The 72,089-nt window shown below is 41.6% G+C and overlaps 2 protein-coding genes across 2 annotated transcripts; both read right to left on the reverse strand.

Annotated features, from left to right (window-relative positions):
* Nucleotides 1-1,949: 1,949 nt before the first annotated feature.
* LOC142217861 (dimethylaniline monooxygenase [N-oxide-forming] 2-like) lies at nucleotides 1,950-21,044 on the reverse strand. The gene is made up of 9 exons (XM_075286182.1): nucleotides 21,001-21,044; nucleotides 16,927-17,064; nucleotides 15,813-16,001; nucleotides 14,180-14,342; nucleotides 12,938-13,080; nucleotides 10,257-10,456; nucleotides 8,599-8,960; nucleotides 7,659-7,731; nucleotides 1,950-2,340 (listed from the first exon to the last, which is right to left on the reverse strand). The coding sequence occupies exons 2-9, from the start codon at nucleotides 17,056-17,058 to the stop codon at nucleotides 1,950-1,952; spliced, it is 1,653 nt and encodes a 550-aa protein (XP_075142283.1). The 5' UTR covers nucleotides 17,059-17,064; nucleotides 21,001-21,044.
* A 2,381-nt stretch (nucleotides 21,045-23,425) lies between these two features.
* On the reverse strand, nucleotides 23,426-36,811 carry LOC142218399 (dimethylaniline monooxygenase [N-oxide-forming] 2-like). Its single transcript, XM_075287120.1, has 9 exons — nucleotides 36,791-36,811; nucleotides 33,319-33,455; nucleotides 32,505-32,693; nucleotides 31,772-31,934; nucleotides 30,454-30,596; nucleotides 27,508-27,707; nucleotides 25,762-26,108; nucleotides 25,293-25,365; nucleotides 23,426-23,981 (listed from the first exon to the last, which is right to left on the reverse strand). Exons 2-9 carry the CDS (start codon nucleotides 33,448-33,450, stop codon nucleotides 23,546-23,548), a joined length of 1,683 nt encoding a protein of 560 aa, XP_075143221.1. The 5' UTR covers nucleotides 33,451-33,455; nucleotides 36,791-36,811; the 3' UTR covers nucleotides 23,426-23,545.
* Nucleotides 36,812-72,089: the final 35,278 nt, after the last annotated feature.

The raw sequence follows: 72,089 nt of genomic DNA on the forward strand, positions 1-72,089 counted from the left end.
CTGCTCCGGAGCGTTATAGAGCGCCTCCTGGAGTATCGTTAAGGTGAGGGTGAAAGTGGTAAAGTATATGTATATGAGATTGTGTGGGGTTAGGGGCGAGGCTGAAGAGGGCAATATGAATTTTGTGGCTTGCTATGGTCTAAAGTGTGTGAGATTGCAGAGATGGTGGTGTGAGTTTGGGTTTTGTGGGGGTCCTGGCACAAACGTATGTGCGCTATTGTGACGAAAAGTAGCCTATTGTTTAATCGGGTGTATTAACTATGTTTGTGGAAACTTTCAGCCAAATCGGTGGAGCGGTTTTTCCGTGATTGAGGAACAAACATCTGAACATGCAAACATCCAAACACACAAACCCACAAACTCACAAACTTTCACATTTATAATATTAATAGGATTACTCTTGAAGACACTTGTGGAATCGGCTCAAAAAATGTAGCACTAATCTGCAACAAAATAGCAGCTTTTCTGCAACATGTGACCTCAGCCTATGAATATAATTGAGGGCGGGTTCACACCTCACCCGGTCTCCGCTTTGTTGGTTTTCATCTTCTGCCCGAGAAACTGGACAGGAGATGGAAACCCGGCAGTCAGTGTCCGCCTGTGAGCGTCTTCTGGTCTCTGTGGCGAAACCAGTTTTGTTTGTTTTTTTAACCGGACACAAAGTCCTGCATGTTCACTTTGTGTCCAGTTAAAAAAAAAAAATTGTTCCCCGTGGAGAGGCAGAAGACACTCATGAGCGGTCACTTTGCAAACCCATTGAAGTGAATAGATTTGAAAACTGACGGCCGGTTTCTGTCTCCTGTCCAGTTTCTCGGGCAAAAAACGTAAACCTGTAAAGCGGAGATCAGGCACAAGTGTGAACCCGCCTTTAAGTGATGGAGGACATAGGGAATGTTCACATTTTGGAATTTGGTGCTGATTTTGTGTTGAATTTCTCCTCCTGGGCGTGAGCTTCTTCTCTGCTCTGTTAACAGCAGTTACCATAGGCAGCAGTTGTCTGGAACTGAAGACATGGAGGCCTATAGTAGAGTTTTCTAGACTCCATCTATTGTTAATGCAATGGTGGGTGTTATCTTCTATTGTAATCCTGTGATGTAAATGGGGTTAATGCTGCAAAGAAAACCCTTAGAGAACTGGTAAGACTTAGTGGCCAGTGTGAAAATTGCAGTATTTAATATATATATATATATATATACATATACTGTGTGTGTGTGTATATATATATATATATATATATATATATATATTTATTATTTTTTTTTATTTTAAATATAGACAATGACACAATGGCAAAGCTTAAAAATCATCAAACATTCTTAATTTAATATCAAAAATTGGTTTGTTTTTTTCTGGGGACACATTCACTTTAGAAAGTATTTCATATAATACAAGTAGTAACCGGTACCCGCCCACATAAATGAAAGATGTTAGTACTGTAGCTAGAACCAAGTTGGTACTTATAAAAAGCTTTCATTGCAGTTTACTGTTGTTCTTGGAGATGTCTGACCTCTGGTTATGATGAAATATTTACCAAATTTTACTAATGCCAAGTGCTAATATAATCTTGGCCAAAAAGAGGTATCGCAACCACCTAGGATAATCTGATTGGAGTTTGTTTATTGACATATTTTCCATTTTATTAGCAAGTATATAATTAATTTTCATGTGATAATTTGTATTAGGGTAAATAATAGCAGACTAGAGATGCTGGGTTTACATCTGCATTCAATCAGTGTTTGGGGATTCTGTCCCTCATTCCACTCAAAATATGCAGAGAAAAAAGTCCTGTATTTTTTGGGTGGAAACCCAGCTGACCCTATTATAATCTATGGGGTCAGGTATACGCTTTTTAACCATGTTGGGTTACGGTTTTTCTGGTCCATATAGGAACGGAAAACCCAATGCAGGTGTGAACCTAGCGTAATAATGAATGTAAAACATCAACTTGTCTAATGACACAGAATCCAGGACGGGGCTCTCAGTGGTTTATATCTTACACAATAAAATCCTATAAAAATTGCTGTTGTCAGGCCACACAGGACAAAAATATTTCTAATAGTTGGTCTAGAGTCTGTAGATTTCTGAACAACACGAGTCCTGGCTGGGTTTATGGTTCGGCTCCATTGGGTCAGGATTGCATTTCTTGCTCCGCTCCATTTGCCAGGACCTTTTAGACGATACTGGTAGGGTGTGCAGGGACCAAAGAAAACCTTCAGAGCTAATTTAGGATCTGTGATTAATAGACGCATAATATTGGGGCGAATACCAATCTCCACCGCTACTTCATCCATGTACTCAATAAAGTACGTTTGTAAAGTTTGGCTTCTGCCTTTTCCAAAACTGAGGAGACATAAATCAGAATGGGTTATTTAAAGGGGTAGAATACATTTACTGTAATTACACATGAGTTACTGTATAACACACAAGGCTAAGTCATATGGTAACCAGGAACACCTAGACTGCAGAGCAAAATCTTTAAAAGATCAATAAACTTAGAAAATGAACAAAATATAAAAACATCCATTTTCATTACTTCATCTTCTCCTTTCCTTGGGTCCATGAGAAATGTATAAAGGGATCTTCCATCTGTGTCCCAGGGGGTTCAGCAATGTGTCCCCTTCCCCCAGACACCCTGGTGCAGATTGCATCCTCTGCCATTTATAACTAAACACTTGCAACCAGTCGCATAACTAGGAATGGCGGGGCAAACTTTTGGCATGAGGCCCCCTCCCCGACCAACCCCCACCGAAGACACTGACCTAAAGACAAACCTCTCCGTCCTCGCATTCCTGCATGCACTATTATGCCTCATTGTGGCCCCTGCACACAGTATTATCCCCATAGTAGCCCCTGCACACAGTATTATCCCCATAGTCGCCCCTGCATACAGTATTATCCCCATAGTGGCCCTTGCACACAGTATTATGCCTCATTGTGGACCACCCATGAACAATTATTATACTCTGTGGTCTGAAGAGACCCCAGAGTATAATATCAGAGACTCAGGGGAAGATACAAACATAAAAAATACTATTACTTACTAGAGATGAGCGAGTACTGTTCGGATCAGCCGATCCAAACAGCACGCTCCATAGAAATGAATGGATGCACCTGGTACTTCCGCTTTGACGTCGGCCGGCCGCTTAACTCCCCGTGTGCCAGCTACGTCCATTAATTTCTATGCGAGCGTACTGTTCAGATCGGCTGATCCGAACAGTACTCGCTCATCTCTATTACTTACCTCTCCCTGGCTGCAGTGCAGTCCCTGCTGATGTTGGCCATCTTCAATGATGTACAGGACATCACTAGAGCCAGGGTTTGCGTTACGACATATAAGGACACCACCCCCGGCCCATGTGACGTCAGAGAGGCCTGAGCCAGGAGAGGAAAGTAACATTTTTTCATGTTCTCTCACCTCCAATCATTATACTTTGGGGTCTGACCTATCCCCCCCCCCCCCCCAAGTATAATAATTGCGTTTGTGGGGGCCGTGGCCTTACTTACCGATCCCGGCTCCAGCGCAAAGCGGCCTCCAGAGAAAGAGCAGCGTCGGCGGCTGTGAGCAGGAGCCAGGACTGGTAAGTAAGTAGTGCCCCTTACCTGCTGGAGTTACTCCAGCCGGTTACGGTCTATTAAAAAAAACAAAACGCAGCAGTGCCGGCTGTCGCTGGGCTCCCTAATGTCCCGGTCCCTGTGGCAGCCTCTACCGCTGCTACCCCAATAGTTAAGCCCTTGCTTGCAACCCCCTCTCTATCCTGCGAAACAACAGCAGTATATTTTATGTGCTAGAGGGACTTTTGATCCCCCTCAATGCTTACTGCAAACATATTTCATACATGGAGCTAAAATTGACTCTTTTGTAAAATAGTTAACTACATAATCTACAGCTAAATCTTTCGCAATGCCAAATAATTCTTCGCTCCATTTCCTGTTTGCCTTGTATTCTAATTTGAGATCACTGTATCTAATTTCCCGTTTCCTCACTACAGACCACCTCCTCCAATAAAAACATACTGGGAATACATTGCATAACTTAAGTGATTTCTGTGAAGAGCCAGGAAAAGGGGCAGCAGGAAATGCAGGGCATCTTTCCTGCCCAGGGGTGCACAACTACCCCAATTTGATTCATGGCTTGACACTCATACAGTGATATTGTTAAACATACTGATAATCTACAGAACATTAGAACAGCTGCCCTTTCACAGCACAGCACATACACATTGCAAACTGATTGCTGGCTATCAGGCCACCAGCAATTGGACATTTATCTCCTTACTGTCCACAGGACATATCTAAAGTTTGTGTAAGGTGAGCGTATATATGATATATAAAGATGTAGGAAGTATTAACTCAACAGTCAAGTTGACAATTGTTGAGTCAAACCAAAGCTTTCTACATTTCTATATAGTGTGAGAAGGTGGCAGGCAGGGTGCTGGAGTCCAGATACAGTCCTATGAAAAAGTTTGGGCACCCCTATTAATCTTAATCATTTTTAGTTGTAAATATTTTGGTATTTGCAACAGCCATTTCAGTTTGATATATCTAATAACTGATGGACACAGTAATATTTCAGGATTGAAATGAGGTTTATTGTACTAACAGAAAATGTGCAATATGCATTAAACCAAAATTTGACCGGTGCAAAAGTATGGGCACCTCAACAGAAAAGTGACATTAATATTTAGTAGATCCTCCTTTTGCAAAGATAACAGCCTCTAGTCGCTTCCTGTAGCTTTTAATTAGTTCCTGGATCCTGGATAAAGGTATTTTGGACAAACAATTCAAGTTCAGTTAAGTTAGATGGTCGCCGAGCATGGACAGCCCGCTTCAAATCATCCCACAGATGTTCAATGATATTCAGGTCTGGGGACTGGGATGGCCATTCCAGAACATTGTAATTGTTCCTCTGCATGAATGCCTGAGGATTTGGAGCGGTGTTTTGGATCATTGTCTTGCTGAAATATCCATCCCCGGCGTAACTTCAACTTCGTCACTGATTCATGAACATTATTCTCAAGAATCTGCTGATACTGAGTGGAATCCATGCGACCCTCAACTTTAACAAGATTCCCGATGCCGGCATTGACCACACAGCCCCAAAGCATGATGGAACCTCCACCAAATTTTACAGTGGGTAGCATGTGTTTTTCTTGGAATGCTGTTTCTTTTTGGACGCCATGCATAACGCCTTTTTTTATAACCAAACAACTCAATCTTTGTTTCCAAAATGAAGTTGGCTTCTCCAAATGTGCTTTTGCATACCTCAGGCAACTCTATTTGTGGCGTACGTGCAGAAACGGCTTCTTTCTCATCACTCTCCCTGACAGCTTCTCCTTGTGCAAAGTGCGCTGTATAGTTGACCGATGCACAGTGACACCATCTGCAGCAAGATGATGCTGCAGCTCTTTGGAGGTGGTCTGTGGATTGTCCTTGACTGTTCTCACCATTCTTCTTCTCTGCCTTTCTGATATTTTTCTTGGCCTGCCACTTCTGGGCTTAACAAGAACTGTCCCTGTGGTCTTCCATTTCCTTACTATGTTCCTCACAGTGGAAACTGACAGGTTAAATCTCTGAGACAACGTTTTGTATCCTTCCCCTGAACAACTATGTTGAACAATCTTTGTTTTCAGATCATTTGAGAGCGGGCTGTCCATGTTCGGCGACCATCAAACTTAACTGAACTTGAATTGTTTTGTAGAAAGAAATGGTCCAAAATACCTTCATCCAGGATCCAGGAACTGATTAAAAGCTACAGGAAGCGACTAGAGGCTGTTATCTTTGCAAAAGGAGGATGTACTAAATATTAATGTCACTTTTCTGTTGAGGTCCCCATATTTTTGCACCGGTCAAATTTTGGTTTAATGCATATTGCGCATTTTCTGTTAGTACAATAAACCTCATTTCAATCCTGAAATATTACTGTGTCCATCAGTTATTAGATATATCAAACTGAAATGGCTGTTGCAAACACCAAAATATTTAGAACTAAAAATGATTAAGATTAATAGGGGTGCCCAAACTTTTTCATAGGACTGTATATCAGCCCCAGGTTTCTAACATATGTGTGGTCCAAGGCAGATCTGTAGTAGGCCTCAGCCTAGGTGTAGATCCTTGGCTCATTACCGACCCATAAAAGGCTGCAGAGCCTGCAGTTCATGGCAGTTCCATGAGGCGAAAGGAGGTGTATGGTTCTGTCCTGTAACCCTGAGTCCGGTGAGACAATATTGATCCTGCTTTGTTTGTGTGGCCGGTAGTAAGCTGCATGTATAGTTAAGGTATCCGTTCTGTTTAGCTAGTGGCTCGGACGAGCAGGAATTTATTTTGTTTTTGTCTGACGTTAAGTCTTTAATTTTGTTTGGTTTATTTTATGCCTGAAGTCAAGGTTTATTTATTTTCCTGTTATTTTTCTAAAACAGTTTGCTGCATTGTGTGTGTCGCTGTCTTGACTGTTTGGGTCTGCACCACTGCTTCTACCGAGCTAACTTCCCCACAATACATATATGCCTTTTATGTATAACCTGTATATGTGCTGTATAGTAAGGTAATAGGAATCTCTATATACAATGTGTGTCAACCACCTAGTGGACTTATTATGATGGATCTCTACATTAACACTTTATATATAGGAGAAGAGATTACTTTCTTTTATACTAACTATTGAAGTGAAGTCTCTAAAAACTTGTTTTTTGGAGTCTTGACTATAGGAGGAGTATATATTTTGTTATATTTATTATATATATATATATATATATATATATATATATATATATATATATATATATATATAGTCTTAGTGTAGGGACCCATCTGAATGAAGTTGCCTTGACGTAACAAATGGGCTCGCACAATTCACCAATCGGTGCACTAAGAACCTCACCTTTATATCTGTATTTAATTATATATAAAGTGTAGTTCAAGAAATGTATCATTTAAAGTTCTAAACAAGATGTATAAACTCTCATCAGAATTGGGTTTAGTCTTCTAGGATTCTCTAATAACTCTTCTGGGTTCATCAGTCCTCATCTAATCTACCTGGTATTTTGCCTCCATTAATTTACCTCTTAGCTTGACTTTAAGGGTAATTTCAGCAAGAAGCAGTTATCAACCATCCACTGGGTAGACAGAAATTGTTGGTTTAGTTGGGATCTAAATAGAGTTGCCTCTAGACTGGTAAATCACCAGCCCAACTGTTTTTTTTTACTGCCTGGAGATTTGTGATAGTAAGTTATTTAAAGGGATTTTTTGGGAATATGGATTTTATAGCCAATCCATAAGATAGGCCATAAATTCATGATCACTGAAAGGCTGTCTGGTCATATCGATGGGAGATGAACTGCATTGATGGAACCAACCCCGTACAGCTGATAGTGGCTGCCCCAACAATCAGGTATTTATTATGTATCCTAAGAAAAGGTCATAAAAGCCGTATTCCTGGACAACTCCATTAATGTCTTGCTGCTATATTAAATGTAGGTAATATTTAGAATTTTAGAAAACATGGCTTCAGCAAACTGACTTGCTTTGCATGAAGGGGAGTCCACATCAACTTTGGATGGATTTCAAAAGCCATTGAAAGAGTTGATTTAATGTTCTGTGCCAGAGTTTAGTTTAAGTATCAGTAAAATTTTGCTACTGTATATAACAGTGTAGAAACTCACCACTTTCTCCTATGTTCTGTAGTTTTCTTAAAGTGGGCTTCCATTTTTGCCACAGATGGTAATTGTGAAGTCCCTGTAACAAAATAAGATTTTATAGACTGTAAACGATTATTGTAATTTTTCTTCACCTTTTTAAACCACTTAGCATAAAAGTATTGAACGTATAATTAGAGTATTATGACGATACAATGTGAGCAGATTCACCCCTATAATCTATAACTGTTTTATTTTAAGAAAATAAGTATTGTATAAGTGAATTCATGAATAAGAAAAAGTATGAAAAAAAAACATTAAGGCTGGGTCTGGAAAGAACAACATAAACATTTTTGACCATCAAAAATCTAATTTTACAACAGATTTTGGTTTTGACCAACCTTAGTTGATAGTTGGCTATATGGAACAAACTGTTGGGGACTGTATAAAAGTCAGTCCATAGTCATGTGATGGACAGTTCATGGTCATGTGATGGACAGTTCATGGTCATGTGATGGACAGTCCATGGTCATGTGATGGACAGTCCATGGTCATGTGATGGACAGTCCATGGTCATGTGATGGACAGTTCATGGTCATGTGATGGACAGTTCATGGTCATGTGATGGACAGTTCATGGTCATGTGATGGACAGTTCATGGTCATGTGATGGACAATTCGTTACATGACAGAACTATGATTACTGTGATGACTGTAAAGAGCTGTGTGTACATCACATGATCACCTACTGTCCATCACATGACCATGGATCATCTTTCACATCACCATGGATTGACTTTTATATAATAGAAGTAAACAAAGAATGACAGTAAACAGAGATCTAGAAACCACAAGGAATTGATACAGAAAGTATATTGGAAGTCGGTATAACTTTTTACTATACAGGCAATAACATTTATTTGCTGATAATGGACAACCCCTTTAAACAACAACAAAAAAACCCAAACCTTTAAATATTCTGGTTGCCCAGCGGACTTGAAGTTCAGATGATGAAAGGAGAGATCCAAGAGGTTGGACAAGCCCTATAAATGCCAAAGTGGGTTTCTCATGGTAAGGCGGGAAAACATTCTTATACAGAGTAATGTTATTGTCGTTATCATTCACTCTGATGATGGAGTCATCAAGAAATGGAAATGAGATGCTATATCCCGTTGCAAATATAACTTCCTCCAAACCATCCACAATAGATCCATCTTCAAAAATAACAGATGACTCGGTAAACTTTCTGATGTGTGGCTTTATTCTTATTGCTCCACATAAGATTTGGCTTGGGAAGTGGTCATTAACCATTGGTTCTTTTAAAAAAGACCTGTCAAGTCAAAGGAGATGGGAAAAATTTCTGAATTATTTATGTAATGAATGTGAATTCAAGTTTCTGTTAGATATGCATGCGATGTCAATTGAAGAAGATTCACATGTAATTTTACCAGTTGTTGTATTTTTAAGTTATTCAGTCCCTTCTGGTCCTCAGTTATGTTATGTGACCAGCAATAACATAATAAATGAGCAGAGAACCCAACTTCAAGCCCATACATAAGATCGTGTGTCAAATGAAAAGTAGTATTTCTGGTCACATGACACAGCTGAGGACCAGAAAAGAATGGATAGATCACAAACACAGACATCAGTAAATGGATTCGTTTTGGAACCATTTAAATCATGTACCTTTATAAAAAAAAAATTTTTGTAGGAGAGCCTGTATAGAAATATTTTCACAATTCCAATGTCCCCTTTTTAATATAAATATATTTAATTCATTTAGCTAAAATTACCAAAGGTCCGAAGCAATAAAACCATATGGCTCAAATGACAGTGGAGTATGGCTTGGAACGAGGCTTGTCTTAGTGTGAAATGAGGTTTGGCTTAAGATGGGACAAGGTGCATCAAAATTGTGTGTTGTGTAGATGAGTACATGTCACTTTAACTGATGAAGGTCATTGTGTGCTTGCTGCTTTGGAGGTTTGAGGAAGCCAAACTGTGTGATTACTTTTGATAGAAGGAACTGCGTTGCGCCCAAGGATTGCCCTGCTAGAGATGGTTGTGTGCATCTCTCGTGCCATGCAACCCAGTGACATCAGGCTATCCAGGGTGGAAAGGTGCACACTATACAAGTGACCATTCCCATGCATGGAGGTGGTAGGGGTTTTGAGCACTTGCTTGAGGGAGCAGTAGCTTGAGCTATAGAGTTATGGATTTCATAGGTAAGTGAAATGGGACCAGCGAACTGACAGATTCCTACACAACACACTAGTCTGACGTCCTTTGCTATGGTCTGAAGATCTGACCACCGGTTCTACTTCTACTGTTCAGTTGCATGTGTCATCCTGTCTGCTGTGAACATCTAAAACGCAGTAAACAGAGTGGGTGTCCATAATGTGTATACCTTCCTCTGCCGAGAGAAGCTCTGGTAGGCAGCCTACAAGGGGCCCATGTCACCGGACAGCTGCTCTATGAGGGCCAGCCAGACAGGCACAACATTAACCCTTGAGGACTACAGTGTTGGCCATAGCCAAGTAAGACTATTGCCACCATGCCCAGGGGCTGGTATGACCATACAAGGACACTAAAAAAGTCCAGAAAAGTCACACATTTATCTAGAACTTACATATCTTCAGGCTGTAAGCCATAATTTGCATGATCGAACCAGCTGTTCATTTGCTTCGCATGAAGTTTATGTAACAGTCCAGCAGGTAAAGAACTACTGATCCAGAAAGCAAAGCGTGACGTGAGGGCCATATCTATGGGCAGACCATCAAAAGAAATGCGGCTTAATACCCAGGTCCCCTGTCTGGTACTTACATATACCTGAAACAAAATCCAAGGTTTAGATCTATTCAAGAACATAAATATAATCCAACATCTATTATAATGTACAGTCAGCAGAGGTTTAGCCTTCCTGTGTGTTCTGAAACAGCCCCAATGATCTAGCAAAACAGTCTGTTGGGTGCAAAATTCTAGTGTTGCAGAAACAGTGTAGCTCACTATGTCACACTGTTTGTGTAACTCCTATCTACCTTTATGGGACTTCTGGAAACAGCGTAAAACAGCCATGCAAAGTTATTTCCATAACTCCACCTCAGGTGCCAGAGACATGGGTATTCTTATTTCAGCCACAAAATTCTGCTAGGAGAATACCCTGTTAATCCTTGTTGGCCCCTCTGTGTTTCCAAAAAATAATAGTACCATTCTTTGTGTAATACACAACAATAGTGCCCATTAGTGCCCCCACATACTTGCACAGCGCCCTCTTTGTATGACACATAGTATAGGTCCTCACAGAGTGATGATGCCTCCTTAGTGCTCCCTCACAGTAATGATCCTCACTTAGCTCCGCTTCACAGTAAAATACCCCCTTAGCCAGCCCACACAATATAATGACCCATTTGTCTCCTAAGTACACTCACAATCATAATGGATTCTACCCCATACAAAGTATAATGCCACATAGTACGCCCACATCGTATAATATCCCCTTATTGCCACCTACATGGTATGATGGCACACAGTTTGATGCCATCTTAATGCCTCACACATACCGTAGTATGCTAGCCCAATACATCCCAGTGCCCCAAAACAAGTATAATGCCTCGTTAGTGCCCCTGCAATGTTATACAACCTTTGTTCCACACAGTATAACACCCCTTAGTGCCACCACACATATAATGCCCCCTTGGTGACCCCCTCAATATTTGATCCTACCTCACTGCCTACTCACACAGTATGCTGTTCCCTTAGTCCTTTCCACGGAGTAAATTGTGCCTTTAGTGCCGCCATATAGTATAAAGCACATATATGCCTCCTTAGTCATTCAATACCACATTGTGCCTACTGAAATCCTCCCAAACAGTATTATGCACCCTGCGTGCTCCCAAATAGACACGTAACCACAGAGTATGATGCTCCATCAGTGTCTCCCACACAGTCTAATGCTCCGAGTGCTTGCACACTTACCACATAATATGATGACCCACTTGCACAGCTTAGTGCTCCCAAATAATATGATGTCACTCAGTATAATGCCATTTTAGATCGGCCAACACTGTGTATTGTCCTCACACGGTATAACGCCCCTTTAATACAGTACTTTTCACACAGTACAATGTACTGTTAGAGCCCAAACACAATACATTGCCCTTACAGTATAATGCCCTCTTAGTTTCGCTATACAGTATAAAGTCCCCTTAAGGTCACATACAAAGCATGATCTTCACTCACTGTTCACTGCTCCTACACAGTATAAAGTCCTCTTTATTGTTCCCCACATGGAAGACTCATAGTTTTGTGACCCCTCACACCATATAACGAACCCTTTCCTGGCCCCAACACAGTTTAAAGCCCACTTTGTTGGCCGTCCCATGGTATAAAGCCTCCTTTACTACCCCCCCCCCTCCATGGTATAATGCCCTATTTTCTGGCCCCCACCTGGTATAAGTCTCCATTCGTGGCAGCCACATGGTATAACTCACCCTTTCCTTGCATACTACACAGTATAACATCCCCTTTCTTGGCCAACACACCATATAACGCACTCTATCCTGACCACCCATTCCATATAATGACCTCACACAGTATAATGCCCCATTTACAGCCCCCTACAGGCGTTATTGCAGTATGGGCTCCCTTTATAGGCCCCGAAACAGTAAGTGCCCCCCATACATTAACTAGGCCACTACCCACTGGATTAATTCAGCAACTAACGGCTGCTTTTTACCTACCAATCACACTCCTTCCCATGGCCTTCTCCACTCACCCTTCAAACCTCCAGGGGGTCCTGTGAGATGCATATCATATTGTAACAAGGCCCCCTGGAGGCTAAAGGCTGAAGAAGATGTGGAGGGGGCTGCCATGGGCAAGAGCAGGGATTGGTAATTTAATAGCAGGTTTTACTAGGCTGTAGGGGCCAAGAAAGGGCGCAGTATACCATGTGGGGGCCAGTAAGGGGTGCATTATACCATGTAGAGCCATTAAAAGGCTTTGCTTTGACTTTTCGTCATGGGGAACTATTAATTTTCCACTGTCTGAACAGGCCCTTATTCCCTGAGAAAACTGATATAAATGATGATAAATCTTATGGAACCAGGAAAGTGGCGTGACTTTTTTAGGGCATGTACACCAGTAGCAATAGGACGGGCCCCTAGAACCAATTTTACTGGTGGGCCCTAGACATCCAGGCCTGAAAAGGAGAACAGAGATAATGTTTTGTTCATGTCTTGTTAGCTGCCGGTCTTCCTAATTGTTTCCTGAGTCTACAAAATATGATCCAGTTATGGAAAATATAGACTTTACCTGCTTAGCTACGCCACTTATTTCCACAGCAATGTCTCCAGCTGAATTGCCAACTCCTACAATCAATACGGTCTTCCCGCGATATTTTTCATATTTCTTGTAAAAACGGCTATGGATGTAATGTCCTTTAAAATCATGAATACCTGAAAATATTCCGGAGAAGTCAATTAAATACAAATCCAAAAACATTACAAGTCTCTATTCCTTCTCTACCTATCCCTTTATGTATATCGTACATGGTATAGATGTTAATGCATTGATATAATGTCTTCCTTCTTTCCTATGTCCATCTGCTTTATACTTCCTTGTTATATATTGCAACTATTTGGTGGTGGGCTGGGCTACACATAGGATACACTGCTGTACCCAATGGGATACTTAATATCGAAGACAGGACAACGGTAAAAAATATAGGATTGTCTGTATACAGTAGTCATTAGTAGTCATATTGGCACCTGCAGGTACCAATAATGGTTAGCTTCTATTTTTGTATCCAAGCTACATCTGGGAGTGCAACACAGCAACTTGTACATTAAACAGTACCCAAACTCACTATTGTACATATAATACCTGTAACGTCTCTGCCTGTTCAGGTCACTGCGCCACCCTCTGCTCGCATGCTGCGGTGAAGGAGGCGTGTGCAGTTTCATTCCTTGCTTAGAGTTTTTGGTTGCACTATGTGAACATGGCTCTAGTTCTGTAATTGAATTTCCACCACACCCGTCTTCTGCCCTTGTTTGCCTCTGTTCATGAGGTGGTTAATTCTAGTCTTGCCCTGTGATTGACAGCCTGTCTACCTATCAACTCCAGGGCGGGTTCTTCCTCCCTATTTATTCTTGGTTCACATTCACATTGGTGCTTGCTATTGCCTTGTGCATGCTGGCCTTTCTCTTGCTGTTTATTCTTGTATTCTGATTCTTGACATCTGGCTTTCCCTATTGACTACTCTCTTGGATATCGATTTGACACTGCATTGCTCGACTGTTACTGACCCTTGGCTAACTGACCTCCCTTTGTTGTTGTTTGTCTTGGCTGCGTTTTCACGTATATAGGTAGGGCCCGTCGCCCAGTTGTCGCCTATTACCTCGGATAGGACCAGGCAAGCAGGAAGGGATAGTGGGGCCTCTTGTGCCCCTTTCCCAGGGTTTCCAGCAGCTACTGGGGAATTGCTGTCCTAGCAATTTCCTAACAATACCACCCTTATTACATGTACTAACTTGTTCTAGACTCCTAGTAATTTACCCTGGAAAGACTCTAAAGGTAAGTATGGCTCTACATGATGGCCATTGCAGACCAAAACAGCATCAAAACACTCCATCTTCTTTACACCATTCTTCTCTATTGTAACCTCCCATTGACCTGTCTTGGAGAAACTTGGGCTCTTTGTCACCAAGCACACTTCAGTCTAAAAGAAAATAGAAATAAACAGCATTACAAATAAGACTTCCTTCTAGACTAAATACTGTATGCAAAAAGCCCAATTTTGATGATTGGAATTAATATGTAAAAATATAAAAAGATAAATTTCAACATGTGTGTAAGTATGGCCTAAAGAAGCAGCGCAGTTTACAATTGATACTATTGTCATAATGTTAACTTGTCCATAGTCTTGTGTGTTATCGGTGTAATACATTGTGAAGAAAAGCTTAGCTACACCTCTGGAGAGCATCTACATTGTCCTAGTGTATGCAAAACGGGTCCCTGTTCAGATAGTAAGAAGGCAGATCAAATAGCTGTAGGACATGTGGGGAATCGCTCAGGTAGATGCTCAGTAGCAGTGCAGGAAACAGGGACACAGAGACTGGGTTGCACACAAGTTCAGGCTTTATTCACTTGCAGTGTATTAACTGCTTTTGCAAAGGCACAAATAACCAAAACAAAAGTCTTCTCAGCTGAGAACTAACTAAACATAAGCAAACTGTTCCCTGACTATCCAGGAACCTGGCTACTGGACTCCCGCCTTGGCAACAACAATGGGTGGCACAGTACCTGCTGTGTAGGTTCAGTCTGGACAGGTCAGCTCTGTCAGTTTGGTGCTATACTTGCCAGTCCTCACACACAGACTATATCAGGCCTTATTTACCCAGCTGACCTCCCTGATGTGGGTCTTACCATACACCCAACAGTAGTGTGAACGCCCCCTTAGTGAAACCATTGCCTAAGGTTTCTTGCAGATGACCATGGTCGAGATCAGTGTGCTATCTGTGTTTTCTTGGATAGCACCATGACCCATTAATTTCTATGGGCTCGTACACATCACAAAGAATTACACGGTCACGTGTGCGGGCCGAGAGTTCAGGTCACATCAGATAGGATAGGTCCTATTCCTGTCCTACTTTGCGGCCCTGCTTCCATGACTTTCATGACTCCATGAAAGGGCCGCGAAAGCATGGCCGATGCACAGGCGGCACATGGTGACATCCACCTGTCCCCCTTGCGCCACCCATGCCTTTAATTCAGAGCCACGGTCGTCTGCAACTGGCCTTACTCTAAACATTAAGTAAAAAAATGTAGAAAAAAAAAAAGCGCAGCAGAATCGGATGGCAAATACTTAAGGATTACTTCCACTCACTGGAAGGCCCCGTTCCCACGGAGTAGCGCGGCGCTCAATCTGGCACGTAAACACGTGTCAGAGTGAGCGCTTCAAAACAGAATCCCATTGATTTCAATGGGTTCCGTCTTACGCGCGCTACACATTGAAATCAATGGGAGGCTTTTTAACCCATTGATTTCAATGTCTTACGCGCGTTAAACAGAACCCATTGAAGTCAAAGGGATTCTGTTTTGAAGCGCTCACTCTGACACGTGTTTACGTGTCAGACTGAGCGCCGCGTTACTCCGTGGGAACCGTGCCGAAGACTTACGAAGGCCTCACCTTGAACTGGATATACTTTAGGAGACTGAAATGTTCGGCATAAAGTCTTAAGTACTCCAGGACCTTGGAATGGTGCAGATACGTTGGGAAATCTTCCGGCATTGGGAAGTCTGTATAACACATCATCTCTTTGGAAACGTTGGTTACCACACAGTTATATAGACTTGCTCTTCTGTCCTCCACCATTTCCTGTAAGTCATTAGGCCAGATTATATAGAGTCTCTGTTATTCATCATGGTAAGGGATAATTTTACATATAGTCACGGAGATAAAGGTAAAGACTGAGCCATAGTTTCAGTGCCATTGGTTTTGTAAATTTTTACATTTATGGTTAAAAATAATAATCAATTTTGATCAATAGAAATCAGTCAAAAATTGTAGGGCCACACGGTGGCTCAGTGGTTAGCAATGCAGCCTTGCAGCACTGGAATTCTGTTGTTCAAATCCCACCAAGGGCAAAAAAACCATCTGCAAGGAGTTTGTATGTTCTCCCCGTGTTTGCGTGGATCTCCATCCCATATTCCAAAAAAGACATACTGATATGGAAAAATTTACATTGTGAGCTCTATGTGGGGCTCACAATCTACATTAAAAAAAGAAATCAGTCAAAAATTTCAAATCAGAATATTTTACATATTATCCATATCCATGAAGATACTGTGTGTACCTTTGTACTGACTTTTCCATGTGACATTACCAATCTATGAGGCCTTATTCCATGCCAACACATGATAATGTTGTACCCCTTATAGCTGAGCACAGTGCCTGCTCATCTTGCCCACCAGGGTATAAATTTCACATCATATATAAAACCAGGATAAAGATACAATGTATCAGTCCTTTAATTTCTACAAATATCTGCTGTGTTCATTGATCTGTCCTATAGACTACTTTGATCTTTCTGACTATGGAAGTTTAAACCCCAGCCGGGTGAAGAGATTTCGCCAGATCAGATACTCAAGGTTTACCTGCTGAAATTGGCAACGTTTTGTTTAACCTTTACTCTGGCTAATCCTATTGAAATCTTGATAATAATTGAACTTTCACATTTTATTCCAAAGTTTAATCATGTTGTACAAAAATGTCACGTTTCTCAGCATGCAGTTCTACTTACTGTGTATCTCCATAGTCCACCAATGTCATCACTTTTCTCGAAGCATGTGGGGCTCAGACCTTCTTCCAGGCAGCCTTTAATGGCAGCGAGTCCACTGCAGCCTGCACCAATAATAGCCACCGTCTTAGCCATGATGTGCTAAAAACAAAGAAAATGGGTAAATCCTTTGTGGGTATATGTGCTTGGGTCAATGTAGGGCCCTGTTTCAGCTCCTAACAGAGAATTGGGTGACTGCCATTTGTTAGATCCTCTGATCTCCAGCACCAGGTGTGGTGGTCTGACAAATTCCTGGGTGGTGCAGTCTGGGGTTGGGCCAAGTAAAATTCCTGGGTAGTTGCCATGTGGAGAAGAAAGAGAAGTCCAGCAGCCGCGGATAAAAATTTAAAACTTTTATTCGGTCCATTTAAAACAGTACAATGTCATAAAGATGGAATATGAGTATTTCCAAAAGATAGTGATATAGAGTTGGCGTCATGGCTGACGCATTTTGGAACGCTAAGTTCCTTAGTCATAGCCACTACAAGCATACATGAGTGGTTCACACTTAAAGAGAGACTTTCTTATTTGAGACATTTGTTTCTTCGTATATGGTCTGTGTTCTCCCTTTCCCTTATCCTTTATCTATTAGTTGCCATGTGGGCCAAGTGAAATTCCTAGGCAGGACTAAGTGTGTATGTACTAGATAAATGCCTAGGAGGGATAGTGGGTAAAAAATATGCAAATCTATTCTCCAGGATGTAATTAGGAGAACAGTGCACTCTGTATGCCGCCCTCTAGAGGGCGTACTGCCTATGTAGGCACACATTCTCCCTGTTGTGTACGATTATCCCCTGACCCTGATCTATAGTCTCTCACTCTGCCAAATCAGTATCCCTGCGCTATGCTGAGGAGGCCCAATAGGCCGAAACAGCACTGTCCATAGCTGGGAATCTGTTCCTTTTGGAATAGAAATACTAATTTGGCAATTAAATCCCCATCATGTCAGTAGGCTTTTTAACTGAGTCATGCATGATGTTAAGGATGCTGCCCTCTAGAGGACGGCATACAGAGTGCACTGTTCTCCTAATTACATCCTGGAGAATAGATCTGCATATTTTTTACCCAGAATCCCTAGCGGAGCAGGAGTGACTTGTAAGTCTCCGTACTGCCTATGTAGGCACACACTCTCCCTGATATGTACGATTATCCCCTTACCTAGGAGGGATAGTGTCGCAGGTGTGCATGGTAAATTCATGATAAGGATGGTGCCCTGGGCGAGTAGTTCATTATGAAAAGATTCCAACAGGCAGACTGAGATTGACAATGCCCTGGTAGGGTGATAGTTTGGAGCGTGACCAGCTTAAAAAAAAGTATCAGACAGCTTAGAAAGAGAAGCCAAAGACCCCATTCAAGTTTCAAGAACTGAAACGCTTGTGAATAAGAGGGCAGGTTCATCTGTAGTAAGCAATGCATTCCCTACATCCCCCTGTCATCTTGTGAACTGGTTCCAACTTACAACCACCGTATAAATCCTGTCACTGTATGCGAGTGAAGAGTTCCAACTATGTCAGGTCAGTGAGGAGCAAAATCTTTGTCTGAACCCTTACCGCCATTGGGCGGCTATGGGTGACTTGCAAGGGTTGGAGAAAACAGGCTGCACACAGCGAAGAGTTGCCTGTGGAAGAGTGTGGTGTCAGGCATAGTGGAACAGTCATATTGCCACCATTGGCAAATGCCTATGTGACAACTTGGCACGATCCATAGAAGTCATTGAAGTGCATGGGAAGCAAGAAGAAGGGTTAAAAGTGATGCCAGCTCCAGAGGTACTGGATGCCAAAACAGAGCAGGGAGTGAGGTCATGGATCCAGGCAGTGAAGTGAAGCCAGCCCCCCAGGAGGTTGAGGGTTCCAACATTGTGGCTGCCCAGTTGGCTGCAGTTGGAGCCATGAAATATGGACCTGTGCATGGAGGCATCAACCATCAAAGCTGCCGATGCAGTGTCTGTATTTTTCCACCCACTTGGTACGCCCACAAGGATACAGCTGTCACATCAGTCACACAGACACTGTCCTGGTGCTGCCGAGTGCATACTAGTGCCTATATTACACAATCGCAAATATTAACATTTGGCCATATGCCACATTCTATACTTATATTTTGTATTTAGTCTACTTTTTATCAGCAAACATAAGGAAGAATTTATTAAGACCAGTCTTAGTCTATTGCCCCACATGGTGTCAGTTCTGTACACACACTTGGGTAATGTGCATGAGCCCTTAGAGAACACATTTTTAACAGAGTGTAGACATGGGAAAGCTGTCATGCCAAATATGCATGTTATTGCAGCTGAGCAAGAGAGACAAACATAATTGGTGTTGCTAATACTTAGTGGGGAAAAAAGATGAAGGAAAACATCATATAAAATCCTTGTTTGCTATCAATGTCTATTACCAACTTATACAATGTTTTAGCTAATGCTACATGGCAACTCCCTTCTCATGACCAAAGATCGCCTGGTCGCTCTGCAACTCCTTCACGAATGTTCACTAATCGATCAATGCAATAGAAGCATACATAGGAACTGGTAGCATACATAGCAATTGGTAGCATACATAGCAACTGGTAGCATATATAGCAATTGGTAGCATACATAGCAACTGCTTTGGGGCCCTTTTCTACTGAGACAAAAGATGTAATTGCAGATAATGACAAACAGAGATGAGGAAAACTGAATCTATTTTACTGGGACATCAATATAATTACTTATTTACCTTAGGCTGAGTCTACACTGAGTTTTTTGGACCGGATTTTGACGTGGAAGCCACCTCAGAATCTGGCTCTAAAAAACGCCTCCCATTGACTTCAATGGGAGCTGTTCACTTCTCTTTTCTCGCTAGTGTTTTTTTGCTGCCCTATCTTGCCGCAGGTTCCACGGCTCAATCTGCCGCGGCGCAAGACTCCCTCTCAACTAGGCAGATTCATTTAGTCCTAATTCAGAGCAGAAGGCCGCGACTGGATGCCAGTGCACTGCACCGGCATCCACTCGCGGCTAGCCAGTTTTTGGCCCCGATTCTGAGGCGGCCTCCGCGTCAAAATCCAGTCCAAAAAACTCCATGTGAACTCAGCCTTAGGGCAGCATGGTGGCTCAGTGGTTAGCAGTGCTGGAGTCCTAGGTTTGAATCTGGCCAAGGACAACATTTGCAAGCAGAGGCATATATTGAATCTCCTGAGCCCCAACACAAAATCTATAAAAGGGCCCCCACCAATACTGGTACCTCCTTCAGTTGTAAGGGGTGATTGCTATCGCTATGCCTTTGTCTTACAGGAGAGTTCCCACAAACATAACCAAATTGGAAGATAATGAAAAATTTTAAGTCAATTTTTTGAGCCATAGGCAGTGGTAGAGCCTAAGGGCCCCTTCACACTACGGATACGCTGCCTGATTCTGAACGTTGAAACACGGTCAGAATCAGCCCGTATAAAGCAGATCCCATTCATTTCAATGGGGAGCCGGGATACGAGCGCTCCCCATTGAAATGAATGGGCTGCTTTTTACTCTATGAGCGCTCCCATTGAAGTGAATGGGAAGCGCTCGCGTGTACGGCTTGGGTGGAGCCGAGCGCCGGGTCCCTTCACACGGCGAGCCGTACACGTGAGCGCTTCCCTTTCACTTCAATGGGAGCGCTCGTAGAGTAAAAAGCAGCCCATTCATTTCAATGGGGAGCGCTCGTATGCCGGCTCCCCATTGAAATGAATGGGATCTGCATTATGCGCGCTGATTCTGACCGTGTTTCAACATTCAGAATCAGGCAGCCTATCCGTAGTGTGAAGGGGCCCTAAAGAAGGAAAAGTATATAGGAACGACTGGTATACCTCCTCTCCTTTATATCCACACTAGGTTATTAGGTAGCAATGTTTGGCTCAAAAAACTGCTACCTAATAACCATAGCACACAGTTATACTAATACAGCATAACACGTAATGCAAATAAGTCACAAAATATTATTAGAGCTTAAAGGCAATCGCTTACAAAACAAAGCCTATGGCAAAGAATACAAAAGCAAATACAGAAGAGTTCTCAGGAGACTGCCTTACCTTAGTTGCTGCCTTGTTTCAGCAGTTCTGTCCACTGTGACCGCCTTCTTCCTCACTAAGAACACATAATCTCATTCTCATTTGATAGCTCTCTTGCTCCATCTGTTGTACATGCTATGAAACTATTCTCCTATAATACGTCTGTAGATTTTCTTCACACATTGTCCAGGGTTTCGGCCTCCTTGACGGACATTTGATGCATTTCTCATTGTATATGTTGCAAATGTTTTTCTGATATTTTTAGAATAACTTTGATGAGGAAAAACCATAGGATAAGCATGGTGTGTGAAAGAAACAACACCCCACAACACAGAGTAGCTGTGCAGTAAAATACCTTGTTATAAATCACTAACTGCAGTCATATCAAATATACTTGTGCATCGCAATAAATTAGAATATCATCAAAAAGTTCTGGACCGTTGCTCAGTGGTCAAAGGTGTTTTCAGATGAAAGTACATTTTGCATTTCATGTGGAAGGTCCCAGAGTCTGGAGGAAGAGTGGAGAGGCCGCTGTACACAATCCAAGCTGCACGAGGTCTAGTGTGAAGTTTCCACCATCAGTGATGGTGTGGGAAGCCATGTCATCTGCTGGTGTAGGTCCACTGTGTGTTATCAAGACCAAAGTCAGCGCAGTTGTCTACCATGACATTCTAGAGCACTTCATGCTCCCCTCTGCCTGCAACTTTTTGGGATATGGAAATTTAATTTTCCAACAGGACTTTGCACCTGTCCACACTGCCAAAAGTCCCAAGACCTGGTTTAATAGCCACAGTATCCCTGTGCTTGATTGGCCAGGAAACTCGCCCGACCTTAACCCCATGGAGAATCTATGGTGTATTGTCAAGAGGAAGATGAGAGATCTTAGACCCAACAATGCAGATGAGCTGAAGGCTGCTATCATACAACCTGGACCTCCATGACACCTCTGCAGTGCCACAGGCTGATCTCTCCATGCCACATTCATGCCGTCATTCATACAAAAGGAGCCCGACCAAGTATTGAGGGCATTTACTGGACAGACTATTTATTTGGCCAATATTTCTGTGTTAAATAATTTTTTACAGTTGGACTTATATAATATTCTAATTTTCTGATATAATGACTTTTGGGTTTTCCTTGGCTGTAAGTTATAATCATCGACATTAACAGAATAAAAAAACAAAAAAACTTGAGAGTCTTCAGTAGTTGATACTTTTTTAATGGCTAACTAATAATGATGACATATTACAAGCTTTTGGGATAGAGTATGTCAGATCCTTTCCTCAGGTATAGTTAAAAACTATTTCTGAAGGATGCTTATTTATGTAAAAAGAGAAACATAGGAATAGAATGTTAGGTGGTAGGGTGGATGGTCATTGGTACATACAAGTAAACAATTCATCATTTCACAAGGTCCTTATCAGTTCAAAGAGTGGTCTTTATGGCTGCTTTTGATCAGTGATGATTCCTGTAAAAGGCGATAAAACCGTGTGACAGATTCATCCCCTCCTAGAATGTGTTAAACAGGGTCATCAACTTGTACTCATAAATCCTTCTCTCTTTCTTTGATTTGAAGTTTCCCCTTAAAACCCAAATTTTCATGTCATTGGTGATATTATGATCCTGACTGCAAAAATAATTTGGCATGGGAAGGTTCAGTCTTTGTTCTCTAATCGTATGGCGTGGTGCGTTCATTCTCATTCTGAGCTTCTGACCGGTCTCTCCTACATACAGGCCTCCAGTGGGGCATTTGGTGCATATTATTAAATACACTACATTAGGTGTGCTGTAGGTGAAGGTACCTGGGATCTTGTAGTCCTTGTTAGAATTGGGGGTCTTTATCTTGTCGGTGGTCAGTATGTGAGGGCATGTTTTGCACCTTTTCTGTCTGCATGGAAACATTCCTGTTGTGGTAGGAGGTGATAGTGAGCTGTTGATAACTATATTTCTGAAATATGGTTATCAACAGCTCACTGTCACCTCCTACCACAACAGGAACTTTGCTATCCTATGCTATCCTACTGTATTCTATCTTATCCCGTCTCAACCCATCCTATCCTATCCTATGCTATCCTATCCTATTCTATGTTATCCCATCCCATCCTATTCTATCCTATCCCTTCCTATCCTATCCTATCCTATCTCACCTTATTCTATCTTTTCCCATCTCATCCTATCTTATCCTATCCTATATCATTAATAAAGAGACTAAAGAAAATTCTGTCTAACTCAGATCCTTGTGGTACCCCATCACTGACCTAATCCCAGGTTCTGAATATATTTTATGTATATTATGTATCATTGCTAATATAATACCATAGAAGGAAACAAGTCTAACAAAGTAACTTCTTTATTTAGGAAAAAAGAAACATTTGGGACCCCCTTAATAGACATGTATTAAAGCATGGAGCATCTATAGAAATGTGTAAATTAAGTAGCAAAAAATGGAAATATATTATTATACATGAGTTGTTTCAGTTGTGTGTATTATATTTGAATAATATGAAGTTTTCCAATGGGTTCTGTTCATTAACTTAATTCTCCTGTTGCTCATATAGATATACTTTTACATAGGATTTATTCTAGTCACTGAAAATATCCTGATCCAGGAGACCCCATGAATGGGCCATGCAAAATGGACACTCTGTTCAGCACTTAAACCAGCCCTAGAAAACCATATTGCTGTTAACAGGGAACCAATGACCAACACTGTCTTAATGTTCAGCCAGGATTCAGTTTGTTTATGTAGAACCCGGGTTCTAGTTGGCTTTATTGTTCTGTCCCACTGGGTAAGAATGGCATTTCTAGCTCCAGACCATTTTCCAGGACCTTTGAGCCGTAGCTGGTAAGGTGTACATGGTCCAAAAAACACTTGCCAAGCCAATCTTGGGTCGGTGAGGAAAATATATATCATGTTTGGTTGGATTCCAATCTCACTTGAAATATCATTTATGTAATCGATGTAATGTGTTTGCAGAACTTGAGTCCTGCCCTCACCAAACCTACATGAGAAGCAATAAAAACATGTTAGTAACAATGTTCAGTATAGCACGTCTGCAAGTCACATACATGTGCCACCTGCATTTTCCACGGAAATACATAGCCATCTATTTCAGTGTACTGTATTTATTCAGAGGTGTTTTTATTTTTCATGGAAAGACTATGGGTCATGAAAAAGAACGGAGGACATCTGTGTATCTCTGTTTTTTATGAACCTAGAAACATTGAAAAATACAGGTACATATTTTTAAAAAATTGATCTGTTTTTCACGTATGTGAAAAACAAATCTACCACGGACAGCGCACCATCTGCAACTTAGCAGTGTGGAGTGAAGTCCTTGAAAAGTACAGACCTTTCACATCCAAAAAATGAGGAAATGACCAACAATGAGTTTAATACAGCGTATTACATTATTATTAGAGATGAGCGAGTAGTATTCGATCGAGTAGATATTCGATCGAATACTACGGTATTCGAAATACTCATACTCGATCTTGTACCACTCGCTATTTGAATGTAAAAGTTCGATGCAGAACCAGCATTGAGTGGCCGAATGCTATACAGTCGGCCAGTCAATGCTGGTTCTTCTCCTACCTTTAGAAGTCTTCTCCGTGCAGCTTCCCCGTGGCTCTGAATTCACTCTGCCAGGCATTGGGCCTGGGCAGAGCCGACTGCTCATGCCCGCGCTACAAGAAAATAGCCGCTTTGACTGTAAGCGGCCATTTTCTTGTAATGCGGGCATGCGCAGTTGGCTCTGCCCAGGCCCGATGTCTGGCAGAGTGAATTCAGAGCCGGAAGATGCCGCGGGGACGCTGCACGGAGAAGACTTCTCTGAGGATCCAGCTCAACCCTCACTCGTGGACTTGGTAAGTGTAATTTGATCGAATGTTGCTTACCTCTGAAACGAGCATTTTCCCCCCATAGACTATAATAGGATTCGATAATCGATTTGAGTAGTCAAATATTGAGGGGCTACTCGAAACGAATATTGAATATCGAACATTTTACTGCTCGCTCATCTCTAATTATTATTATTATTATTATTATTATTATTATTATTATTATATTACATTCAGTTCGATAACTAAACAGATACACTTTGCTTTTGCTGTATCTGTCATGGACTTTGAACGCCATGGCAAAGCGTATGCTTGGCTGCTGTTCTATCCGAATTTCTTCTCGAAGAAGAGTTGAGGATAAGACGAAAAAGGGAACTTAGTACTCTTGTTCAGGTAATCCATGAGCAACTAAGCAGTGTAAAAACTCATAACCATAAATAGTAACATTGTTATTCTGTAACTCTCACTCGTACCATTTATTCTTTCTGTCCTTGCTTTTCATGCAGTAGTTTTCCATCTTTTTGACTGATGGTAGTTGAGCAGAACCTAGCGTAAAAAAAAATACAGGAGAAAGCCCATTCATTACAGATCAAAGGATAACATTATACATTTTAGACTACTTTCTATATATCTAACATTTGTAGCTACATGTATTACATAAACAGTATACCCAAGTACATCACAGCATCTGCCTACATAGTGACAATAACACAATGTACTACCACATCCTAAAAACTGACATAATCATGTGCAAATAGAAGCATGCTAAATGTATCATTGCGCTATTCTTTAAAAATTTATATTTTGAAAGGGACTATTTGAGTACAGAAAAATGGTACTCTGTCTATCTGTAGCGATAGTTATCATATTTGCACTACAAATTGACACTCTTCAAAAGATCGCCAACAAGAAACTTGAACCTAAACAACTGGAAGGCCTTACCTTTAAAAACTCTGGTTGCCCAACGAGCCTGTATTTCAACAGTTGGCATGATGGGTCCAAGGGGTTGAACTAGTCCAAGGAAGGCAAGTGTCGGTTTTTCCAGGTAAATTGGAAAGACATACTTATATAAGGATACATCATTGTCATTAAGTTTCAATATATCATCATCCAGAAAAGGATATGTTGAACTATAGCCAGTAGCGAAAATAACTTCATCCACATCGGCCTCGGTTCCATCTTCGAAGGTGACAGATGTTTCAGAGAATGATTTAATACTGGGCTTCACCTTGATTGATCCTTGTAATATTTGGCTTGGGAGGTAATCGTTTACAATTGGATGTTTTAGCCTGTCAAAAATATAGAATATATTTAAAAGCAAAAACAAAGGGTTAGTAATCTGGGCTACGCAGTATATAGATTGAAAATACATTTTATGCAAAAAAATAGACACATGGCCTAGGCCCAGCAAAAAAAAACAGAACAATTCACTGAGATACTGCTGTTCTGCACTATTTTAATAGTTCCCATTCAACCTCTATGAAAGTTACAGAAAGAGTGTAGCTCAGTCAAATACATGTTTTACAGAACTCCAGGGAAGTAAGGAGGAGGACAGCTTCACATGAGCAAAATGTTTTGTGTTAACTTCTTTGGTTTGGTTTTGCAGGCTCCCAGGATAATTTGGACCACTTCAGATTCATTGGAATAACCCACTATCACAAGGAATACCGGGAAGAGCCAGGTACTGGTCAGTTCCCAACTAGTTGAGGTGATAAGGCTGTAGGACATCCTACCCTAGTAATGCTAGGCTGCTTGTTGTATCTGGCTGGTTATGAAAAAGGGGTTTTGCCAGATATATTTTTTTCTTCAATTATTCATTTTTTAAAAAAAATGATGTGCTCCCCTCCTCCATTTTTCATAACTATCGAGATACAACCAGGAGATCCAACCTATGTTTTTTGGCTCTCAACAACCTGATAATACTAGCTTGTAGCATACAGCAGAGCACTGGATGTACATTAGGTTCAGCTTTATCCACTTTCAGGTAGTGCCCATCATGCATCCAGTGATCAATGCATATTAATGAGATACAGCCAGATTCAGAGACACAGACAGAAAGAAGTGGCAGGTCATGCTTTTTCATCCAGTTCTTGCAAAGGTCCAGTGCTTTACAGTGCCACAACTGGTGAGAGGTATACCCGAATGGATTCCATAAACTAAGATCCATTATGGCATCAGTTTCACTGCATCTTTTTCCTTTTCTATATCACTTATGAAGGGTATTTATGCTACCACCTGGTACATGTAAATGCATCCAAAAAATTCAGTGTCCTCCATTGAGTGCCAGGTTACTGAGGTATCCTCCTCTAGAGAGACTGCTTGCAGACAATGCACCATACAGTGACACATAGAGTGCTTAAATCCATAGAGTCGTCCCCACCCCGCAATCATGAGATTGAAAGTCTGCAAGTGTACCAAGTGAATAGTCCAATGGTATGCAAACATGTCCATCACTATGTCATCACAATCTTTCCCATACCAGTAAATAAAGCAGTGGTCACACTTGCACACCACCGCTCCATTTACGTGGAGCATTTAGGGACCACTGTTCTTGTGGTCACTGGAGTTTCAGTGGCCGGACCATGAGAAATAAGACACTTTTTTCCTACCTTCTGCATATGGGAAAAGTGTTAATAGTGGGAAAGCACCTTTATGGAAGTAAAAATAATCTTTAGGTTTTTTTTTTACCTGAATTTAGGTTCCAAGCCTAAGTTTGGGTGGTGAAACCAGCTGCTCATAATCTTTTCGCTTATCTTTGCGGCAAGTATTCTTGGCAGCAAATTCTTGATCCCCATAGCAAAACGTCTAGACATTGTCATGTCTATGGGAAATCCTCCTCTGGATATTCTACTAACCACCCATGATCCATGTCTGGTGCTTAGATAGACCTAAATATTTAGGTACAGAAAATGTGTTAGAAAAAAAAGTAGTAGACATCAAAGTAGAATTAATCCCGTTCTGATGGTTAAAGTTAGAGAATTCTTAGATATATTAGTGGCTTAGGCAGTGGTTAGTCATGTACAGATATAATTGGTAATTCCCAGTAAGGTCTTGTCCACACAAGCAATTTGGTGCAGAGTTTGGTGAGTTATTTTCAGCCAAAACTAGGAATGGGTTCTAAAGAAAGAAAAAAAAACTACTGTAATACATTGTACACAGCATGTCCATGATGGATTCCATTATTCATGGCCATTATGTTACTGGTATTCTGCTAGATAAGTGGAGAAAGAGGCATTTTTCTCTCACAAGATATATTGCAAAGTTTCTTATATTGACTTTTACTATTGATTTATGTAAAGTGTGTTGAACAGTTAGTGACCATTTTAATGAGAACGACGTACTACTTAATGTCCCCTGTGAATTGAACACTTGCCAGGATGGTACCCCAAAGATACTGTATCAGTGAAGTTTCTAAATATACTTCTGTTATTGAGCTTTGGAGACTCATTTTATGTAAATTAATATGTTATTCGTATGCAAATGAGGGGTATAGTGCTTTGAGGGTGTGTTTTACCTTGGCTGGGCTTTGGTCTCAACTCTAGATTCTTGGACAAAGGATATCAATACAATGAAAATGAGGCCAAAGCTGAATAAATAGGCATATTTCCAAACTGTACAATATTCTCTACAAGGTTATGGGATTAGGTTTATGACCAATTTACTGCTGACAGACTCCCTTTGATTACCCTTTTCCAGCAGTCATAGCCTGAAATTCTGGGGCAAAACAGTGGCTCAGTGGTTAGCACTGCAGTCTTGCAATGCTGGAGTCCTGGGTTTGACTCCTGCCAAAGACAACATCTGCAAGGAGTTTGTATGTTCTCCCCGTGTTAGCATGGATTTCCTCCACAATCCAAATACATACTGATAGGGAAAATGTACATTGTGAGCCCTATACAGTCCTATGAAAAAGTTTGGGCACCCCTATTAATCTTAATCATTTTTTGTTCTAAATATTTTGGTGTTTGCAACAGCCATTTCAGTTTGATATATCTAATAACTGATGGACACAGTAATATTTCAGGATTGAAATGAGGTTTATTGTACTAACAGAAAATGTGCAATATGCATGAAACCAAAATTTTACCAGTGCAAAAGTATGGGCACCCTTATCATTTTATTGATTTGAATTCCCCTAACTACTTTTTACTGACTTACTGAAGCACAAAATTGGTTTTGTAACCTCAGTGAGCTTTGAACTTCATAGCCAGATGTATCCAATCATAAGAAAAGGTATTTAAGGTGGCCAATTGCAAGTTGATCTCCTATTTGAATCTCCTCTGAAGAGTGGCATCATGAGCTACTCAAAACAGCTCTCAAATGATCTGAAAACAAAGATTGTTCAACATAGTTGTTCAGGGGAAGGATACAAAAAGTTGTCTCAGAGATTTAACCTGTCAGTTTCCACTGTGAGGAACATAGTAAGGAAATGGAAGACCACAGGGACAGTTCTTGTTAAGCCCAGAAGTGGCAGGCCAAGAAAAATATCAGAAAGGCAGAGAAGAAGAATGGTGAGAACAGTCAAGGACAATCCACAGACCACCTCCAAAGAGCGCAAGCATCATCTTGCTGCAGATGGTGTCACTGTGCATCGGTCAACTATACAGCGCACTTTGCACAAATAGAAGCTGTATGGGAGAGTGATGAGAAAGAAGCCGTTTCTGCACGTACACCACAAATAGAGTTGCCTGAGGTATGAAAAAGCACATTTGGACAAGGCAGCTTCATTTTGGAAACAAAAATTGAGTTGTTTGGTTATAAAAAAAGGCGTTATGCATGGCGTCCAAAAAGAAACAGCATTCCAAGAAAAACACATGCTACCCACTGTAAAATTTGGTGGAGGTTCCATCATGCTTTGGGGCTGTGTGGCCAATGCCGGCATCTGGAATCTTGTTAAAGTTGAGAGTCGCATGGATTCCACTCAGTATCAGCAGATTCTTGAGAATAATGTTCAAGAATCAGTGACGAAGTTGAAGTTACGCCGGGGATGGATATTTCAGCAAGACAATGATCCAAAACACCGCTCCAAATCCTCAGGCATTCATGCAGAGGAACAATTACAATGTTCTGGAATGGCCATCCCAGTCCCCAGACCTGAATATCATTGAACATCTGTGGGATGATTTGAAGCGGGCTGTCCATGCTCGGCGACCATCTAACTTAACTGAACTTGAATTGTTTGTCCAAAATACCTTTATCCAGGATCCAGGAACTGATTAAAAGCTACAGGAAGCGACTAGAGGCTATTATCTTTGCAAAAGGAGGATCTACTAAATATTAATGTCACTTTTCTGTTGAGGTGCCCATACTTTTGCACCGGTCAAATTTTGGTTTAATGCATATTGCACATTTTCTGTTAGTACAATAAACCTCATTTCAATCCTGAAATATTACTGTGTCCATCAGTTATTAGATATATCAAACTGAAATGGCTGTTATAAACACCAAAATATTTAGAACTAAAAATGATTAAGATTAATAGGGGTGCCCAAACTTTTTCATAGGACTGTATGTGGCTCACAATCTACATTGATAAAAAAAAAAAAAAAGCATTGAATTCTTACAGATTGTGTTATCAGAATTCCTATCATGTGTTGCTGATGAGTATACAACAAGGAATGGAATGAAATATTACACCTGTTTTGCAATATAGCTGAGTTCCACTGAAATATCTCCAGCTGAATTTCCTGTTCCAACAACCACAATTCTTTTCCCTCGATACGCCTCACATGTTTTGTAGAAACGACTGTGAATGTAATGGCCTTGGAAATTTTCTAAACCTAGGAGGAAAGATAAAAGGAAACATTTTATATTCTCATAAAATATTTCATGTTTTAAGACTCCACAGTTACATTCAGCTGCCTTTTTAGATTACAGGTCATAAATTACTTTGTGTTCTTCATCTAGGAATGGCGGGGCCCCGTGGCTAGCTTTTGACATGAGCCCCCCCCCCCCCCGACCGATGCTGAAGACCTTGACCACCCCCCCCCCCTGCATTCCTGCGTGCTCTATTATTACCCACAGTGACCCATGCACACAGTATTATGCCCCATAGTGGCCCCTGCACACAGTATTATGCCCCATAGTGGCCCCTGCACACAGTATTATCCCCCATAGTGGCCCTTGCACACAGTATTATGCCCCATAGTGGCCCCTGCACACAGTATTATCCCCCATAGTGGCCCTTGCACACAGTATTATCCCCCATAGTGGCCCCTCCACACAGTATTATGCCCCATAGTGGCCCCTGCACACAGCATGATGCCCCATAGTAGCCCCAGTACACAGTATTATGCCCCATAGTGGCCCCTGCACACAGTATTATGCCTTATAGTGGCCCCTCCACACAGTGTTATGCCCCATAGTGGCCCCTGCACACAGCATGATGCCCCATAGTAGCCCCAGTACACAGTAGTATGCCCCATAGTGGCCCCTGCACATAGTATTATGCCCCTCATGTGGAAGACCCAAGGAGGGATACAAACATAAAAAACACTGTCACTTACCTATCCCTGGCTCCGCTGCAGTCTTCATCGTTGTCAACCATCTTCAATGACGTCTGGACGTCACATGACCTGGAATGCAGGCCCTGGTCATGTGACATCAGGGACGTCACACAACTAGGCCTGAAGCCTGCCTGGAGCCCGGAAAGGTAAGTAACACTGTTTTTTATGTTCTCTTACCTCTCCAGGTCCTCTGATCAATATACTGATAATAGTCTTTATGGGGCCCAGGATCAGTAAGTAAATAGCGCCTGTTACTGGTTGGAGTAAGTCCAGCCAGTAACGGCCTATTAAGAAAAAAAAATGCCGCGGTAACAGATGTTGCCGGGCCCCTAATGTCCCGTCCCTGTGGCAGCTGCTACCACTGCTACCCCGGTAGTTGCGCCACTGGTCCTTATATAAACTTTTAAGCTTATTATTACTATTGGAGATGTCCAATTAGTAGCACTCACCTGGAAAGCTTTGTAATGGCAAGTATGGGTCATAATAATGTCCATTGCAAACAATAACAGCATCATAAACATCCATCTCCCGCTTTCCTTTATTGTCTATTTCAATATTCCACTTTCCAGTCGTTGCAAAGTCTTGATTTTGCCTTACATTGCAAATTTTAGTCTAGATAGAATCAAAAGATAGGATTAACGTACATATCTATGGAAATCTATTAAAATACAATTCAACCCGAACCAGATCAAGATAGTACTCGCATAAAAATATTTAGTGGTGGCAATGGCTACCACTCCACAGTAAGTCCCATATAATGCTAGTTAACTTGTAGGGTGGTCTATAATCAACACTTATTGCTTCCACGAGACAGGTGATACATGCCTGATCATGAGGATTGTCCCATTGCTGGGACCCTTATGGGTCATAAGAATGAAGGTCCTATGTACCCCATTAGAAAGACGTGGTGGCAGAGGAAAGTGATCAAATGGCAGAGTAAGACTACTCAAGGTTTGTTTGAAGTTTGTATCCATGAATGCACACAAGTCTATACATAGGATCTGTAGATCTGGTTGGACATTTTTAGTTAAGACTAAGTCGCTTCACTTTTTAAAAATTTGTTATACACTGGAACAAAATTGTTGCAAATATTAATACACCCTTCAACTTCAAACACTCAGATGAGACAAAATAGTCTATATTGCATGTTCTTAGCACTGAAAAGTTAATGTTGTGAGTTACCTGAAAGTGAATGTATTTATAGAGGTTGAAGTGTTCTGCATATAGGTGGAGGTAATCTAAGATCTTGGAATGATGCGGGAATACAGGGAAGTCTTCAGGCATTGGAAAATCACTATAGCACATCATCTCTTTGGAAGTATTTGTGAACAGTGATTTATAAATGCTAGCGCGGTCTTCCTCCACAGTTTCCTATAGAGACATTCAAAGACTAGTAAAAAACAGATAATTTTTGGAACTTGGTAGCATTTTAAAGATGAGATTCTAATCTTTAAAATGAATCTAAAATTATTTTCATAGCCCAAATGAGTCCTGAGATACAGGACTCTAAATTGTCCCCCCTCCTCTTGTCTTGGGAAGCATCTTGTGAACTGTAATATAAAGGGGAGGGCGAGGAGGGGCCCTGCAGACAGCACAGAGACATTGAATCATTCTCATCTCTGTGCCTAACCTGTATGTGACCCCAGGAGGGGGGTAGCAAGGACTTCAGTCCCTGTTACCCCCTCTCCTGTCAATCAGAGCGCATACTGATTGTCACATACAGGCATGTGCCTTACTAGTGTTGCATTCTTATGGTGTATTTCATACTCCAACCTCCATACACATGACCCTGCTGCTTCAGTTCTAGGAGTGAAATCTAACCTCTAGATGAGATAACATATGAAGTCTTGACCTTAACCCTTACCCCCCAAAAAGTCACAGGATATCACTTGAATTACAAATTCATTTTTGAACGTTTAAATTACTAGAATTTTAAAGATAAACTTTTGATGTCCTTTTGTAAAGTTTGAAGCAAATGTAATCTAATCATCCTTACTGTGAACTTCCAAAGTCCTCCAATTCCATCACTTTGCTCAAAGCAAGTGGGTTCCAGACCCTCTTCCAGGCAACATTTGATGGCTGTGAGGCCGCTGCATCCTGCACCAATAATAGCCACTCTTTTTGACATGGTTGCTGCAGAATAAAGTTTACAGTTATTCCATTCTAAATTATTCCATACTATTTCCATTAAGTATATAAACTCGTTTACACGTGCTGGTTGTGGGAGTGTCAGTGTTCTCCAGGCTGGTCCTTGCAAGCATCTGCCCACTGCACCTCCTATCAGTTTTCATCCACTCTTAGTACAGCCACCTATTCCTGAGGACTGGTCATCAATAAGGTTAAAACTGGTAGGAATGAGGTCACCATCCTGCCTGGGTCCACTCTGGAAGCCCTCTTTGTATAAATGGTGCAACTTGGTAGAATTCTTTGGCTGAGTCTGAAGAGGTCAAAAAACCTCCTGTTTTGGAAGATTGGAGTTATATGTACCAATATAGAAGTCTGGCAATGGACCATGAAGAAGAAGGGCAACATGTGGTCAAGAAAGTGATGGTTCTTAATGTCCTGGTAATTTCAGGTATAAACATGCTGAAAGAGATGGATAGTTCCAGGAATTCAGCACCAGATACTGGATGGGGGTCCCCAACCACAAACAGAGCCTACAGAGTACATTGAAATTGTCTTACATGCAAGCGGTACTATTTAACCAGCCTGTGAAGGAGCAAGTTCTGCTGTATGCCCCTGTAGAGATACAGACAGACATGAAGTGGGCACTGGGCATTAGTGTTCAGTTCCAGGGCTCTACCTTGATGTTAGAACCTATAATGCAAGGACATACACTCACCGGCCACTTTATTAGGTACACCATGCTAGTAACGGGTTGGACCCCCTTTTGCCTTCAGAACTGCCTCAATTCTTCATGGCATAGATTCAACAAGGTGCTGGAAGCATTCCTCAGAGATTTTGGTCCATATTGACATGATGGCATCACACAGTTGCCGCAGATTTGTCGGCTGCACATCCATGATGCAAATCTCCCGTTCCACCACATCCCAAAGATGCTCTATTGGATTGAGATCTGGTGACTGTGGAGGCCATTGGAGTACAGTGAACTCATTGTCATGTTCAAGAAACCAGTCTGAGATGATTCCAGCTTTATGACATGGCGCATTATCCTGCTGAAACTAGCCATCAGATGTTGGGTACATTGTGGTCATAAAGGGATGGACATGGTCAGCAACAATACTCAGGTAGGCTTTGGCGTTGCAACGATGCTCAATTGGTACCAAGGGGCCCAAAGAGTGCCAAGAAAATATTCCCCACACCATGACACCACCACCACCAGCCTGAACCGTTGATACAAAGCAGGATGGATCCATGCTTTCATGTTGTTGACGCCAAATTCTGACCCTACCATCCGAATGTCGCAGCAGAAATTGAGACTCATCAGACCAGGCAACGTTTTTCCAATCTTCAATTGTCCAATTTCGATGAGCTTGTGCAAATTGTAGCCTCAGTTTCCTGTTCTTAGCTGAAAGGAGTGGCACCCGGTGTGGCCTTCTGCTGCTGTAGACCATCTGCGTCAAAGTTCGACGTACTGTGCGTTCAGAGATGCTCTTCTGGCTACCTTGGTTGTAACGGGTGGCTATTTGAGTCACTGTTGCCTTTCTATCAGCTCGAACCAGTCTGGCCATTCTCCTCTGACCTCTGGTATCAACAACGCATTTCCGCCCACAGAACTGCCGCTCACTGGATGTTTTTTCTTTTTCGGACCATTCTCTGTAAACCCTAGAGATGGTTGTGCGTGAAAATCCCAGTAGATCAGCAGTTTCTGAAATACTCAGACCAGCCCTTCTGGCACCAACAACCATGCCACGTTCAAAGGCACTCAAATCACCTTTCTTCCCCATACTGATGCTCGGTTTGAACTGCAGGAGATTGTCTTGACCATGTCTACATGCCTAAATGCACTGAGTTGCCACCATGTGATTGGCTGATTAGAAATTAAGTGTTAACGAGCAGTTGGACAGGTGTACCTAAGAAAGTGGCCGGTGAGTGTATATTGTAGGTACTCTGTGTGCAGTGGATGAAGACCCTGTGTGTGGGAGAGGATCATGAACCTCAATGAACTTAGCATGGCCTTGGCCCTTCACCAGTTGCTGTCTGAAGTATAACAGGAGCAGAATATCAGTAGTGTGTGGAGTTGAGCTCCATGAGGATGGAGAAAGCCATACCAATGGGGGACCAATTACTGGATGAGGTTACCATGGATCAGGACCAGCTGACTACATGGGAGTAAGAGCATTTGGCTTGAATCTTGGAGGACTCAAGCAACTTCTGGAAATATGATGTGGATTTTGGAAATAGACAATAAAATACAAAATCCCAATTGGAGATACTCAACCAAACAGACAACAAAAATTGGCAAATTCCCATGTCTTCCGTTTCAGGAATTGACAATACTATTGATACAGATGCAGGGCAGTCAGGTGATCCAGCCTAGCGAGAGCCTCTTGGAGTCCTGCATTGTGCTGGGTAAAAGAACACTAGATCCTTGCAGTTCTGGATTAAAAGTGCTGGAACATTTGCAACTCACAAATTAGAGATGAGTAAACTGATTTGTTACACAGCAGAGGCAGTAGTGAGGATAGTGGTTAAATTTTACAGAACCGCAATCCATGGCCAAGGAGAATAGGATGGGTGGGGACTGCTGCTGGCACTTGCCTAATGGGCATTAGGGATGTAAAAATGACTGATGAGGAGGAGGTTTGTTATAGGCTGTGCAGACGTAGCAATCACCACTGGGTCCTGGGGTCTCACGGGCCCAAAAGCTACTGTTGCTGGCCTATTAGATAACTGTAGGTACAGTTACAAAATATTCATAATTTTTGTCAATAGAGTAGTGTCCCAACTCAGTTCTCAAGATCTCCTAACAGTACACGTTTTCCACATTACCAAGGAAGTAGCACATGGTTATTGATGTTAACAAATACATTTAGTTAACTTTTTTAACCCATATTAAGTTTCTGTCACATATCTGGGCTGGAAACCACTTTAATCTGTTTGAAAGTGTCCTTTATTATAATATACTTCTCCTATACACATAGATTACCTAATGGCTGTACATTACTTAGCTGTTTACTACTTCAGATAAGCAGATTTTGGGAAAAACACTATTTTGTTTCTTTGTGTCCATTCATTTCAATAGGATTTTTCTAATGTTGGTTAGTTTCTATCCTTAAAGTTGATATCTTAGAGATAAACATGTTAAAACATTTCCAAGTGCACAAAGATATAGAAGTGTATGATAAGCAGAAATAAGTGTCTCAAATATGGTAGAGTTAAGATGAATTTGCACTATTTCTGCATGTACAGTATATTGTCATTGTTCTAAAGAATCTGCATTGTCAGACAAGCAATATACAGTAAAATGACATTATAATATATATATATATTTTTCATTACAATACCTTAAACTTAGAAGAGTTGACCCAGCAAGAAAGTTTTACTTCAAGTGCAGAAACAGGAATGATAAAAAGTAATAAGTAACCTGTGTTTATAGATGGCGGTTTTATTGCTGCCATACAAGTATATTGCATAATCCAAATGAAAGTTGGTACAATATCTAGGTTCAAGTTCAATCACTTGTCTTAGATGAGCGTTTCCATAGGTACAACTGATATGTTGTGATTTAGAAACCCACAACGGCATTGGAAATTGCAGCATGTCCACATCGTGTATTTCCCTGCAGTGTGTGGATGGGATTTGTTCTTTGTCTTATTGTGTAACTTTCACCTTCTGATATGTGTTTTATGTTCTATTGTGTAACTTTCACCTTCTGATATGTGTTCTATGTTCTATTGTGTAATTTTCACCTTCTGATATGTGTTCTATGTCCTATTGTGTAACTTTCACCTTCTGATATGTGTTCTATGTCCTATTGTGTAACTTTCACCTTCTGATATGTGTTCTATGTACTATTGTGTAACTTTCACCTTCTGATATGTGTTCTATGTCCTATTGTGTAACTTTCACCTTCTGATATGTGTTCTATGTCCTATTGTGTAACTTTCACCTTCAGATATGTGTTCTATGTCCTATTGTGTAACTTTCACCTTCTGATATGTGTTCTATGTACTATTGTGTAACTTTCACCTTCTGATATGTGTTCTATGTCCTATTGTGTAACTTTCACCTTCTGATATGTGTTCTATGTTCTATTATGAATAAAATATTATTATATCAGACTTTCATATCATTGCAATCTTGTTTTCTTTACATCTTACACAGAGGGCCCTGACAGGAGAAGCATGTTCGGCCTAGTCTAATGGTAACCAGATCCCTGTCAGGACTCCCTGTATCACCATCCCCAGTATCCATAGCTGAGAGAGCCACAATAGGAGGAGTAGTTGGAGAAGTCTGCCACACAGCCTCTAACATCCCTGGACAACCTCCTACAACCAAGGCTGTGGGATTGGACACTGTGTTATTACTACCCCCATTTGGAAGCTGCCATTTACTTCTGTCCCAGTTGCTGAATAAACTGTTACCTGCTTCAGCTGCATCTTCAACCAGTATCACACCGGCTCAGAGAGGAGAGGTCCCCTCTCCAACTGGAAACGCCCCATCCAGGTAGTGCTTCAGGATTCCCCCCCAGACTGATAGCAGGAGTTTACTAGTCAGCACAGCCACCAGGATCAGTTTCTCAAGTACATGGACACTGTTTTGCCAACCTCGATGCCATGGCTGCCCATGTCTCCTCCATTATTATTTATGCCACACTCCTTTGGCACCTGATTACACCTCCATTCCTTCCATTACCTACTCGCTGTGAGAGAGACCTCAAGACCTCAATGTCTGGGTATACATTGTATTTAGCCATGCTTTGGATCCCAGATCCTTGGTTATTCTTAGAACTATCACCTTTGTCCATTTATTTAGATTTATATTCAGCAGTTTACTAATCAACTACATTATTGTTATTTATAAGACACCTCAGCAGCTATTTATTTGCATTATCCCAGCATATACTTCTAGCTATTTATTTTTTTTAGCTATTTTGGGGGTTTTTTGACACATGTGATGGTTATATTTCAAAAAGAAATGGTTTTGTAGAAAAATTTGCCCATTTTGTGACTTGTAACTGCTACAGGTTTGTTGATACTTGAGAGACAAATTTGTGGTTGTAAACAGAGTAAGGGGCATTCACACAGAGTAACGCCGGGCGTGTATCACAGCCGTACACGCCGGCGTTACGGCAGACTGCCGAACGCTTCCCATTCACTTCAATGGGAGCGCTCGTAAACGCTGCTGTTACGAGCGTTCCCATTGAAGTGAATGGGAAGTGTTCGGCAGTCTGCCGTAACGTCGGCGTGTACGGCTGTGATACACGGCCGGCGTTACTCCGTGTGAATGCCCCCTAATACAGCTGATTTCATGTGGTGCTAGAACATTGTTCAGAAATAGGAGTTGCTACTGCGCCCGGGACCTTCAGGGGTCTCATAGGTTCCTCTGACTATAAAATATACCACTATTATTAATGACAAAAGGTAGGTATGGTCCCCAATAGAGATTCTGCATTGGGGCGCTGGAGCTTTAAGTTATGCCTCTATCACAATAGTTTCATCTCCAATAGCTGATAGGTCACTAATAGAGATGAGCAAACAGCATTCGATCGAGTACATGTTTGATCGGATATCGGGCTGTTCGAGATGTTCGATTCGAGTCGAACACCAGGTAGCAAACTCACTAAAAATTTGTTTCCCCTCCCACCTTCCCTGGTGCTTTTTTTGCACCAATAACTGCGCAGGGGAGGTGGGACAGGAACTAGGACAACGGAGGCATCGAAAAAAATTGGAAAAAGTAATTGACTGGCTAATTCAGGTGACCTCCAATTTATACGAATAGTGGATTTAATATCCAGTTCATATGAGACTGTGAACTATGTGATTGTGAGACAGGGATAGATGTACAGGCAGGGTTAGCTAGGGATTACCATTATTTAGGTGGGAATGTTACTCACCCAGCTCTTTGGGGCTCTATCTGGTCGGGATCCCTGTCAGCTTGCGATATGCGCGAGCTGACTTTTTCCCATAGGAATGCATTGATCAGCATTCATTGGCCGAATGCAATACAGATTATGGCATTCAGCCAATCAACGCTGGTTCTGCCGGAGGCTCGTCTGTGAGGAGGTGGAGTCTAAGATCGGACCAGAATGGAGACTGCTGTGGAACGATCATAGACTCTGCCTCCTCCAGCAGAACCAGCATTGATTGGCCGAATGCTGTACTCTGTATGGCATTCGGCCAATCAACACTGGTCAATGCATTCCTATGCCGAGATGTAGCAGTGCTGGCTGTGCGCTCAGCACTGCTACACCGGAGATGTAGCAGAGCTGAGTGTGTGCTGAACCCTGCTGCACACTCAGCTCTGCTGAGATGCAGCAGAGCTGAGTGTGCAGCAGGGTTTAGCACACACTCAGCTATGCTACATCTCTGATGCAGAATAGCTGAGTGTGCAGCAGGGTTCAGCGCATCTCTGATGCAGCAAAGCTGAGTGTGCAGCAGGGTCCAGCGCACACTCAGCTCTGCTACATCTCTGTTGCAGCAGAGCTGAGTGTGCAGCAGGGTTCAGCACACGCTCAGCTTTGCTTCATCTCTGGTGTAGCAGTGCTGAGCGCACGGCCAGCACTGCTACATCTCGGCATAGGAATGCATTGACCAGTGTTGATTGGCCGAATGCCATACAGAGTACAGCATTCGGCCAATCAACGCTGGTTCTGCCGGAGGAGGTGGAGTCTAAGATCGGTCCACAGCAGTCTCCATTCTGGTCCAATCTTAGACTCTGCCTCCTCACAGACGAGCCTCAGGCAGAATGGCATTTGGCCAATCAACGCTGGTCAATGCATTCCTATGGGAAAAGTCATGTCCTGCATATCGCAAGCTGACAGGGATCCTGACGTAATACAGTGACTTGGGCATTTTAGATGCCCCCAGACATGCTTCCCCTGCTGTCCCAGTTGCATTCCAGGGTGTTGGCATCATTTCCTGGGGTGTCATAATGGACTTGGTGACCCTCCTGAGTCGAATAGTGATTTCCCCCTGAACAAGTATTTATTCCCCATAGACTATAATGGGGTTCGATGTTCGATTGAACAGTCGAGTATTTAGTAGCTACTTGAATCAAACTTCGAACTTCGAACATTTCACTGTTTGCTCATCTCTAGTCATTAATACCTTAGTGTTAAAAAACCCTTTAATGCGTTAAGTAAGGTAGTAAATGGGTATGGCACCTTCAAAGGGAGAAGTTACGCAACAATCTAGCATGTCAACTTCTAATATATAGAGAGGTTTTGATATTCAACTCAGGTCTGAATATTATAATGAAACATTTTGGAAAGAAAATGAGTCCCAAAAGTCCAGTACTGGACGCTAAGATGGCAAAAACCTGCGTTGCGGTCATGAACTTGCCTTTAGTGCTGACATACGCTGGTATAAATGAGATCCATACACTACAGAACACCAACATGCTGAATGTGATGTGAAGAGCTTCATTAAATCTATCCGGCAACTTTTTTGCAAAGTAAGCCACAAGAAAACATAGAAGTGCAAAGAAGCTGTTATACCCTAGAGCTAAATAAAATATCACATGAGAGCCCACGTTACAATATAATATAAGGATCCCGGGTTTAGACACTGAATCTCTCGCAGGATATGGAGGATAAAAATGTAACCAGCATATACAGATACCTAATTCACCTATAAAGCAAAACACAATAAACACATGGGACATTTTTCTTAGACGTAGTCTGAATCTGCTCCTTGGTTTAGTTACATTAAAGGCAATTAGAACTGTGATGGTTTTAGCTAAGATGGAAGAAACTGCAACAGTGAATATTAAATTAAAAATAATATTCTGTAACAAACAAGTCAACCTGGTAGGATTACCTATGAATAACAAGGAGCACAGAAAGGATAACATAAGGGAGATAAGGATGGTGTAACTGAGATCTCTGTTATTGCCTTTCACTATAGGGGTCTCTCTATATGTAATAAATATAACTAGAATGATAACTGAGCAAACATATAATATGACAATAAGTAATATTAACAATATTCCAAGTACATCCTGAAAGGATAGAAAATCAAGTGGTCTTTTCAGGCAGGCAGAATTTCTTGAATTTGGCCATTCATCTTCTGGACACTGTTCACATTTATCCATGTCTAGAGAAGAAAGGCATATATGAGAATGAGAAAAAACCACAACAGTAATTAGAAATAGCTTCGTAAAAAGGTCTGCCTATGAAACATGCCCTATCCATGCGAAAGGGGATAACTTGCAGTTCATTAGGGGTCTGACTGCTAAGACCTCCACTGGTCAGCAAATCGGGGAATTTTTGGTAGAGCATGGCTAAAGTTCAGCATTAGGGTATTTAAGGAGTGGTATGCATGTTGTCTGACCATTGCTCCATTCAAAATGGATACCCCTGCTCTCCTGATCATCAAGGGGCTGACCAGTTAGACCCCCACTAATCTGCAAGTTATCCTTTATCCTATAGTTAATTAAGAAAATTTTGGACATTCGAGTCAAACCTGGCTTGGAACAACTTGGTTTGCCCATCTATTGTTACATGGCACCTGCTGAGAAAGCCATTTCACCTAATCAGAGAAGTCTTCCTCTTTTTGATGATCTTGATGAGAATAGTCCATATTGTGTGCAAGGAGATGAGGAAGACTTGACTGTGGGTGGAGGAGGCAGTAGTGGCAGTGAGTGTGGCAGTTTTGATGAAATTATGAGGGTGTGCAGGAATCCCATGGCCATGATGAGCCAGAAAAAAATGGGAAGAGGATGACATTGCTGATGATGGCAAGGTGGCATCACAGGAAGAACGTGGTGGCAATAGTATTAGTAACAATTCCAGCCAATGCTCGGCCCCAACAACCAAAAAGCCTGCCCAGGAAAGACCTAGAGGAAGCTCACAGGGTAGGGGTGGTGTCACTGGTGGCACATACATTTCTACTGCTTCTGTTGTTGGAGGCAGCACCTACACATGGTCATCTTGGGAATTTATTCTACATTCCCAAACAATAAATTCATGGCAATGTACAAGATCTGCAAGTAGAAACTTTGTTGTGACTGTGCAGGAAGAAATGTAGCAACAACATCTCTACTTACTCACATGATAAGGCATCACCAGCTTATTTGGCAAAATAGACTTGGCAGTGGAACTGGCAAGGAAAGTAAGAAAGACTATCCTACTCCTTCTTCCCGAGATCTTCCTTATAAGCAGGTCATATCTACACCTAGCACATGGTCGATGTTATCATCATCACCAACTGTTTCTCCTCCTCCTCTCCCACATTACACACTTGGACAAAATTGTTGGTCCCCCTCGTTTAATGAAAGAAAAACCCACAATGGTCTCAGAAATAACCTGAATCTGACAAAAGTAATAATAAATAAAAATTCTATGAAAATGAAGAAATGGAAGTCAGACATTGCTTTTGAACATACCAGGAAAAAGAGAAAAAATTTTGGAGCTCACCGTAAATAATCCGAAGTCCTACCGGGGTGCACGACCAGCTTAGGGACCCAAAAAGCATAGAAGTGAGCAAAAAGAAGGAAAATCGGCATCACTCCGTGGACAATAAAAAATTATTCTTTAATCCATATAGAAGACAAAATTCAAAGAAGAAACAAAAGGAATGAAAAACAAGAAAGAAAAAACATTAAAAAACGCCAACGCGTTTCGGAACATGCGGTTCCTTAATCATGGCATCCTCTTAAATGAATTTGTAGGGTCACTATTCAATTGTACATAAGTGTTTTTATCCTCCAAAATTTTAAGGCAACTATTTCTATAGTCATCTCTGTTTAGTACCACCACCTTACCACCCTTATCCGCTTTTTTTATTATGATTTCTTTATTGTTTTGTAGTTCTTTTAGGGCCACACGTTCTTTGTAAGACAAATTAGATTTTTTACTCTTAAATTTGGTGGAAGTTCTTTCCAGTTCCGCAAGTTCTTGTTCTACTTTATGTTGAAATGCAGAAAAGCAATTACCTCTGGAACTAATAGGGTAGAAGGAGGGATTAGAAGTGGTAACAGCAATGGACTCTATGTTCCTTTCCGGTGTCATATTGAGGTATTCCAATTCTGTGAGTGTACTAATGGTTAATTGTTCCTTGAAATTGAGATGAAGAGATGATTCATTATTAGCTCTTTTTGATGTTGATCCAATATCTGAATTCAAATGAGAAGTTTGTAAATCCCCATTATCTTCTTTAAAAAAATGTTTTTTGACAGTCAAAGTGCGCATAAACTTATTCACATCCAATAATGTTTGGAATAAATTAAACCTTGATGTGGGAACAAAATTCATACCCTTATCCAATAAATGAATTTGATATTCAGTCAGTGAAAAAGATGATAGATTAACCACACTAGATTTACTCAAAGGAGATGTTACTGTTTCCTTCTCGTCATGTAATGCGGTTTCACTGATCTTTTTGTCGTTCTTTCGATGCCGTCTTCCTGCTCTTCTCCCCCGTTTTTTGAAGGAGAAAATTTTCTTTTATTAGACAGGTACGTAGCAGAATTGTTGGATATATTATGACCTTCAGATGAAGAATCAGTTCGATAAGTAGAGAAAGAGGAATCCATGTCTCTAGAGGAATTAAAGGAGACCCCTCTGGTAAATCTTCGTCGTGCACCCCCCCATTGCGATTTCTTAAGATGGATCTAGGGTGGTTACTGTAGACTTCTGATGTTTTCTTATATATATTGCCAGAAACGTAATCTTCTGAATCTCTATTAAATTTTCTTTTTTTGGTCTCCATAATTTTCTGTTCCATGGATTCAACTTTATTTTGGATACTTTTGTCCCATTCTAACAGTGAGTCAGGTAATTTAATAGTTTCCAATTTCTTTTCAATTTCAGGGATCTCCTCTTGTATTTTAATTAATTTGACCTGTTCATGTTGGACAATTAAGTCCATTAATGTTAGCGAACAGTCCGATAAAATCCTATGCCAGGATTCAATGAAAGCATCACTATAGGTAAAAGTAGGTAACTTCCTCAAGCGCAAACCTCTAGGGATCATTTGTTTGTCAATATATTGTTGTAACGTAGTATGATCCCAAAATAGCTTCAATTCATGAATCATTAGTTTATCTTTTTGTGATAAAAGTTCCTTGGTGGAAATATATTCTTCTTTAGTAGTTTTATCATGATGACCAAACACAGAGGCAACTTTGCTCGATCTAGTACTCTTAAGCATATTACCAGTCTTAGAAAAAATATAAGAAAAAATATATACCAAGAAATATATATATATGCGAAAAAATAATAATAAATAGGGTATACGGGAGCTACACAAAGGGTCCAATGCAAAAATACCAGGAAAAAGAGAAAAAAATTTGGAGCTCACCGTAAATAATCCGAAGTCCTACCGGGGTGCACGACCAGCTTAGGGACCCAAAAAGCATAGAAGTGAGCAAAAAGAAGGAAAATCGGCATCACTCCGTGGACAATAAAAAAATATTCTTTAATCCATATAGAAGACAAAATTCAAAGAAGAAACAAAAGGAATGAAAAACAAGAAAGAAAAAACATTAAAAAAACGCCAACGTGTTTCGGAACACGCGGTTCCTTAATCATGGCATCCATTAATCATACATTAATCATACATTGTTACGATGGGTTTGAATTCATTGTATATTTTAACTTAGGCCTAAGTGCTTCTCTGGCCAAAAAAACGTTGAAGTGAATACTTGTTTTATCTATTTTCTAATTAGTTACGCACTTGAGAAAGGGCAGGTGTGCCCGAAACGCGGCGATTTTTTAGCGTTGTGCATCATTGTCTTTTTGAATAAAATCCTGTTGTGACCTGAGAGCGCCGTCTTTCCATTTTCATTGAAAACTCTATCTTCCCTGGCCTTGGCCGGTGTCCATCAGACGTGCTGCCTCCTCCACCTGACGGTAAACCCCAAACGTAGTTGTGAGCGATTGTCACAACCTCATCAGGTGAGAGGCCATTTGGTCCTTTTAAATCTTCTGGTTATTTCCACCAAAATTTATCAGACATTCTACACTATATAGTGTGCTCGGTGTCTCTTTTGTTTTTTATCCCAATAAAAATTGGGTTATTATCAGGATAGGCTGTATACCCATTTTATCACAGAGTTTAGGGAGAGCACTGCAACTGCCAGTCCCATGCATACCCACGTGTCCTCTATTCACTTCCATTCCACCTCCTCTGCCAGGGCCACAGCTCCAAAATGTTGTCTTTGGCTGAATGCAAACCTACCTGTACCTATGATTTAAAGGAACATTACAGTCAAAGTTATCATTCTGTTACACATTTTGCAGATGGGAATACTACATAACAAAATGATTTTTTGTTGGTGTTCATTTAATACCCGGTTATACATTTAATTAGTTTAATTAGCAAATGATATATTCCATATATAGTCCATTTACATACTGTATATATAACTCACCAACTCCACTAGACATTTCCCCATCAGAGCAAGGGATACACATATAGCAGCAGTATATTCTGTCGTTTACCAGCTTCCTATATCCCGGGAGACAGCTGTTGACACATGTAGAAAGACGTTCCTAGAATTAATGAGATATCAAAACTTTACATGCATTTCCTTTAACTGTCCCAATTCTGTTGAACATTCTCCTGAGCAAACTGAGTATGGACATCCACCTGGCAAATGAGGATCAATGTTGATAAATGGAAAGTTTTGCATCGGCATACAACATATGTAAGAGGAGTAAAACTGGAATTACTTGTAAAGGATGTGTATGTACGATCATAGACTAATGTCAATGTACTGTCATGTGTTAAAATAGGCTTGGACCTGTAGAAAAGGGATGTAATATTACTACTTAAGGCCTACTTATTTATTCCTCCCTTCCACTACCATTCACCGCTGGCTATTTGGGCTGTGCTGAATGTTAGCTCTCCTGTGTTCTGTGTGTTTCTTGCCTGACTTCTTGGTTCTGTCCCCGGCTCTGCTCTTGTCTCCTGACTATGTAGTCTACTCTTTCCTGCTATGACTTTGGCTTGTCTTTAAACTTCTACTCCTTGATTCCGATTAGGTACCGCTCTGCTCTCCTGTTACCGACCCAGCTTGTTTGACCACCCTTCTGGATTACCCTCTGTACTACGCTGACCTCTTGTTAACGACTAGGATTGGACGACTACTCTACTGTGTACTGCTATCACCTTCTGGTTACCACCATCTGCTGTTTCTACATCTTCAGACCTTCATCCTTTCTCTAGAAGTTTTCCTGTAAGTGATTTCAGTTTCTGGGTCTGCTGAGGCTAGTGGTGTGCTGTGCGTCCTGAGCACTGTGACTTGTAACTGCCTTGTCCAACAGTAGCTTCCAAATCCATCCCCACCATCAGGGGCTCTGGTGAACATCTCTGCTGGGTCGGCTTTGGTATGGCTCGGAGTGCGCTGGATGCTTAGCGCAGTTTTTGCCACTTGTTCAGTGTGTCTAGTGCTGGGACTTACTACATAGCCCGGTGCTACATTTGATTCCTAACAAACATGACTTTATAATTTATTATAAATATTCTGATACTTTTATGTAAATACAAGAAAAATTATACATTACTAGCTTTTACCCGCGACTTCGTCTGCAGTGATTTGAGAATTGGGCGGACACAGACGTGTGAAACTGTAAAAGTGCTTTAAAAAGTTTGGTGGGCTACAGACAATGTGATGTGTTGTATTGTGTATGTCATGATACAGACAATGTGATGTGTTGTATTGTGTATGTCGTGATACAGACAATGTGATGTGTTGTATTGTGTATGTCGTGACACAGACAATGTGATGTGTTGTATTGTGTATGTGTGAGTCTATAGCTGGGGCTAGGAGTCCTGCTTTTGTGAGTCTCCTGCTAGGATAGTGGAAAGCTATATGTAAATGTGAGTGAGTAGAGTGAGGGCTACTCCTGAGGTGACAGTAAGGAGTGTGCAGGCAGGTTGAGGCAGGAAATGCCAGGCAGTGTGTGTGAGTCTATAGCTGGGGCTAGGAGTACTGCTTTTGTGAGTCTCCTGCTCGGAAGCCATGTTGTTTAGTGGCATCAAAAGTAGCCTGTGACTCAATCCTAAGGGAAAACTATGTTTGTGGAAAATTGCACGCAAATCCGTCCAGGCGTTTTAGCGTGATTGAGGAACAAACATCCAAACTCACAAACATCCAAACACACAAACTTTCACACTTATAATATGAGTAGGATACTGTATGACTTGAAGCAGTCAGATGAGCGCTCCTCCTGTATAAGAACAGTATATGTGCCTATCCATATTTTAGCTAAACTGTGCTAACGGAATAGCTCTTTCTATGCTTCCAGCTACGCTTAGACCCTACAGTCCTGGTTCTGTCTCTACAGTCTTGGTTCTGGCCCTAGAGACCTGGTTCTTTTATAGGGAGGTTTTTAAGGGACGATGATACCACTATTATCCACCTAAATCTCTTTGACTATTACCACTGCCCTCCGGTAAATGAGAAGTTTTATAACACTTCCACTGTCAAAAAGGAAAAAGTAACCTTTTCATGATAAAAAAAGAAACTGGTAAGAATATAGGATGGATTATGTGGGGGAGGATGTAGCCAAAAGGGAAGAACATTGCTTTGAAGGGCTCAAAAATGGAGTTGTGCACCAGGGCCCTTGTGGTCTAAGCTGGATGGAAAAGAAAAAGAACAACTTCAATCGAAAGCATATGGTAAGTGAAGGCCCCATTATAGATTTTGCACTGGGACCCAGGAATTTCAAGTTACACCTCTGCATACAACTCCTTTAATTGCAAATATAAATATATACCTATACTCAGTCCCAATGTATATACAGAGTAGCACTATGGTGTGGTGGTGCCAGCAATAAAACTATGACCCAAGGCTCTTAGATAAGAAAATTCATTAAAGGTCGCAGCAATCTTGTATTTATTAGACATTCAGCAACATTTGACACCTCCATTAGGATCTTTTTGCATGAGTAGTGATACATACAAACAAGGTTTGAATAGTAAATAGAAGATCAATTACAAATTCAATAAAGATGATTCTCATATCAATCTTAGAAAATTACATGAAAGGAGCATAGACTATATATCAAGTGTTGGAATAAGAAAAATGCAGAATGTTACGGTGAACATATCTTATCACAGTGTATACAAGGTTATACTTGCCAACTCCCCTGGAAGCTAAGGGAGGCTCCTGAGGCTTCTCAGCAGAATACTCCCGCATCTACCTGGCTAGAAGTCTCTTTATACATGACTTGGGTACTTTATTTTTTTATTTTTATTTTTTTTATGTATAGAGCTCACAATGTACATTTTTTTCCCTATCAGTATGTCTTTTTGAAATATGGGATGGAAATCCATGCAAACACGGGGAGAACATACAAACTCCTTGCAGATGGTTTTATGTCCTTGGTGGGATTTGAACACCAGGACTCCAGCGCTGCAAGGGTGCAGTGCTAACCACTGAGCCACCGTGTGGCCCCTATTTCTTGGGTACTTTATGTGCAAGTTATGTCCGAAAATGGGATATGGCTGGCACATTTCATGGAAAAGAGAATGTACCTGCACCCATAGGGAACATGGCTACTCCCACATGGGTATACTCTTCTAAGTATTGGCCAGTATGTACAATGTACATAAAATACATGGAAATTTGACAATTACAAAGCAGGTGTTACGGAGGAGGGTTCAGCATCCACTCACCAATCCAAAGGCATCTTCCGGAAAACTAAAGCAGGACTCAGAATAATGAATACATGTACAGACGTCAATCACTGCAAAATACCGTCATATGTCATCAGTGAGAAACCAATAAATGCTAATGAGTGACGCTATAGGTGTATATTTATTATATGTTTAATATTGTATTTTGGGAATGAGACATAAAACTAAGTGGCCATCACGACTTGAATAAATGACTACATCACTCATAGATAGTATAAGCATGGCATCTGACATCTCCATAATGGTCCCCATAATAGAAACTTGAATATCAGAGAAAAACATAAATTAAACAAAGATAAAATAAATGGTAATGAGCCCAGTCATAAATGCATAGTAGTGCCTGATGGACTTTGGTGTGTGGATGCCGTCCCATCCTTGCGTCATGATCTATAAAAAGATGGAAAATGTACATTAAATATAGGTATTGCACTTTTATCAAAAAAGATGCAGCAAATAAACCTGACATAGCCCCAGTCTTTGTAACTTACCGTATATACTTGAGTATAAGCCGACCCGAATATAAGCCGAGGCCCCTAATTTTACCACAAAAAAACTGGGAAAACTTATTGACTCGAGTATAAGCCAAGGGGGGGAAATGCAGCAGCTACTGGAAAATTTCAAAAATTAAAATGGTCGAAATTAATTTTTGATTTTGTGCTGACTCTAGTATAAGTCGAGGGGGGCTTTTTCAGCACAAAAACTGTGCTGCATAATAATGTGTGCAGGGGCCACTATGCAGTATAATATTGTGTGCAGGGGTAACTATGGGGAATAATACTGTGTGTAAGGGCCATTATGGGGCATAATACTATGGGGGGAGGTCAGTCAGTTGGGGTCTTCAGGGGGAAGGTTAATTATTCCAGAATTCCCCCAATTTTTTTCCCCAATTTAAGCACTGATTATGAATGGTTAGTGTTTACCCATAGAAGCTGAAATAAATTCTCGAATTAATGTATTTATTCATAAAATCGATGGCTTTATTTCTAGGATAGGGTATCACTATTAGATCTGTGGGTATCTGACTCTCAGCACCTCCACAAATTAGCAGTTTGCAGGGCTTGGAACATTTTGCTAAGCATTGCAACCTCTTTGTTGTTTGCATGAGTCTGTCTAATTGTATGCTGTCCCCAGGGACAGCGTCAGCGCACGGCATAGTCGGGCAAGTGCCGGGGTCCACAGAGTCTTTGGGGGCCCCCTGGCACTTGCCCGCCACAGCACTTGCCTGTCCCAACTTCAGTTCATCGGTGTCCGACGGATGCAGATGAGCTGAATACATAGGCGATTAAAGCAGGACCTGTGAGCTCAGCTCCTGCTTTAAAGCTGCGGCCCGGCTTGCGTGTGTAGGCGCGATGACGTCATCACATCGCGCTTGCAGACGCAAGCCGGGCCGCAGCTTTAAAGCAGGAGCTGAGCTCACAGCTCCTGCTTATTCGCCTATGTGAATGGAGTGAGAGAGCGGAGAGAGGAGCATCGGGGGAGCGATGGAAGGTGAGTGTAAGTGTTTGTTTTGTATTAAATATTAAGGTGGAACATAATGAAGGAGGCCCATGAAACTGGGGGGCAAATGAAGGGGAGGGGGGGGAACGGCATGACACTGGGGAAGATGAAGGGGGTGGGGAGAGAATGGCATGAAACTGGAGACAGAGATGGAGGGGGCCCAATGAAACTGGGGGGGCAAATGAAGGGGAGGGGGGGGGGAATGGCATGACACTGGGGAAGATGGGGGGGTGGAACAGCATGACACTGGGGCAGAGACGGGGGACAAGAAACTGTGGGCAGATGAAGGGGGAGAACGTGATGAAACTGGGGACAGAGATGGAGGGGGGACATGAAACTGGGGGCAGAGGAAGGGTGTATATGAAACTGGGGGAGAGATGGAGGGGGGCATATAATTTACGGGTGACTGTAGGAGGATTATACTGTGTGGGAGCACATGATAAATGAATGAGAATGGGCGAAGTCAACATAAAATGGGCGGAGCATTTTGCCCCTCTTTCTCCTCTTTAAAAATTGGGAGGTATGGCGTTGGTGACGCCACACCCCTGCGTGACGTCACTCGCTTCATCTGCGACGTACAGTGTCTCGACTCCCCCGCCTCCTTTACAAGGGGGCCCACTGAGGCTCTGTCGTCCAAGGGCCCATAAAAACCTGGAGCCGGCCCTGGCTGTCCCAGTAGTGTCTCAGTATTACATTGAAGCACAGACTGGGCACCATTCTTAAAATAGATGCAGGATCGCTGCAGGTCAGGTATTCATGGCATATGCTAAGGGTATAGCCACAATGGGAATGCTATTTAATAAAGACGGATCCACAGGGGCAGATTAGGAACGTCAAGTGTTCCCCACCCCAAAAAAAGTAAAAGTTTCAACATGTTGCGAGTGGTACAGTTGTAGCCACATAATGGGTTGATCTGATTATGTAGCGTTATTATTATCATTCTCAGCATTACGCTGTGCTCATATGTGCATAGGATGTGCTCTTAGATCTTACATCATATACTGTAATATTATAAGCATCTATAGCACAGTATAATATACAGTATATAATATAGATATTAGAGATGAGCGAACACTGTTCGGATCAGCCGTTCCGAACAGCACGCTCCCATAGAAATGAATGGAAGCACCTGGCACGTACACGTTGCCGGCGGCCGGTCGCCGTGCCAGGTGCTTCCATTCATTTCTATGGGAGCATGCTGTTCGGATCGGCTGATCCGAACAGTGTTCGCTCATCTCTAATAAATATATATGATATATTTACAATATATACTGTAATATTATATGCATCTATGTAAAACAGCATAGTATATACCATATATTCAATATTATATATACTGTAATATCATGTATATTATATCACATACCAAGGTGTAATATCATATATACCACGTGTGCTGTAATATCTTATATACTATATGTCAGGTACACTGTAATATTGTATAATATGTATACTGCCTGCTATACTCTATTACATACATATTATATACATACCTCTTTAGTGCTTTTTGCCCACTTAATATAATCCTCTCTTATGAAGAAATTGTGGCTTTCATTGACATTAGGGATATATTCTCCAACAGACTCTTTTGTGAAGGTTTGATTTGGGAAAATGACGGCGTTTATAAACTCTAAATGTGTATTTGATTTTCCCATTTTATCAAAAATAATATCCTCTCCAGAAGGAGTAGTGAAATGTATGTTTCTTATGAATTTGTTTAGCTGAAAGAAATAAAATAAACCAAAGTGATGCGTATACTATAGAATGACCACTATAAGCGGATCCAATATCTACATATTGCAGAGAATACACCAGCCTATGGACCTGAAAGTAGTTGTTCAATGTGACTGTAAATACGGTGGTAGCAGTGGTAGCTGCAGGGCCCGGGATATGAGGGGGCCCAGCACGCCCCTGATGCTTTGTTTTTTCTTTTTAATAGGTTGTTCCCTGCTCCAGTGCCTTCCCGTGCCTCCCGGTTCATCTACTTCGGCAACGTCTTCCATCGTTGTGCTGAAGCAGCTGATCAGTGAAGGGCCTGGATGTCACTACCTGTGACATTACACGTCCTCTTCCTGAGGTCACTAATTGGCCTCAGCGGTTGCATGAAGAGATGAGGAAGAGCAGACGAATCGGGAGGCGCGGCAAGACACCCAAGCAATGGGGACAGGTGAGTATTTTTATTTTTTCTCTTCCCCCAGCAGATTGAAGCCTTTTGCCTGGACAACCTCTTTAAACTAATATAGCCCAATAACCATAAGTTAATACTACCTTGAATGCTGCTTCTCAATGCCCCCCCTTATATTAGTAATACCCCCTAACAACTTATTATCACTAGTGTTGAGCGAGTAGAATTTGATCGAATACCTTGCCGCTATAGGAATGCGTGTAAGCGGCAGAACACCAAGGGGTTAAGTGCATCGAATATTCGATGTGTTTAACCTCTTGGTGTTCGGCCACTTACACGCATTTCAATGGCGGCGAGGTATTCGATTGAATACTTCTCGCTCTGCACTAATTACTACTATTAGTTCCAATGTCTTCTTATATAAATAAAACCCCCTTATATCATTAATGGCTCCTAATATTAAGCCACTCCCCACCCCACCCCAAAAATAAATGAATAAATAAAAAATACTTACCTGCCTTCAATCCCTGGTGCATGGGCTTGCCAGTGTCACTTCTTTGTGTCCTGGTTCAGGTAGCACAGTGTAGTGATGTCATCACGCCCTGGGTTAGGTGCTGATGTCTTTAGTGGTTACAAGTATACCTAGAGGTCGCAGGTTCCTACTGGCCTGTGGCCTCCAGGTTAACAGAATGGTAGAGCAGGAAGCTGTTTACCTGCTCTACTATGTATTTCATTTGTATCAGTGTCCTGGCATGTCTTTATAACATTAGCTTTAATCACCTGTTTTGGGTTAATCCTCTGAATAAATGATCCTTGATGTCTCCCGGCTTTATAATCGGCCATATACATATTGTGTAAGGCATGTGCAACAGCGTAAACTGCAAGGTAAACGCTGTATGTTGTCCTAAAGTTGTCCACGTCATACACTTGGTTAGAAAGTGATGCTAGTGTATGGTTTTTCCGACACTGATACCTAGAACCAAATGCTTCTTCAGATGGGACACATTTAAAATTCTTCAGCCATACATTTTGTAAGATCTTGTTATTTGGGTAAACTATAGGGTCGGCTTTTTGAAGAACTTCCTTTAGGCCAATAATTTTGCCTTTGCGAGGAACAACGATTAATATTTCATTATGCATAAAATGCAAGCTGTCATAGTCGATACAATTAGCGGACAGCGGGTCTGTTGTAAAGATTAGAATTTTTGAGTGTTTTGATAGTTGATTTAATATGATGTAATAACAATGCAATGACATAAATATAACAACTCTTGATGTTGACTTCAAGAAACAAGTGTAGTCTTTTTTATGGTAATGACGAGGGATGTTATAGATATACTCCACACAAATTCCACTTTTCAGACTTTCCTTTATAAGATCTTCACTAGATTTGATGAATTCAGTTTGACTGTCAGTGACTATGCCAATCCATGTCCAACCAAAGTACTTCAATAACTTTACTATAGCTTTGTTCAAAGCCTTTGGCCCATGTGCAGTGTGGAAGATGAAAGGGAAATTCATATTGTTGTTAATGTTTTCTCCATAACTTATCTGACAAATACATAAAAAAGAATTAGTTAATAAAATCCATCTTGTGATCTAGATTTCATAGTAGTAATGACAGCTTTATGAGTAGGTGTACACGCTGTGACAAAATACAATATTGTGTGGAGGCCACTGTGGAGCATATAATGTTATGTGGGGGCCCTTCTGGAGCATATAATACTCTGTGGAGACCACTGTGGGCATATATGCTGTGTGGGGGCCACTGTAGACACATAATGCTGAGCGTGGGCGACTGTGGAGCATATAATGTTATGTGGGGGCCCTTCTGGAGCATATAATACTCTGTGGATACCACTGTGGGCATATAATGCTGTGTGGGGGCCACTGTAGACACATAATGCTGAGCGTGGGCGACTGTGGAGCATATAATACTATGTGGGGGCCACTGCAGAGCACATAATACTGTTTGGGCATCAATTTGGTCATATAATGCTGTTTGGGGACCTCTGTGGGAATATAATGCTTTGTGAGAGCGACTGTGGATCATATAATACTGTGTGGGGGCCACTGTGGGCATATAATGCTTTGTGAAAGCGACTGTGGATCATATAATACTGTGTGGGGGCCACTGTGGAGTGGCACTATTAACAGTACCAGACCCTGTTCACACGGTGGAATGTGGCACTGATTTGGCAGTGGATTTCACAACTAAATCAGTAGTAGATTCCTCCCTCATTCTGCCTCCTATTGAAACTAATTGGAGAAGGAAGATGGTAGTCCAAAAAACTATAGTCAATGATTAGTTGCTCACCAAAACAACAACAGTCCAAAAAAGAGCAATCGGGGTAACCAGTAATTATAAAACTTAACCTTTATTATACCAGGTAAAACATCATTGAATAATAAAAAAGTCTTGCATCTAGCAAAAGACCAATTAAGACCAACTGCAGACTCAAAATCACCACGTCAATACAATGGACACGGCGGTCCCAAAAGAAAAGGTAAACCAATTAAACTTACCCACTTGAAGTGGATGACGTTGAGGCTTGAAAACAGGTCTAGAAGGGAGAATACCAGGCCGTCCTTGTAAGACTTAATAGAGGTGTATAAAGAGAAAGAAGATGTCCCTGCACTGATGTATTATAACAGGGAAGGGACTAATCCACCCCTAATGCCTAACACGGGGTCACCGCCCTATATAGCCAGTGCCCCGTCTGGAACCTCACCCTATCACGGGGTACGTCCCTATTACAACCCTTCTGGAGTAATTATGCACAAAAAGAATGGGCTCAGTAAAAAACAAAAAAAGCATTCGGCCAGATAGACATACCCGACATGCATGTTTCGTGGTGCATGAATAACAAAATACACCCACTCATCAGGGGTAAAACTAGCTCAACAATGCCAGTAAGATGCCCTCAGTTCATAAGCACATAAGCATATACTGTAAGCATATATACACTCACCCGTGGGGGAACCAACAATCACTCTTTCAAGTAAAAGCAACGCTCATACCATACTAGTATAGAAAAAGCGTGAATGGTTAGTGAAAGCTGGACAGGCAATTACAAAGAAGATGTATTCAATACTGCTATTCCATCCTCATAACACTCCGGAGTGCCGGCAAGTGTATGTCCATCCCCATACGTTCCCCTCGAGCGAGACGCGCCAAATGCGAGCTTTTTAAAGATGGCTTCAGTACAAGATAACACTCACGCATGCCTATATCTCACCAGAGTCAAAACTATGTTGGGCGCCTGCGCATTGTGTAAAATACGCGCCCGCATACCTGAATAGTAAAACGGAACTAGGACAAGGTAAGTATTCACTCCAAAGGGACAGCACCAATATACAAAAGCTGGCCATGATATATCAGACACAAAATAGAACCCCAATGTCACCAGGGGTGGAATGTATTCCTGAAAACATAATGGGGCAATCCCCACATGAAAAACACTCAAAAAAGTAAAAAAACGCACCATCTGCATTGATGTCAACCAGACAGTGCCAAAATCCAAAGATATTTAAACTAGTGAAGGACATAGGACAGTACAGGGGACTTAATTAATTAACAGTGCAGTTGGTCTTAATTGGTCTTTTGCTAGATGTGAGACTTTTTTATTATTTAATGATGTTTTACCTGGTATAATAAAGGTAAAGTGAGCAGGAAGATCGAAAAAAAAAAATTCTGCAGCTGATTCGGAGACCATGGCTTGAGACTCCCAATGGTTAGATTCCTTCATTTGGCCTAATCAGTGGTAAAAAGCAGCAAAAGAATACTGATACCTTGCACCGTGAACCGGGGGCAAAAGATAAAGAAGAATCCGAGGCAAATGTCCACCTTCCAATGTTTGAACAGGTTGTGTCTACTTGTATGGAATGGACTGTATAACACTCCACCCCAGGAGGTCTCCCTTAGCAAAAAAAAATCACCCAATTTCAGTTGTTTTTTTGCAGCGGTGTGAATGAGTTACTCCAAAATGGGCTCAATGGGGCTCTGTCGCCCAACAGCCCATACAGACCTAGAGCAGTCCCTGATTCCTTAAACCACATGAAATAAAGGTCACCGTGTAGGATGATGAATACAAATTTGAATGCCCCAAGTAGTAATACTGGGTAAGGCTATGTTCACATCCGATCTGGAGTCTATGTTGGAGACTCTGTTGCAGTGTCTACCAAAAATTGTTGGAGAAAAAGTCCTACATGGAGAACATATTTGCCTCTGCTGTTTTCAGTTTCAAAACAAGGGACACCGGACAGAATTCATTTTAGTCAATGGTGTCCACCATGCTCCGTGCAATGCTGTTTTAGCTGTCCATCTCTCCATTATTCGGGTCCCCTCACCGCCCCACACAAAGAATATGCGATGCTAATGTGAACCTACCATAACATACAAAGCACAGAGATCTCTCCCCCCCCCCCCCCCCCCCGAGAAACCACAGTGTTACTAACTAGAGATGAGCGAACACTGTTTGGATCAGCCGATCCGAACAGCACGCTCCCATAGAAATGAATGGAAGCACCTGGCACACAGACTTTGCCGGCGGCCGGCCGCTTAACCCCCCGCGTGCTGGCCGCTTCCATTCATTTCTATGGGAGCATGCTGTGAGCGTGCTGTTCGGAACGGCTGTTCCGAACAGTGTTCGCTCATCTCTATTACTAACCACTTATTTAGTATGCCATAGTTTTCATCAAAAGTAAGGGACTTCAGCTCAAAATCAGCTCCAAATTCTGTCTAGAATTTGCCTTTATTGTTCGATCTTACCATGAATTTCATGGATGATTTGTCCTGAGTCTGATAAGCCCCTCTGTGTATGAAACCCATAGCCGGAAGAGGGTTCCACAGGGCCCAAATTTGGAGAGGTAGACATTCTGTAACAGTAGCAGAACTCTTTCATTATTGTTATACCCCACGTAACTATACTAAACTCAGGTTACTAAAAAAATCCCCTTAGAACTACTGTCATATACAATTTTAAGATCTTTATATTACCTGTGGGTATCCATACGGACTGAGCATCCGAGATATTGCTTGTGATGAAGGGGAAAGCCGGTGCCCAATAAATGCGATGGTCTTACCATTATCACCACACTTGTAGTTCCAATAGTGCTTTACACCTCCTGACAGCGCTCTCATGGTGGCTTGTGCCGCTTGTTCGGTGTTGATGCCGGTGTCATAAATGTCATACCCCAGAGTGATATTGGGAAGAATATTTGGGTTTTTGTTTATTTCTTCAATAGCAAACAGGAACGCGAGGTAATGGCGGAAGTATTGCATATTAGGGCTGTAAATGGATCAGTAATATAGGGAGTTATTAGGTTTATTATTAAATACAATAAAATTGTATTAAATGAAATTCAAATAGACATAAACTTTTAGTTTTTCAGATTCCTATTAAGCTTTCTTCACAGATTAAGCCTGATGAAATTCACAGTGTTGTGTAATACCCAAGTCTAAGGCTGAGACCCCACGTTGCGGATTTGTTGCAGATTTTGCTGCGTTTTTTTTTTTGAGCCAAAGCCAGGAGTGGAATGAGCAAAAGGTAAAAGTATTAGTTTTTCTTATATAGTTCCCCTTTCTTTTGTAGCCATTCTTGGCTTTGGCTCGAAAAACCACAACAAAATAAGCTGCGTTTCCACAACGTGGGGCCTTAGCCTAGGGCTGCTTTCACAAGGTCAGTGTTTGGTCAGTATTTTGCATTAGGTTACATACACGTGATCATATGCATGTGCCTGGTCCATGGTTAAACAGCATTGGCCATATCCAGGTGCTGCGGACACCTCCACGGACCCATTCACTTCTTCTACTGAACCCTGGCATAGAACCTGTCCTGAGATTTACCGAAGGCTCACATACACATACACGGGCCTGTTATAGTATATGTGCGTGTGTATGGGGCCATAGAGACAAATGGGTCAGTATGCTAATTGAGAAAAACACAGCAGATTGACAAGGCACACAGTTATATAGAGAGCCTTAGAGATTGTGAATAGAGATGAGCGAGTAGTACTCGATCGAGTAGTTATTCGATCGAATACTACGGTATTCAAAATACTCGTACTCGATCGAGTACCACTCGCTATTCGAATGGAAAAGTTTGATGCAGAACCAGCATTGATTGGCCGAATGCTATACAGTCGGCCAATCAACACTGGTTCTTCTCCTACCTTTAGAAGTCTTCTCCGTGCAGCTTCTCCGTGGCGTCTTCCGGCTCTGAATTCACTCTGCCAGGCATCGGGCCTAAGCAGAGCCGACTGCGCATGTCCGCTTGTAGTGCGGGCATGCGCAGTCGGCTCTGCCCAGGCCCGATGCCTGGCACAGTGAATTCAGAGCCGGAAGACGCCGCAGGGACGCTGCACGGAGAAGACTGCTCGGAGGATCCAGCCTGACCCTCACTCGTGGACTTGGTAAGTGTAATTTGATCAAATGTTGCCTACCCCTGAAACGAGCATTTTCCCCCCATAGCCTATAATAGGGTTCGATATTCGATTCGAGTAGTCGAATATTGAGGGGTTACTCGAAATGAATATCGAACCTCGAACATTTTACTGTTCGCTCATCTCTAATTGTGAACTAAAAGTATAGACTACATAGGTGTAATGTATAATGGAAAGATTTGCACAAGTTCTGTGTTTTCAACCCACTCATGGTTTTGGATTACAGTCAATGATTCAAAGCAATGATCATGTGAAAGTGGCCTTAGACTAAGTTTCCACAATGCACAAATGCAGTGTTTTTGGCTGTTCCGAGACAGATTTTGTTTAATCCCATTCACACTTTGCGTTAAAAAAAAGTTGCAATAAAGCTGCTTTTTGAAAAAGGCACATTGTAGCTGGAGGATCGCAAGCATTTTTTCCTATATATTTATTAGGGTAAGGAAAAAAACAGAGAAAATGCAGAAAAAAACAATTTTTTTTCAGTAATTTTGCTGCATTTTTTCCACAGCATTTTACGCTAGGTTCACACCTGCGTTCTGGTCTCCGTTCTATGGACCGGGTCCGGCCGTGCGCGGCGGTGAGCGTTTTAGGCTCTCCGCCGCTAAACCGGATTTTTTTATCCGGACACAGAGTACTGCATGTCCGACTCTGTGTCCGGATTATAAAACCTGGTTTCGCGGCGGAGAGCGCAAAACGCTCACTGCCGCGCACGGCCGGACAGCTTTCTCACCCATTCAAATGAATGGGTGAGAAAGTCTCCTGCAGGTTTCCGTCTCCTGCCTCTGTTTTAGGCAGGAAATGGAAACCTAAAGTACAGAGACCGGGCGCAGATGTGAACGAGCCCTTAGCTGCATTTGGCTACATGAGCCCTTACCCTTATCAACCCAGCCATGCACGTAGATAGGTTAGGGTCACCTGAATCAAGTGACGTTTCCTCTTGCGAACTGGACTTTGTAACAATTTTCCAATTTCCTGGGGTAAATATTGGAAAATGTAAGTGGCAGAAAAACATAGTATTTTGTACAATAAAAAATGCAGATGAGGCAAAAAACCCAACAGTTATTCATTTGTTATTGAGTAGCCCAGAACATCTGTTAGCAGTCGGGTTGAGCGATCGGGAGAAAACGGATCCCGATTGGCGATCGAGCAAATTTTACAATTGGGATCGAGATCGGCTGGAAAATGATCGAAAATCGATTTTTAAAAATGATCCTAAAATCTCAAGATCGGCTCAACCCTATTTACATGTATATCATTAATAAGGTTGAGTGATCGGGATCGGGAAAGATCGGATCAGCAAATTTCATGATCGGGATCGCCTGGAAAATGATAAAGAGTATTTTCAAGGCAACAAAAAACCTTCAAGAACATCAAAAACTAGTGAAACAAGCATTCTATGGCTATGCCAACTGAAAACAATGTACGGCCAATATTCTAAATATAAAAAAAGTAAAAAAAATGTTAACACTTGCACATACGTGAGAGACAATGGATCTTCTGGAGCAGAAAAAATACGGCTCTTATCTAAAAAATTCTCTGCATAATTGATCTGAAAGATCCCCGCCAACATTATATCTCCATCTTTCATATGCACGGATGTGTCTCCGGATGAATGGAGTGCACAATTTTTATGCAATGTGCTTTGTGACGTAGGGAGCAGTAACAACACTACAGCGGTGGTCTTGAGCAATTTCAATCTAAGGAAGAAGATTATTCCACTGTGTTATAACAAATCTTACAAAATAAGCATGCAGTTATTGCTTCTTAACTTAAAATGCAGATAGTTCTGTATAAAATTTACATTTTCTATTACTTTTAAAGGGGCATTATACTGCAAGGGGGCACAAAGGGACTGGATGGGATTATAGTTGAGGTTTATCATATATAAATTTGTCTCTCTTTGCATCTCTGAAAGTTGTGATACTACAAGACCGGAGGATGGGAATAGTAGTGACACTGGCTGTGCCACCTGCTAGGCCGAGCACACTCCTCATGCACCCCAATCCCGCTCCAGGGTCGGACACAGTCAAGGGGTCCCTGCAGTACTTGAAGCAGATGCTACAGTGAGGTAAATCTTCTACTAGGTTCACACCAGCGTCTTATCTCTCCATCGTTCAGGTCCGCATGGAGACCCGAAAGATGGAGAGTGGTTACCTGCAAACACCATAAACTATAACTGGGTCTACTGGGTGTCCGTCAGGTTTCAGTATAAAACCAGCAGAGAGAAAAGTCCTCCTTACCGATTTAGACGGAATCTGCGGCGGAGTTTCTTGCGGAGACTCCGACGCACATGTGAAGCTAGCCTGAGATTAGACAACAGCCAAGGTTTTACAGAAATAACAGCATTTTACACACAGAAAAAAACTGGTTGCTTTGGTTTAGAGATATATGCAATAATAGTTTCAGAATGGAAAGGAAAATGTCACCCTTTAGTTGTGTTTTAGAATATTCTTGAGGCCTCATGCATGGTGCGGTATAGGGAGAGGAGCCCAGGAAGCTGATCTGCACAACCTCTCTCTATTCACTTTGCATGGGATGCTGCGATACCAGCACTGCAGCATACAATACACAGAAGCAACCAGGGTGGAGGAGGAAGGTGTCAGTAGATACTGCTAGCTCCCTGCAGATTAACAACGAAATAGCTTGGTGTGCCAGATTTGTTACATGACAAATACAATGGACCCCATTAATTTATAGTGGAATTTATCAGATAAGTGTCTGTCCTTGCATTAGAAAAAACAGCACAGGTTGTTGTGCAACTTTTTTTTTTTTTATAAAAGCTATCAAAGCCTTCAACACAATGTATACTGTATATGTATGTGCATATCCATCTGCATGTGTACATTTCACGTTTATGCATGTGTATGAGAGAGGGGTATATAAAGGAAGTAGGGTCAGTGTCCAACCCCGCTATATATGGAACTATTTTCACCTTACAACATTCTCCCTGTATATGGGATACAGAAGAGCGTGAGTCCAACCTAGTAGTGGCTACAGAAGGAAGCGGACATATCTATAGGAAGCTCTTATACTTCTACCTTCAGCAAATCTGCAATAAAAAAGCAGCTTTTCCACAATGTGGAGCCTCAGCCTTAAGGTGCTGGTGGAAACTGTGCATATTCCATGTGGTATTGATACTGAATTGTAGACATAAGGGAACAGTCTAAGGTCCTAGATAGACACCTGGAACACACTGTGGAACCATTAGATAAATACAAGCATAGTAGCATATATATATATATATATATATATATATATACTGTACATATACAGTGTGCATTGAGAGTACTTACATGACATAGACTATTGTCTGTATAACATCCATGATCATTATTATGCAATTGTAAAACATATAGAATATAAGCCCTGAACAGACTCAATGTAATAATTTACTTCTGGCTCGCCAATAATGTTGCAGTACAGATGAATTCCTGACTGTGTCACTGTGAGACAAGGAAAGTCAGGCTCAGGTCCATCCCACTGTCACACACACAAAATGCAGCATGCTGGTGACAAAAAAACCCCATAGTGCAGATCGGAGCGCCTCTTATATACAGGCCTTGGTGCTTTAGATTCTATGTTAGGAGAAGCTCTGGGAATTTTTCACCCACAGGTTGTTTCTCGATATTCTGAGCAAGGTGTATTTTTGTTCCCCTTGTAATCATACAGCAGGTGGAATCCTTCAAAACATGTTTATGTGATGTGTACTTTTTACTTATTGTATTAAAAGTTTATTTGTATCTTTGGTGTCGGTGCTTCTGTAATTCCTAAACTGAAGGTGCACATGGTACAGATGGGTGCAGTTAAAGGGGTTGTCCGGGGTAAACTTAAAATGTATCCCAAAACTAAACATCCTCCCCCCGCCTTACATACTTTGAAAAAAAATTATATTTTCCAAGACCGCCCCAGGCACATTTTCTGATTTTCCGGTGACGTTCCTTTTCCCGGTTTCGGAAACAGAACGACACCAATACTACCCACCACATCATACTTACCTGTTTTCATGTCCTCTTCTTCTGGACACAAAATTTCACTTCCTTCATGTCTGCTGACGCTTGTACCATAGAGCCGGAATGCACTCAAGCACTATTGCGCAAGCACTGGCAGACGTTAAGAGGGGAAGGATCGGGGATCCCACACATGCGTAATAGAGCCAGAGAAAAGAAGGAGCCGGTGGCACAGAAAAAAGAGATCTCCAGGACAGGAAGACAGGTGAGTATGATGGGGTGGGAGGGTGTGCTAGTAGTCCATGGGCTAGCTAGGGAATCAGGGAGGGGGTGTGATAGAAGGAGGGGTAGGGAGTGCGAAGGGGATCTGAGTGAATAGCAATGCATTATGGTAGTTGTAGAATAAGCGAGCAGGAAGCTTTCCATATAAACAAATGCAGAGGATGTCGGGAGCTTCCAGAGAAACCCAGAAATCACTCAAAAGACTGCTAAAGTTATTTGAGTGCACTTATTAATCCGTTAAGAGCACTTACAGACCTTTTTTTAAAAAAATTTTAAAAAAAATTTTTTTGCTCCGAAAACCCCTTTAAAAGTAACTGGAAAAAACTGCATGTAGTTTTGATGCTGAGCTTGGTGCAGTTTCTTAGTTATTTAGACTAAGACCCTACGTAGTGAGGTGCAGCCAAAAAATGCTACGGAAAAGACCGCTTTGGAAACACTTTGCAGGTAATGTAAAATGCAACTGTTTTTGCCACAGTATTTTTTGCTGCAGCCAAAGTGCTAGGTTTTTGCAAAGAGGGGCCCTGGCCTTAACTTGTAAAGCTAAGAAATTGCAGCACAAACCAAATAAAAACTGCATGTGTTTTTTTAGATGCAGTTTTGAAGCAGTTTTAAGTGCACCCAACTGAACTGTGAGCATGCACTCAAACATGGCTCCTTATCCTTGTCCTATAACTGACCCAAAAAAATGTTACACATTCATTTGGCCAACAGCTATTAACTTTGTTGTAAACATGCACCTGGCCTAGTGTCAGTGGTATAAGTACCGTCATAGCAGCCATGTGACCTTAGAGCGCCAGGCGGGCCCCTGCTGTTTTAACATATTTAACCTGCTGCAGCAATCATAGTAGATAAAGGGCCCTGTTTGCTTACCGATCCCCATTCCTGTTCATGGCCACCTCCGCTTCCCCTTTTGCCCTCTAGGGTGCCCTGCACATCCCAGCAACATGATATGCATCCCAGGAACGTGTTAGGTCAGTGTGCTATCCTGGTTTTTCCAATTCAGTTCTATTGGCTCGTACACATGACCGTGAATTACACGGTCCCATGTGTGGGCCGACAGTCTGGACCGCAAAATATGAAATAAGTCCTATTCCTGTCTAATTTTGCAGCCCTGCTTTTGTGGCTACTAATCATTAAATCCATGTGCCACTCGCACACCGCTCACGTTGTTAATTAACGGCAATCGGTTAGCACACATATGCAATCGGCTTAAGGCCAAGGCCCCACATCGAGGAAGCGCAGGGTTTTGTTGTTGAAAGTTTTGGGGCCCGTTCACACGGAGTAGACGCGTGTGTATTTTGGCAAAATACACGTGTAAAAATAAGACTCCCATTGTCTTCAATGACATTTTGCCGTGTGTGGAGTCTTATATTTACACGTGTATTTTGCCAAAATACACGCACGTCTACTCCGTGTGAACGGGCCCTTTGCTGTGTTTTTTGAGCCAAACTCAGGAGTGGCGAGAAAAAGAATGGAAAATTTAAAGAGAGCTCTTAGACATTTACCTTCTGTCAAATCCACTCCTGAATTTAACACAAAAACCTCAGCCAAATCTGCAACAACAAAAACGCTCTGTTTACGCAACATGAGGTCATAGACTAAGGGATGGTTCACACCGCCAACAATGTAGAGGAATTTGAGCCGGACATCTGCCTCTTCATTCCAATCCCTTCAGCCTCTGCTCAGCCACAGATGAATGGGTCTAGTCAGTGGGGTGTTTTGCGCCACAAACTCAGAATCCGCAATGACATCAAGCAAGATTTTTATTTTTTTTTCAGCATCCTGCTTCAGTCTCTGCCTCACGTTCAAAACAATGCGTTGTACAATCAGAACAGGTTCTGACACTGATTTTGAGGTGGAAAGTGCTCCATAGGCGACATGTCTGTCACCATGCTGTCAATGATGGGAACAGACGTTATATGAATGACATCTGTGTACTGTTCATACCTCTACAACCCCATTCATTGAGGTCAGTGAGCAGGGGTCACAAAATGGGCAGGAATAGGCTCTATCCTGAGTTTTGCTCCTGGCCTAGGAAAGAATGGGTCAGTGGAGGAGAGAAGGTTTCACCAGAAACATAGAGGGGATTCTTCACAGTAAGAACAGCGAGGCTCTGGAACTCTCTGCCCCGGGAAGTGGTGATGGCGGATTCATTAAACAAGTTGAAAGAGGGCTTGGATGCCTTTCTTGAAGAGAAAAATATAACAGGTTATGGATTCTAGATTCTAAGGACACGTTGATCCAGGGTTTTATACTGACTTCCAGATTTGGAGATTTTTTCCCCTGAAATAGGGCAATTGGCAGGAGCCTCATGGGGTTTTTTGCCTTCCCCTGGATCAACACTGTAGGGATTGTAGGGTTATAGGTTGGACTTGATGGACTAATGTCTTTATCTAACCTCATCTACTATGTAACTATGTAAGTGTGCTAGCTTTGAAAAAAAGGCTAGCACAGTGACCAGTGGTGTAATGTTTGTGTTCTCAGGCCCCAAGTGGTATGGAGCCCACAGCCAGGTGAAGCTAGCCGGGGTCCTAGACCACTATGTATCTATGATAGCGATTGGTTTGAGGAAAGCCTGGTTCCCCGACCACTATACATACTATTAATGGAAACGGGCACTGGCATATTGCCGGGCCCCTTTCCAATACAAGCCAGCACAGGAGAGGTGATAAAAAAATAAATAAATACTTATATTTACCTCTCCTGGGCTCAGTGTCCTCTCCAGCACTCTTCCGTCATGTAACTGACACCTGTAGTTAGGCTGCATCAGTCACATGGGGCGTGGTGGCATCATGACTTCAGTGCACCCCACATGACTGCGGAGGCCCAATTATAAACCTCAGTAATAACATCTGAAGAGGGTCGAAGACGCTGAAGACAGCAGGATGGAGTGAGAATGTCCAGGAGAGGTGAGACAAGGTGAGTATGAGTGTTAATTATATTTAGTCACCTTCCTGGGCCTCCAATTATTATGCTCTGGGGTCTGAGGATACCCAACAGTATAACAATAGCACCAAAGCAGAGAGGGGCTGTTGGGAGCATATAATACCAGATGGGGGCCACTTGGATGCATATAATACTGGGTCGGGTCCACTGTGGAACATATAACACCGGGTGGGCCTACTGTCAGGATACGGAGTCGCCGCGGTCTCCTTGCTGCACGGCGGCTCCCTGGGAGACGTGTTAGGAGTTCTATTGGTTGTGCTTAGGTTATTAAGGGTTAATCTTTTCCTTGCTCTCAGTCTCCATGCCATTAGCCATCAGGTGTGTTTTTTCTCTGCTGCTATTTAATCCCCACCCAGGCATGGATCCTTGCCAGCCATTCACTTGTGTTTCCTGGTTCCCCTGCTCACTCAGATTCCCTGTCTGTTGTCTTCAGTCTGTTTCTTGGTTTGTATACCCGGCTTGTATTTTTGACTATCCCTTGTCTTTTGATTTGGTACCTTTATTATATCTCCTGGCTTGACCTTCTGCTCGTCCGACCTCGCCTTCTCTTCTGTGTCTTACTGGAACTTGTGGTCCTCCCTGGTTCCATGCTATTTAGTCTTTTGTTTTGCATTACATTTACACTGTGCTTTCTGTTTAGGTGTGACCCTATGACTCCAGTCCCTAGCACTTTCAGGGCCTCCTCTTCCCTTATCCTAGCCGTGTGAACAGAAGTGTAGGAGACGTGGTAGGCGCACTTCAATTAGGAAGTGCATTGGTCTGCCTCATCTCAGATATTACAGCATAGTTATAGCCGCAGGGCCTACGACCCCTTTTGTCATTATTTGCACAGTGTTGCTTTCCCAGGCACTGCCTGACCCTGACTCCAATCCTTACACCTACTGTGGGGAGCAGATAATACTGGGTGGGGGCTACTGTGGGGACCATATATTACTGTGTGGGTGCAACAGTGGGGAGCATTTAATATTCTGTGGGGGACACTGTGGAGCATATAATACTGGGTGGAGACCATCATGTGGAGCATATAGTACTGTGTGGGGTCACTGTAGAGAGCATTTAATATTGTGTGGGTTCCATTGTGGGGAACATATTATACTGTGTGTGGGTCCAATATGGAGCATATTATAATGTGTGTGGGGCTACTGTGGAGCATATTATACTGTGGAGGAAGGCCACTATGAAGCATATAATACTATGTGGGAGCCACTGTGGAGCATATTATTCTGTGTTGGACAAAAGTTTGCACATATTCCTGTCAGGGGCCCAGGCAAAGTTCTATAAAAGCCCGTTTGCACGCACCAGAAATTAAAATCATGTCATGTGTGTATGTGCCACCATGTTCCTTTCCATTAGAGACCAACCTACTGCTGCACCAAAGTGACTGTGCCACACTGCTTTAATAGTATTCACTGACATCACATGAGTTCCTCCATCTGCTATATCGCTCCATGCTCTACCAGACTTTTATCACACTTTTCTTTTTTATTCAAGCACTTTTATTCTCCAAAAACTTTATAAAAAATATAATAAGTGATACTTTATGTACTACATAATGTTGTGGAGTAGTAGTGTAGTGACAAGAGAAAAAACATATACTACCCTTTTAAATGACCTTTAGAAAAAACATCAGTTCACTCAATTTTTGTGCTACTTTAAACAAAAAGTCTTTATTCTCAGGAAGTACAATGTTGTGGTCCTGATGGGGTTGTGAAGACCAACGTAGTGTTACTGTTGCCATCCATATTCTTATTGTTAGTAGTAGTACTTGCACAAGTATGTCTTATACCCCCTCCTTTTGCCTGTCCCTTACCTTGTTTTTTTCCAATCATTTTTCTGTACACTGCTTAGTGATTTTTGAACAATTCTGCCAGTTTTTTTTAACTAAAAAAATATTTTTAAAACAGTCCGAGAGCATTAGACTAGATCACTAAATTACTAAAGTCAGTCAGCTTATATTTAAGTTTTTTTTAGATGCAAGATTTCTAGTATGTATATGGAGGTTTTTGTCTGTATCCAGTCTGGCCCCCATGCCAACTCTATTTTTGATCATGTGCGCATGCGCGCTCTATATCTTGGCTGCATCGTAGTATAGTTTCATAAACTTCTAATGCGCAGACACTGTATAGAGCATCTTAGCATGCATGGCAGACATCCTAGTGCAAAAAACCCTCAGAGGACGCACACTTGGTATGGATAAAGAAAACGTGGAAAAAATTTAAAAAATCAACATAACATATAGAGTTGGATTAATATATTTATTATTATTATTATTATTATTATTATTATTATTATTATTATTATTCTTTGGTAAGAAGCATAGAGCCTGGTAAATTTTCCTTAGAATCCACTGGTTCTTCTATTTACAAATTTACATAAGGGTAATAGAGTTAAAACCCTCAAAAAGACAAATCTGTAATCTATTAAACTAATATTTACTGAATTCCTTAATGCACTAAATAAAATATTGCATGTCTTTTGCATATCTATAGTGAAAGTTATACATTAATAGACAGCATTATCAGCTTCTAATATATACTGATTTTTTGACATTTAAATCAGGTCTGAATATTAGAATGAAACCTATTGGGAAGAATATAAATCCTAAAAGTCCAGTACTGGACGCTAAGATGGCAAAGACCTGCACCGCAGTCATGTATTTGCCTTTAGTGCTGACATACGCTGGTATAAATGAGATCCATACACTACAGAACACCAACATGCTGAATGTGATGTGAAGAGCTTCATTAAATCTATCCGGCAACTTTTTTGCAAAGTAAGCCACAAGAAAACATAGAAGTGCAAAGAAGCTGTTATACCCGAGAGCTAAATAAAATATCACATGAGAGCCCACATTACAATATAATATAAGGATCCCGGGTTTAGACACTGAATCTCTCGCAGGATACGGAGTATAAAAATGTAACCAGCATATACAGATACCTAATTCACCTATAAAGCAAAATACAATCAACATGTTGGAGATTTTGCTCAAACGTATTGTGAATCTGAGATTAGGTTTAGAGACACTGAAGGCAATTAGAACGGTGATGGTTTTTGCCAGGATGGAAGAAACTGCAACAGCAAAAACTAAATTAAAAATAATATTCTGCAACAAACAAGTCAACCTGGTAGGATAACCTATGAATAACAAGGAGCATAGAAAGGATAACATAAGTGAAATAAGGATGGTGTAACTGAGATCTCTGTTATTGGCCTTCACTATAGGGGTCTCTCTATATGTAATAAATATAACTAGAATGATAACTGAACAAACATTTAAGATGACAACAAGCAATGATAACAATGTCCCAAGTGGATCTTCAAAGGATAAAAAATCAAGTGGTCTTTTGAGACAAGCAGTATGTCTTGAATTTGGCCATTCATCTTCTGGGCACTGTTCACATTTCTCCATGTCTACAAAAGAAAGATGTAAATAATAGTAAAAAAAAAAAAATGTAGTAAATATATTGAATTGGGAGTTTGACGTAACCACTAAATTAGCATAATATAATTAGAAATTCCAGACAATGACTATAAAAGCCACTGATTAGAAAATATTGTAATCTGAATTCTGCAAGGGTAATTCAGATTTTACATTACAATACACAGAGAAAGGGAAAATTCTCCACCCTGCCGGCTGATAGGGCAGGAGGGATTCTTAACGAATTGTGAATATTATGCAGAGACCCAACAGATTCCTGTTGTGTTTTTTATGTCCTACTGTTCATTTCCCATATTTTTTTATGTGATCCTCCTTTTTTCAATTTTTAATTTTTTACTAAAGGCATTTAAAAAATTTCAGAGGACACATGCAGTTTTATATACCGCTAGAAAGCCAACAGTGCCTTGAATTTAGCGCAGTTACCGATATCTCTTCACTGTCACAGGGCAGTTTCTGACAGTCTAGCTGGGCTGTGAGGAACGCCCCTCTTGACAATACTGTCTATAGCTCTGTACTGTCAGAGGGGACGTTCCTTACCACCCAGTGATGACGTTGAGTGGTGAGGAACGCCCCGCCATCTCCTGACAGTAATCGTCCATAGACTAGTACTGTGGGGTGGCGTTCCTATCTGCTCAGTGGGCGCTAAAGAACGTCTCCTCTGACAGTACAGAGCTAGGGACAGTATCGTCAGGAGGGGCGTTCCTCACAGCCCACCTAGACTGTCAGGAACACCCCTCTGACAGTGAAGAGATATCGGTAACTGCACTGATATCTCCAGCATCGGGGGACATAACTGGAAAGCCGACAGTGCACTGAATTTAGCGCACTGTCTGCTTTCTAGCAGTATATAAAACCACATGTGCCTGAGGACATCAGTGGTCCTCTTTAATAAAATGTCAGTTATAGGAAAGGGTAAAAGTAACAAATAGAAGAGAAGACAACCTTAAGAATAATAGGAGGGAAGGATGGGGTGTGCGATAGATAATATCCGCTGATATCATAGATAACAGCTCACATTACAGATAGATTCCCTCTCTTGTGCTGCTGATGGGACTAAAGGAAACAAATTTACTTTTCAAGTCCAAACTTTTTGTCTCAGACTGTACCTATACCTTAGAACTGAGGCTCCACGTTGCAGAAAATCAGGTTTTTTTGCTTCAGTTTTGCTTTAGCGCAAAAACTCCCCAGCAAAATCTGCAACAAAAAAGCAGCTTTTCCACAATGTAGGGCCTTATCCTAAAGGAATACACCAGGCGAACTATTTACATTATGTTATGCATTTTGTATAGGTGCGTGCCTGACCCAAGGATTCTCTTTTTGGTTTTCTTTGAATCCCATGCAGTCAGTTTGCTTGCACTTCTTGTTCCTCTTCTGCTTTTGTATTTGTGCACGGCTTATGTATAGCATCAATAGAAAAGGAATTTATATTACTCACCAATTCCATTAGAAAATTCCCCAGCAGAGCAAGGTATACACATGTAGCAGCATAATATTCTATGGTTTACAGACATTCTGTATCCAGGGAGACAGCTCTCGATACATGTAGAGGGATGTTTCTAGAATGAATATAATGTAATATTGTTATCTGGAAAACTAAAATAAACTGCTAAAAGAAACCTAAAATTACATTGATGGTACTGTTTTGCTTTTACATGTACTGCTGTGTTCTAGATTTTTGCAGTTTTAATAAAGCTTTGAGTTTATTAATAAAAGTAGACTTTACTTCCTTTACTATCTACCCCTTGCTTTGACTTCAAACACTGTATCAAAATGGAATGCACAATTACACCCGCACCCAATTCACCCAATCGTACAGAGTATTTTTGTGTCCTCTATACTGTAATTGCCGCGCACAAGCTTTCCGCAAAACCAAGCAACATGTCCCTCCCTAGAAGCAGAGCAAAGTTCTTATAGTCACATGCCTCAACAATAAAAATTACAGCTGCATGCCCCATTTGATGAAGGGTCAACCAAATGCTTCAAGTCATGAAGGGATACTATGTCTCCTTAGAGAAGTTTTCCAGGCAAAAAAATGTTGTTGTTTTTTTTTTAGAAATGGTCTGTTAGTGATATTATTGGGTTAATAAATGTACCAATATACCTTTAGCAGTGTTTTGCGTGACTTCTGGGTGTCTCTGGGAGCTCTTGGCATCTCCTGCATTTGTTTACATGGTTCAGCTTCCTACTATGTAGCTTCCACACTAACCCCTCTCACCTCACTCTCCCTTCCTCTCTCCCTCCCTCCCATTCATTCCCTCCCTGTCTCTCTAGCTATACCGCTCACAACTACTAGCCCTTCCCTACCTAATCAGT

Source organism: Leptodactylus fuscus, chromosome 9 (genome assembly GCF_031893055.1).
Source record: "Leptodactylus fuscus isolate aLepFus1 chromosome 9, aLepFus1.hap2, whole genome shotgun sequence".
Classification (NCBI taxonomy): Eukaryota; Metazoa; Chordata; class Amphibia; order Anura; family Leptodactylidae; genus Leptodactylus; species Leptodactylus fuscus.

Bases quoted from the DNA above. Each gene is read 5' to 3' on its own strand.
- LOC142218399 (XM_075287120.1), bottom strand. From the start codon at position 33,450: ATGTCAAAAAGAGTGGCTATTATTGGTGCAGGATGCAGCGGCCTCACA. The intron at 26,109-27,507 runs GTAAAAAAAAAA...TATTTTTGACAG, and splicing joins GGCTTGGAACCTAAATTCAG to GCTAAAACATCCAATTGTAA. The intron at 23,982-25,292 runs GTACGAGTGAGA...CTTCTCATGTAG, and splicing joins AAGGACAGAAAGAATAAATG to GTTTGGTGAGGGCAGGACTC.
- LOC142217861 (XM_075286182.1), bottom strand. From the start codon at position 17,058: ATGGCTAAGACGGTGGCTATTATTGGTGCAGGCTGCAGTGGACTCGCT. The intron at 10,457-12,937 runs GTAAAGTCTATA...ATTTTGTTTCAG, and splicing joins TAAGTGGCGTAGCTAAGCAG to GTATATGTAAGTACCAGACA. The intron at 8,961-10,256 runs GTAAGTTCTAGA...TTGACTTGACAG, and splicing joins GGCTTACAGCCTGAAGATAT to GTCTTTTTTAAAAGAACCAA.